At 36.7% G+C, this 72,089-nt stretch overlaps 2 protein-coding genes and 1 long non-coding RNA gene across 3 annotated transcripts; 2 read left to right on the forward strand and 1 right to left on the reverse strand.

The window, feature by feature from the left end:
- The first annotated feature begins 3,044 nt into the window (after positions 1-3,044).
- Positions 3,045-45,388, forward strand: Aps (diphosphoinositol polyphosphate phosphohydrolase 1 Aps). Its single transcript, XM_073986167.1, has 4 exons — positions 3,045-4,769; positions 35,512-35,610; positions 35,667-35,822; positions 43,889-45,388. Exons 2-4 carry the CDS (start codon positions 35,512-35,514, stop codon positions 44,135-44,137), a joined length of 504 nt encoding a protein of 167 aa, XP_073842268.1. The 5' UTR covers positions 3,045-4,769; the 3' UTR covers positions 44,138-45,388.
- LOC141403061 (uncharacterized) lies at positions 19,192-20,002 on the reverse strand. Its single transcript, XM_073985225.1, has 2 exons — positions 19,716-20,002; positions 19,192-19,549 (listed from the first exon to the last, which is right to left on the reverse strand). The coding sequence occupies exons 1-2, from the start codon at positions 20,000-20,002 to the stop codon at positions 19,192-19,194; spliced, it is 645 nt and encodes a 214-aa protein (XP_073841326.1).
- A 6,725-nt stretch (positions 45,389-52,113) lies between the features above and the next one.
- Positions 52,114-57,940, forward strand: LOC141401168 (uncharacterized). Its single transcript, XR_012412278.1, has 3 exons — positions 52,114-52,427; positions 52,494-52,988; positions 57,557-57,940. It is a non-coding gene; the product is annotated as an uncharacterized lncRNA (long non-coding RNA).
- Positions 57,941-72,089: the final 14,149 nt, after the last annotated feature.

Here is a 72,089-nt window from a genome sequence, read left to right on the forward strand (position 1 = left end):
TTGGGCCTTTTGCTTTTTAATGCATGTATTTTCTTGCACTCAGTATTTTTTCCACCACCACAAAAAATACTTATGACGTATCAAGACCGTTGCTTGTGCGTAATAAGTAAAACAAGTGTCCATCGTATTTTGCACTGTATACAAAAATCACAATCGTAGATATTTTGTCAAGTAGCTTATCAAGTGGAAGCACACACAACACAACAAAAAACAAATATTTTATTTGTTGTTGTTTCGTTTGCGTACGCTTTTTATTTGCTTGGGATGTTATGTGTGCTTTTGCATATTCTTCTAACGTTTTGAACATCATTGTTAGAAAATGATCTTTGCTCTCACACTCTCGGAGAGCATGAGACAATCGGTTGAATTACAAGGGTTGAAAACAACACTTGATGTGCGATGAGCAACAAAGTAAAACAGAAAATGTTATTGCGTATTCAAAACTACTTGGCAAAGTATACCCAAGTGTCTAAAAATATCCATTTTTAAATAACTTATTTTTTAAGTGGCTAGCCGCACTCGTACATATTTTGAGAATGGCAAGCAACACTTGCATTTATTTTTTAGAGTAGCAAGCCGCACACGCACTTGTTTTTTAGCATGTGGCTTAGGAGTGTCAAAATCAGCTACTTACGCATTTCTCTGACATTTGGATTACATCCAACAAGCACTTTTATGTATAAACGATAAAAAATTCAATTTTCATTCAACAAATGAAATTAAAGTAATACGGCGTTTATATTATAGTTTTTTGCAGGGTTAACCTTCTTTATGAGGATTTGTTTGAAGTATATACAATGGAAATGACATTTGAAACCCAGACCCACTGGGTTAACCTTGTTATATATAAACGGCCTATAAGAATAAAACTAAAATGTCTTATTAATGGCCTGTTCCCGTACTTTACAAAGTGGTAAAAGTCGTAAACGATTTTCATACAAATTTTGTGTACGGGAACGCAAAACTCGTAAAAGTGGTAAAAATTGTAAAAATGGAGTGCTTCCTAGCTGCGTGCTGCGGAAGCAAAATGGAGTGCTTCCTAACTGCGTGCTGCGGAAGCAAAATGGAGTGCTTCCTTTCTGCGCGCTCCCTTGTAAAATTCACTGAGGAATTCATAGAAAAAGAAGCACTTCGTGACACTTGCACCAGTGATTTAACTGCTTCCGTGGATGCAAACTTTTTGCTGGGTAACATTTGATATGAAAATTTGAAACTAATATTCGTTGCAAACGTACAAACATATTTTTTTATTTTTCATATGACATTTGCCATTTTTCGTTCTTGACATATTTATCAACTTTACTATATTTTCCGTTCCTGTACTTCTTGAAAAAGTATGTGTTCTGAGAGCAAATTCGGCAGTTCTCTCTTTGCTATTTTTGCCATTGAAAAAGTACTGGAACGAAGCTATTAATTGTCTGGAATGAATAAATGAATAAAGCTGCATACCACCTAAGAGTGATACCACCTAAGAGTGATTAATGACGAAAGCCATTTGTATTAGGAATGCATCAGGAAAATGTCCCAGATACGTAGTTCCTCAAAGCAAAAGACTGCAACTCCTGCTTGATGGAGTAGAAATTCCATTCCACAATGACATTAAATACCTGGGTATCCAGTTCGACAAACTCTTAAAGTTTAATACCCATGGACGTTCTACGTTACACAAGGCAAAGCGTCTCGCTGGAGCTTTTTCTTACCTCTTCAACAACCAATATTTGCCACAAAAAAACAAAGCTTCTTATTTATAAAGTGGCAATAAGACCTGTTTTACTGTACGGATTCCCAATCTGGTTCACTATTTCCCCCATAGTGGCCAAAGAATTGGAAATCTTTGAAAGGAAAATCATCAGAAAGTGCATAAACAAACATTATGAACATCATCACAAGAAGTACTCCAATAATTTCGTCTATGAAACATCTGGAGTTCAGCCACTATGTAATTATGCATTTCATCATCAGAAACAGTTCATAGAAAGATTGGATTTGCTAAAAGAAATCTTTGAATCCGAAAAACTTTTGCGTTGGTCTGGATCGGCATATATATCACCTGTTGGAATCATAAATGAAGATCTTGACAACGATCCAGAAACTTACACCCTACCTGATTTTTTTAAAAAAACGATGCCCGGTACAAACCGAGGATAACCAACTATAAAAGTTAAAAGTTAACACTAACTTACTGTGATATTAATAATTTACTCTACTTAAATTTTAACTTAATGTTAAATTCATACTTCTGTTGTCCATTACATTAACAGATCGTTGTTATTTAATTGTTTAAGTATTGATTAGTTTTAAGTTATTTATTTGTTTTAACAGTCGTAATAGCGCTGTACGTTATAGTAAAGGCAGCGAGCAAGCCTTGTATGAATCTTCAGCTTCAAAAAAAAAAAACAAGTGTTGTATACACACTCAATTGTGCATAGTAGCATACTTCTGTGATATAGTGTATTAGAATAAGACGATTATAATTCTAAGGTTATATGTTACCATTCGATCTGCATTACAGTTTGTCATTTAGAAAAAGAAGAAGACTCGAATAAAAAATACACTACTACTACTACTTAATTGTCTGGTGTAAACGCCTGGTCAACACCAGGCTTAATATATCGATGTTTTCCATGGTTTAATAAGAAAGGTTAGACAAAGCTTTATGTCAATTTAAATTTTTTCATTCGAGTATTCCTAAAACTTCAAAACAATAAACACAAACTGTGTATGTGTGTGTGGTGTTTGAATAATATGTCAAACAATTTTAAAAACAATCGAATTCAATGATTTTTAAAATTATTTTTGGAACATTTGTATGGAAATAATTCGTCAGGTTATCATTGAAACAAACATTTTATAATATCCACAACTTGATTATGCGGGGAAACATTGGTCCTTCATTCATTTTTCGCGATTTTTATAAAATGCTCAAAATTGGTGTTGTAAACAAACCCACTTGTTGCTTAATTTTGAAGTTTTAGGAATTCAGGAAAAACAAGGGTTCTATAGATTTTTTCATTTAAATCTACCTCTTTACTTATACCATGGATGTTTTCCTTTTTCATCACGCATCGATTATATCGATAATTTCAACCGATTTTTACATTGCACAATTTAATGCCTACATATCCCTATTTTCCAAAAAATTTTCAGCCGGTTGAGAAGTTAATTTATTATTTTTATTTTGTGTTCCGCGATAAAGTTAAAGATCCAAAAATAGTGAAAGTCGCAACGTTGAAGCGTTGAAACTCCACACAAAGATTACGACAAACCTACAGAAAACAGAACGCAACGTGAAGCAAACGTCTCGAGCGTCAACAACGTGGAAATCAACCAAAAAGGATCCAACCCAAAAAAGTGTGGCATAGTCCAAGTAATTATGCAAATGAAAAATTGTTCGCTGGCGAAAAAACGGTTACATCTCACGGTGACTAGACACGCGACAAAAAAGCAGTAGCCCCCAGACGTTCGCATTCTGATTTTTCCAAGGGTTCAAAGAAGGGCGATACCTGCTAGAATCCATCATTCACTTCAATGAAAATGTGGCGTTTGAATTATTTGTTATAAAACAGCTGTTTCTGTTTCGGAGGTAAAAGAAAAACCACCATCTTTGTTTCTTTTGTGGTACACATATACCAGAGAAAAAGTCTCGTCTTTGTGAGGTGTTGGTCGGCGCCCCCCTTTTTCCCGTCTATAACATTGCATCGTCTCGTCTGGCATTGTTGGTCGGTCGGTCGTCACAATCGTCGTTGTGGTCGTTTTGCACCTACTCTCTACGCTTCTTCCCATCACCAGAGGACGTAGTGTCGTCGTCGCGCAAATATTTTTTTGTAAAAACGACAACAACAACAATAACAGCTAAAGACGTCAAATTGTGAATGATTGTGGTGAAGAAGGCAAAGTAAGAACAACAGCTACAACAAGTTGAGCAAATATAATAAAAAAAGAAAACAAAATAAAAACACAGAACAGAAATTATTTCACAAAATCAACATCAACAACAAAGACAGAGTATTAACAACTGTCTGTCGAGAAAAAAAAACAGCAACAATCATCTCCGCTGCTTGACCCACAGTCCACAGTAACTTGCAGCTGTCCATTCAGCAACCAGCCGATAAAAACAACAGAGCCTGCAACAACAGCAAAACAACAAAAATGCTTTACGTGCAAAGTTAACTTCTTCCTCCCAAGCGTATCCCGCAAAAATATCAAACAAATTTTAGATTTTCTCAATTTTTGAAATACAATTTGTTAATCCAGTTTCTGTTTCCACTATTCCATCAATTCTAATTCTTTAATATCTTAGCCATATCCACATGCTTTTGGTTGGCACCTTCTGTCTTTAGAAGCAATCCTTTTGTAAAGAAAAAAAAAAGAAGTTTCAAATTGTTTGCAAAATTTGTTCTGTACTGCGTGGCTTTTGCTGCTGTTCAATATTGCCAGACGTAAATCGTTTTGATTTTATTTCGTCATCACATATTTAATCAGCTACCATCCAAGTTGCAAGCATATGCGTGGGAAGTCCATTTCCTTGTAGAGAAAATTGTTAATCTTTATTTAGAACGCTCTGGCCTATACAAACAAAACACAGTGCACAGTTGCAGCACAACCACAGGACTTCTTTTGAATTCACCAGGAATAAGAGTCTAAGCTTGAGCTTAAATTAGCTAAGCAATTTCACCCGCCGTTTTTTAAGAAACAACAACAAAACTTGTATACCATACTCAACTCAGCACTTGTTTGTTAAACCAACCAACCAACGTCTGCAAGTAAAGGTATGTATGAATTATGACTATTGATATGAACTTTATTGTTGCGAAATAGTAGTAACAACATAAATGATAAACAATGTCACGACAGCTCGCATGCCATCTGATGGTAATCATGAAAGTTTGGCTAAAATCTTAAGTTTACGTGGAAGAGCGAGTTGGTTCTTTTAGTTCATCCCTAGAAAGATAAGCAAAGTCCAATTGTGAAAACAAATAATCAAAAGTACAAGTTTCCCAAATGACTTGGTGTCTGTTTTAGGATAGATGTCAAGTGCCTTAATCTTCTACTTCAGCCAAATCCAAGTTTGAGATCACTTGTCCCACTTCAATCTTCAGTCAGTCATTAACAAGGTTAAAAATAACCTATTTTATATCCTATTACTCACTTGGTAATTTTTTAATAGAGTATTTTTAAGCGAGTCTGCATCGGAAACGAAGCAATGTCTAACGTTGAACTTTCCGTCCCATTCTACAGCGTAAACTGTGGTATACATGTGCAGCCGGTTTTTCAAACTACCCTGCAGTGTATGTACAAATTTATTGTTGTATTTCTAGGGACCTATATTGGCATTATAATGCCAACTTTGCTATTTCTGTACTGCTCTGTAGAAGAGAGCCTCCTTGGGAGCATCATGCTGTATACAATTGTTGTGGGTCGGTTCAACCTTTGCGGTTATGCCCATCCTTCTTTTATTATGACTTCTGTAATGTCCTTGCTAACTTCATCTACCAGCTATAGCTGTCCGATTCGTGGTTACCAACGCAACGATCGAAGGTTTTACTAGTCTTTATAAAAGATTTCCAAAATTTTTGCCCTGCCGACATAAATCTGAAAGTGAATTATGTGATTTATGTCAGTGTCATTCGAGGAAAAAAAGAAGGAAGCTGTTTCAGAATAGTCCATTTCATATTATTTACTGTGGGAATACTCCTGTCTTCGTCGGCAATGTTAAGTTCTTGGTTGACATCTCGCGTCTGATGGCGGCTCAATAGTTGGATATTTTTGCATTTACTTTATATTAATGCCTTACGAGATGATCGTCATCAACCTACCAAACCATCGAACCATCTTTCCGAAAATATTGTTCCGATAAATATAAAGTTTTATGCACCGGATTGACTCGGAGCAATCTTCGTCAGCTCGAAGAAATCTATGTCTATATTCCAACAGTTCTTCACCATGGAAGCGGCGATATAGCCCAGAACGTTTTCTACAAATACAAACATGTGTACATTGAGGTGGCTGCCGTTGGCCGGAACACGGGTGTTGTGTGGTTCCGTATCAATTCAGTATCGAAAAACCTTACCACCTTACCCCAGCAAAATAATTTGGAAGTAGTGCAATGTAGACTATTTCTTTCACGGCATGTTTTGATGCAGTTCAAACCGCATTCGGATGCGATACAATGAATGATATACTTTCCTCATATTTTAACAGCATCTGGATGCAGTTCAATCGGAGTAGTGAAAAAGACACTCCAATTCTTTACATTTTAACAGCATTTGGATGCGATCCAACGATTGACATCCATTTCTCACATTTAAATTGCATATGGATGCAGTTCAATGGAGTCGTGAAAGAGGCACTCCGTTCGATACATTTTACAAGCAGTTGCTTAGTGATCCCAAGCAAGCAAGCCAATTTGTAGATAGCTACAACTACAGAATTTTTTCAAAGATAGAAAAAGTATGCATCAATTTCTAAAATTTTTATATAAAATAAACAAAATACAACCAAAAGTTGGGAACATTTTTACCGTAACTCACGAGAAGAAAATTTCCTAATGAAGTGCTGTGGGAGTACTTGTCGAAATGTCAACTGGTGATGGGAATACAATACAAGAACCCCTTCAGCAGATGAAGCAAAAACATTTCAGCTTGGATTAAATGGAGAGCGGGCGAAACAAACTCAGTTGCAATTGAATTTAATGAAAAAATTTCATAATCTGTGTTGATGTAATAAAGTTCTTATTATTCTTGTTTTACACAAACAATAAATTCTTTATTCATTTTAGGATAGTTTGCAATTGGCTTGCATTTGTATTGCATCTTTGAACTGCATAAAAACACACTCCGAAAAGTGCCTTTGGATGCAAATTGGACTGTATCCTATTCTATCCTAAAGGGTTAGTTAAACTGCGATTCCAAAGGTATAGTTAAAATGCAGTGCCGAAGGGTTATTTAAAATGCAGTGCTAATGAAATGCATTTTCCGTAGTCACGTTCTTGTAAAAATCATGAGTGAAAATGCATAATTTGATGCACTTCCAGATCACTTGCACATATGATTTAACTACATTTTTGGAGTCAAACATTTTGCTTGGTTGAGGTAGACACTACACCCGTGCCTAATTTTTTTTTTTTCGAACGTTCCCACGCCTCACTTTCCCACCCCTGCCGACCGAGGGGGCGACCTCCCTTTTACGTAGGGATCGCGTACACACCATGATCCGCATCATGATGGGGTATGAGAGGGAAATTGAAAACCAGCTACAGAATTTACTTCATCAGCTAGTTAGTTACTTACTAATACATTTTTATACCCTCCACCATAGTATGGAGGGTATATTAAGTTTGTCTTTCCGTTTGTAACGCATTGAAATACTCATTTGCGACCCTATAAAGTATATATATTCTTGATCAGGGTAAAATTCTAAGTCGATCTGAGCACGTCCGTCCGTCCGTCCGTCTGTGGTAATCACTCTAGCATCCACAAAAATAGAGATAGGACGCTGAAATTTTGGGAAAATGCGTCTTTTGTTTGCAGGCAGGTCAAGTTCGATGATGGGCTATATCGGTCCACGTTTTGGTATAGCCCCCATATAACGGTACCCCCCGATTTACGGTATTTTGACGTTTTTAGCTACATTTTCAGACCGATTTGGCTATAATTTGACATTTAGGGTTCTTAAGTGTCAACAAACATATATAACAAAACTTGTGGACATAGGTCCACGTTTTGGTATATCCCCCATATAACGGTACCCCCCGATTTGCAGTATTTTGACGTTTTTAGCTACATTTTTAGACCGATTTAGCTATAATATGAAATTTAGGGTTCTTGAGTATCAATAAACTTAAATAACAAAAGTTGTGGACATAGGTCCACGTTTTGGTATAGCCCCCATATAACGGTACCCCCCGATATACGGTATTTTGACGTTTTTAGCTACATTATCAGACCGATGTAGCTATAATTTGACATTTAGGGTTCCTAAGTGTTAATAAACTTATAAATTAGAAGTTGTGGACATAGGTCCACGTTTTGGTATAGCCCCCATATAACGGTACCCCCCATTTGGGGTATTTTGACGTTTTTAGCTACATTTTCAAACCGATGTAGCTATAATTTGACATTTGGGGTTCTTAAAAGTCAATAAACTTATATAACAAAAGTTGTGGACATAGGTCCACGTATTGGTAAAGCCCCCATATAACGGTACACCCCGATTTACGGTATTGTGAGGGGTTTAGCTACATTTTCAGACCGATTTAGCTATAATTTGACATTTAGGGTTCTTAAGTGTCAATAAACTTATATAACAAAAGTTGTGGACATAGGTCCACGTATTGGTATAGCCTCCATATAACGGTACCCCCCGATTTACGGAATTTTGACGGGTTTAGCTACATTTTCAGACCGATTTAGCTATAATTTGACATTTGAAGTTCTTAAATGTCAATAAACTTATGTGACAAAACTTGTGGACACAGGTCCACGTTTTGGTATAGCCCCCATATAACGGTACCCCCGATTTACGCTATTTTGACGTTTTTAGCTACATTTTCAGACCGATATAGCTATAATTTGACATTTAGGGTTCTTAAGTGTAACTAAACTTAAAAGTTGTGGACCTAGGTCCAAGTTTTGGTATAGCCCCCATATAACGGTACCCCCGATTTACGGCATTTTGACGTTTTTATCTACATTTTCAGACCGATTTAGCTATCAATTGACATTTAGGCTTCTTAAATGTCAATAAACTTATATAACTAGTGGACATAGGTCCATGTTTTGGAATAGCCCCCATATAACGTTACCGCCCGATTTCAGGTATTTTGAAATTTTACCAAACAAGTTTTAACCGAATTATCTGTAATTTGAACATTTGACATTTGAAATTATTAGTGGTCACCACACCTCTCCACCAAAAATTGTCAAGAAAGCCCCCATATAACGGTACCTCACGATTTTCAGTAATTTGATGATTTTAGCTACAATATTAAACCGAACTAGCAGTAATTTAACATTTGAAGTTCTTAGTGGTCACAACACCTCTCTATCAAAAATTGTCAACATAGGTCCATGTTCGGATATAGCTCCCATATAACGGTACCTCCCAATTTTCAGTAATTTGGCAATTTTAGCTACAATTTGTAACCGAACTAACTGTAATTTGACATTTGAAGGTTGTAGTGGTCACCACACATCTGCATCAACAATTTTCAACATAGCCCCAATATAACGATACTTCCCGATTTTCGGTACTTTGAGGATTTTACATAAAATGTTTAACCGAACGTAGGTCCACGTTTTGGTATAGCCCCAAAACAAACCACCCGATTTTCCGTACCTTAGCTTTATATTTTGGACGAACTTTCTGTAATTTGAAATTTAAAAGCCAACAAAAATTCTGCAACAAAAATTGTTCATTTAAGTTCATATTTTCGTATAGCCCAGATACCTCCGAACTAGCTGTTAATGACATTTGAAGTTCCCACGTTATGTACCGATTTTCGATATTTTGAGGATTCTAGCTAAATTTTTTAACGAATTAGGAGTTATTTGACATTAAAGGCTCCCATCAAAAACTGTCAACATAGGCCCATGTTTTATTATAACCCCTATATAACAGTACCTCCCAATTTCTAGCCCACCAAAAATTGTCAACAGTTAGATATAGGCACCATAAAAAAGGGCCTCCCGAATGAAGCATTTTATGTACATTATCTGACATTTTAACGTACTCACTTAAAGTTGGGGACAGGAATGAATATTTTATGGTGGAGGGTATGAAAAGTTCGGCCCGGCCGAACTTAATGCTTTTTTACTTGTTATATACTATTCATTTAAAAATAAAGGCTCATGCCAAAGTCTACATTACAATACATGGAATTAAAATCTACACACATTTTGTTAATAGGATCTCCCATAGAGTAATTCGTGCGGTGGAAATCTCTAAATAAGGGTTGATAGTTTCTAATTGTTCTACAAGGAACATTTATTCTAATAGATGATATTAAGAAATCCGAGGGAATATTACCCATTACAATTTTATGCACCATCATAGTGTTTAACATTGTGCGTCTACTTTTTAATGTAGGTAATCGAATTAATTTTAACCTGCTTGTATATGAAGGCAAGACAAAATCGCTATTCCAATGTAAACCTCTCAGTGCAAAAAGCAAAAATTGTTTCTGCACTGATTCAATTTTATCAGAATACATTGCGTATTGAGGGTCCCATACAACAGAACCATATTCTAATATAGGTCTTACAAGTGACGTAAATAGTTGTTTTGTTATATAGGGATCTGAAAATTCTTTGGCCCATCTTTTTATAAATCCTAAAACTCCATGCGCTTTATTAACAACTAGCTGAACCCGGTGCGCTTTGCTGCCCGACTACGATAAAATATAATGGAATGCCATAATTATATTAACGTTTTTAATATTTTAACGAATAAATATAGGAGATATGAAGGCGTCATATACCTATTCAGGGTTGTTATGGAGCTACTATGGTATTTTTGTATGTTTCAGGAGGTAACACTCCTCCGAAAGCATTTCTGCCTATAAGTATTACAAATGATTTAGATATATCATCATAAAACATATATCTTAAGAAGTCTCTCGAAGATATGGTACTTAATAGCTGTAGCCTTTGTCAATTCCTTCCAAACTATAAGTACTGCTGTAAATAAGGATGACTTGTACTGACTGCTAGGTCTTCAAATTTTCATTAAAATTGAACATACGTAACAAAAACATGAAATCGACCGAAAATATATACATATGGGAGCTATATTCCTATATGAACCGATCTATTTGTCAAATTTATTTTTAGACCAAATCCCGTCTCACAATCCAAATTTCATTGAATTTGAATATACATTTGAATATAAGTGTTTTGTGCATAAAATACAGGAAATCGTCCGAAAATATATATGAGAGCTATATGCAAATCTTAACCGATTTAGATATAATTTCGCACATTTATGTCTAGACCAAATTCCGTTACACATTCCAAATTTCAGCGAATTCGGACATATATTGCGCGTTTGGTTCATCAAATACGGGAAATCGTCCGAAAATATATGTACACAGAAAATCTGCCGAAAATATATATGGGAGCTATATTCAAATCTGCACCGATTCCGATATAATTTGTCCCATTTATTTCTAGAACGAATTCCGTCACGCTTTCCAAATTTCAGTGAAATTAAAAATATGAGTGTGTCCAAATCTGAACCGGCCTCGATATAATTTATTTTTGGAACAAATTCCGTCAGACATCTCAAATTTCAGCGACATTGGACACATATGGCGTGTTTGAAGCATCAGATATAGAAAATCGGCCGAAAATACATGTAGGAGCAATATCCAAATCTGAACCCATTTCGATATGATTTGGCACATTTATGTCTAGACCAAATTCCGTTACGCATTCCAAATTTCACCAAAATTGGACATATATAGCGACTTTGGTGCATAAAATACAGGAAATCGGCCGAAAATATATAAGGAGCTCTATCTAAATCTGAACCGATTTCGATATAATTTGGCACATTTATTCCTAGACCGAGTTCTGCATATATAGCGTGCTTGGTGCATAAAATACAGGAAATCGGCCGAAAATATATATGGGAGCTATATTCAAATCTGAACCAATCTCAGTATAATTTGGCACATTTATTTCTAGAACAAATTCCGTCAGAAATTCAAAATTTCTGCGAAATTGGACATATATAGCGTGTTTGGTGCATACAATAAGGAAGTCGGCCGAAAATATATGTGTATGGGAGCTATATCCAAATCTGAACAGATTTTGATATAATTTGGCACATTTATTTCTAAAACAAATTCCGTCAGAAATTTAAAATTTCAGCGAAATTGGTTATATATATCGTGTTTGGTACATAAATAAGGAAATCGGCCGAAAATATATGTATGTGGGAGCTATATCCAAATCTGAACCGATTTGAATATTATTTGGTAAATTTATTTTGCATCAAATTCCGTCACACAAACAATATTTGGAGATTGTATCTGTAACACTTCTAAAGATATTTGCATACAAAATCTAAATTTTTTGGAGGTACCTCCGGTTTTGATTTTATATCTCCAGATCAATGCGAAATTTCAAAATATGATATAGCCTATTTTCATTCCAGGCCATGTAGCAATGTACGCTAAAAATTTCAGTAAGATCTGTTCAGCGGTTTTCGAGTCTATAAGGCACAAACAAACCAACAAACGTACAAACAAATTTCAATTTTATATATATATATATATATATATATATATATATATATATAGATTCCGTCACACATTCCAAATTTCACTGAAATCGGGCTCATATAGCGTGTTTGTGCATCAAATACCTTAAATCGCTCAAAAATATATGTGGAAGCTAAATTCAAATCTTAACCGATTTCGATATATTTTGGAACATTCATTTATAGGCCAAATTCCGTCACACATTCCAAATTTTATTGAAATCGGGCACATATAACGGGTTTGGTGCATCAAATACCTCAAATCTGTCAAAACTATGTATGGGAGCTATATCCAAATTTGAACCGATTTCGATATATTTTGGAACATTTATTTATAGGCCAAATTCCGTCACACATTTCAAATTTCATTGAAATCGGGCACATATAACGTGTTTGGTGCATTAAATACCTCAAATCGGTCAAAACTATATATGGGAGCTATATCCAAATATGAACCGATTTCGATATATTTTGGCACATTTATTTATTGTTCAAATTTCGTCACACATTATAAATTTCATTGAAATCGGACATGTATAGTGTTTTTGATGCATCAAATACTTGAAATCGGACGATAATATATATGGGAGCTATATCCAAATCTGAACCGATTTCGATATATTTGGCACATTTAGTGATAGGCCGAATTCCGTCACACATTCCAAATTTCATTGGAATCGGGCATATATAGCGTGTTTAGTACATCAAATACTTAAAATCGTACGAAAATCCATATGGGAGTTATATCCAAAACTGAACCGATTTCGATATATTTTGGCGCATTTAGTTATAGGCCAATTCTATGACACATTCCAAATGTCATTGAAATCGGACATATATAGCGTGTTTGGTACATCAAAAACTTGAAATCAGACGAAAATATATGTGGGAGCTATATCCAAATCTGAACCGATTTCGATGTATAATGGAACATATAGTTATAGACCAAATTCCGTCACACATTCCAAATTTCATTGAATCGGACATTGGTGTACCATACTTGAAATCGGACGAAAATATATATGGGAGCTATATCCAAATCTGAACCGATTTCGATATAGTTTGGTACATTTACTTATAGGCCAAATTCCGTCACACATTCCAAATTTCATTAGAATCGGACATATATAGCGTGTTTGGTACATCAAATACTTGAAATCGGACGAAAATATATATGGGAGCTATAGCCAAATCTGAACCGATTTAAATATAGTTTGGTACATTTACTTATAGGCCAAATTCCGTCACACATTCCAAATTTCATTAGAATCGGACACATATAGCGTGTTTGGTACATCAAATACTTGAAATCGGACGAAAATATATATGGGCGCTATATCCCAAACTGAAGTTATTTCGATATATTTCGGAACATTTAGTGATAGGCCAAAATTCGTCCCACATTCCAAATTTCATTGAAATCGGACATATGTAGCGTGTTTGGTATATCAAATACTTGAAATCGAACGAAAATATATATAGGATCTATATCCAAATCTGAACCGATTTCGATATTGTTTGGTAAATTTTGTTATAAGCCACGTTCCGTCACGCATTCCAAATTTCATGGAAATCGGACATATATAGTGTGTTTGGTACATCAAATACTTGAAATCGGACGAAAATATATATGGGAGCTATATCCAAATCTGGACCGATTTCGATATATTTTGGCACATTTATTTTTAGGCTAAAATCCATCACACATTTCAAATTTGGAGTTTGTATCTGTAACCGTTCTATAGATATTTGCATACAAAGTTTAGATTTAAATTGGAGGTACCTCCAATTCTGGTGCTATATCTCCGGATTTTTATAGCCTATGTTACTTTCAGGCGATGTAGTAATATACCCTGAAAATTCCAGCAAGATCGGTTCAGCGGTTTTTGAGTCTATAAATTTCAAACAAACAAACAAACATACAAACATTTTTCTATTTTATATATATAGATAGAAATTACATGATTATTAAATTTTAATTTTCGATCCATCAAAAGGCCAAGATCAACAAATGATGCTACAGTTAATAATTGAGAACCGTTAATATTGTATTGCCTTATTAAAGAAGAAGATCTGGAAAAACACATATGTTTACATTTTTTTTTAAGTTTAAGTCCATACAGTCGATTTTACACCATTGAAAAAGGCTATTTAAATCACTCTGGAGAAGATCAGCTTGCTTTTCCGATTTATGAGTAATGAATAGCTTGACATCATCAGCGTACATTAGCAATCTAGAATGCATTATTGAGTTTGGCAAGTCATTTATAAATAAAAGAAAGAGAACCGGTCCGAGGTCCATCTTAGAAACGTCGGTGTAGTTATCTTTACCGTCTACACGTGGGCGATTGTGAATCCAGGGTATATGCACTTTGATTGGTTCGAAGTTCACTTGTGGTGATATATAATCACTGATGTTCTCTGAAACTATTGCTATTCCAACTTGTCGTAGAATTGCAGTCCGACCATACTTCGAGCTGCGCCATGAACCTAGCTCTTTGAGCCGAATTTCACTGCTTGTTGCCAGCTCATGTACTACAGGATCAAGTGGATGGAGTTCGAGTGGCTTTATTAAAGGCACCTTCAATGTCAAGAAATGCCGCTAACGTATAATTTGATCCCTACATATTCTTCTCGATTAAACTTTTGGCCTCATTCAGGGCTGTTTCCACCGATTTACAATTAATATAGACATGTTAAGCAGAGCTTATTTCAGTGTTCGAAAGCTTGGCGCTGATACCAATGTCCAGCAGCTTTTCTAGGGTTTTTAATAGAAAGAAAGAGAGACTAATCGTCCTATAGTCTTTTAGAAGAGTGCGACTTGACTTCCCCCCTTTAGGGATGTATATCATTGTGACTTCTCTCCATAGAACCGGAATATATGATAAAAACAAATGGTGTATATGCTAAACCTAGAAAGACAAGGAAAGGGCATAATCCGAGTTTACCGACTAAGCTCGGATCGGGATGAAATTTTTTTACTGGTAGGTCTCGTCACCCTGATCACAAATATATATAACAGTTGTTGCGGAAGCCCATACTTCCCGATATATGAACCTCCGAAGTTCCAACATTTCCGTTGTTTATAACATGACCATTTTTGAATGGATAATGATAATATGGGTGTCATTGTTAATCTTATAAAGTGTTCCGAATTTCAAGTGTTCTATGCTCTTTGGAAAGTCGTTATTTCCAGGGTTTTGGGTCCTGAAAGCTTCCAAATCGAGCTTTTAAAGCTTTGAAACTTAACATATGCCATATGGATATCATTTTAAATGTTATGGAAAGTAGATTTAAATTGTATGAAAGCATCAAGAAAATTTTGTTTGCGTGGCCGAGATATACATCTGTCCATAGGTGAGAGTCTTATGGCCTGTTTCCCGGCAGAAGGCCATCTACATAAAGAAAGTTTCTAATTTTAAAGAAAATTTTGTTCGAGTAGCCGAGATATACATCTGTCCATAGGTGAGAGTCTTATGGCCTGTTTCAGTAAGACGATTCATTTGTTCGTTCGAACTACTACCAAACTCCTGTTGTTTTAGAAACTGTTTGTGTGATTTAAAGCAAAAATTAATCAAATAATTTTCATAAAACAGTAGTTTGGTAGTAGTTCGAACGAACGAACAAATTAATCGTCTTACTGAAACAGGCCATTAAATCGCCGGCCAAATGCCTGGCAAAAAATTGTAATTTTAAGAAAATTTCGTTCGCGTAGCCGAGATTCGTATCTGTCCATAGGACAAAGTCTTAAATCCCCGCCGAAGGCCGGCTACTTAAGCAAAATTTATAATTTTAAGAAAATTTTGTTCGCGTAGCCTTGATTTGTATCTGTCCATAGGAGAAAGTCTTAAATCCCCGGCCGAAGGGGGGATTTAATAAGAATACGATGCACAGATGATTTGTATCGCCAGATGTTATTTTTCTTTATTTTCTATGTAATTTTCAAAATTATATATTATATTAACCTGCAATATCATATTTATCTCTTCCGATGGTTGCAAGATATTTCTTTCAACTTGGGGTTCCGTTTTTCCAATATTCGATAAATTATGTGTCAATCTCTGAACCAAGCTCATCATTTTGGGAAATCCTTTTGTTAGAGTAGTACCTCACTGTGTGATGCATTATGTTTTTCATTTATGTTAAAAGCGTTTAATTTTATTTTTTAGTAATTAATAGTATTTTATTTTAAGTTTTTTTCTCTTCATTACGTTACTTTTGTATTTATTTTGGACGTTTCTTGGAGTAGTGAGTCACTGGTTTAAGCATTTTGTATTTCATTAATTGGCCTGTTGGCTTTGTTATACCTGTTAAATTGAATAAATAAATAAATAAATTTGAATTCTGTTATGTTATTTCAAAAGAAAAACACATATCCTGCAATAGTTGCCATGTTATGGTCTCTTTTATACTTATTTTACCGATCTTCTACTTTGCTTCTCTAACTTTGGATGCCATGTTTTGTGATATCATATTGAACTTGATCTTTCCATTGGAGTTTTGTTCTTCCCTCGGATGGCGTAACGTCAAATGGCTCGTATTAATATACCGGTGGCATCTTTATCCATCCTGTTGACATGGCCCAGCCAACCCAATAATTGCAGCTCGATGCCGTTTTCCCGTTTTCCAGCGAAATCGGCTTGCTTTCTTTAGATCTACAAGAAACACACAATTAATTTTTTCACGTTTTTCCACATCTTTATACGAAAGATCTTTCATTAATCGCTCTGCACGTAAGTGGAATCAGCTTCCTGCAGAGCTACGCAGTTTTCGTTTTCCAGAAGTGTATTTCGACGAAGGTTTGAAAGCTTTGCTGTTAATAATACCATGGGCTGATGTGATATTATACATATTTGGAAGATTAATTTCTTATATCTTCCATAAAATGAAAAAACCATGTGATGACATAGTCCGGTCAAAATAGACATTGAAATAGCAAAAATTCCCACAAAGCTGAAATTTGGTGGAGAGCTAGGGTTTGCCATTAGAAGCAACGTCCTAAAAGTCCCCATCGATCCCATGTGTGCAAAAAAAATTATTCGGGGTCAAAGGTCAAAATTTAAGGGTTTTTAGGTTTTCGGATTTATTTTTTGAAAACGGTTGATCTAATCAAAAAGTGACTAAAGTAAATATTGTAGACAGAAAAATTATCTACAAGTTTGACCCTTATAATTTTTTTCTTAGAAGGAACCATTCTTTAGATATAGCTGTTCTGAAAAACACATGATTTGTATGCACTTATAAGGGAAATTTGAACATATTCAGACGAACCGGCTAAAATAAGCGAAGTAATCGGGTCTGTCCCCCAAAAAAATATATATTTTCTTGAAGAGCGAAATTATAGCTATCTTCTTAAAAAAATTCCAACAAAATCGGAGTGTGTTTAGTAGAGTTATTCAATGTTAGAGTCATTTTATGCAAAAATAGCCCATTTAACCCACATGTGTAATCGAAAGCCCAACGGGAACGACGCCAACGAAAACTCTCCGATTTTTTTCAAGTTTTGTCCGAAGGTAGGGTTTGTTGCGCTGATTACGGAAATGTATAATTTTCAACGGTTGCAGATCCGGTTCGCCGGTTATTAGACCCGAAAGGCCAAATTTAAAAACCGGGTTAGACCCGGTTCTACTGAACCGATTACTGCAAAGTGGATATCGTTTGAAAGCTTAAGGAAGTATCTAACACATAGTGTCGTTACTTTAACCGGTTCGCCTCATAATGTACTTACGCGACTAATTTTTTATTCGACCTTTAGATCGTGATATCTCGAAAATGGTAAGTCTTTTTTAAGAATCATAAAGACCAATCTAGTAGACAATTATTGAATCTACAACTTTTACTTTAGCGGGCTTTTGCTTAGTATTACCGTTTTTGAGAAAAATTAAAAAAAACTGAATAATGCCTCCAAAAATGACTTTGACCCCGAATAACTTGTTTTCCACACATGGGATCGATGGGGACTTTTAGGACGTTGCTTCTAATGGCCAACCCTAGCTCTCCACCAAAATTCAGCTTTGTGGGAATTTTTGCTATTTCCCCCTTATACGCATGTCTATTTTGACCGGACTAACAAAGAATATGCTTTTTGTTTAATATTTATTTGAATTTATTAAAATAGCTTTAGAAACACTTAGCTGACTCGAAAGGAAAAGGTAATACAATGGCGCAGTTAGTGTCGTTCAAAAAAGGTTACAATACTTGAAAATCGAATACTTGTCATACAAATGTAACTGGTATGCATACAATAGGGTTGCCACAATATTCCCCCGCTAGAGCAGGTTCACCTGAACCTCTTCGGAATAGTGACTTGTCTACCGCTTGCAGTAGTCTTCGGATTAGATATATCAGGTGAACAACTCTCGACAGGACTGGAAACTTCAGTACTTGTTGAACACTCAGTCTTACTGTTTGAAGATTTAAATCCGGGATCTTCAGAATTTGTAGTACAGCTGAGATCATTATTTGAAATAAAGGAAAGGTTTGAGTCGATCTATGCTAATATTTGTTCGCCGTCCCCGAACCAAAATTTTAAAAAACTTGTCAAATCTTTTTAAAACCAAATATGGACCATCATATGGGTGAGTAAGTGGACGGATAGAATCGTTGCGTACAAAAACATGTGAGGACTCTATCAGTCTTTTTGAGACAAAGGTTTCCTGTGATGCATGATGGTCGGTGTTTGTTGGTTTCAACTTTTGCATCGCTGTGCGAAATTCGGAGACAAAATCGTTTGAGGAGTCTCGAACACATGTTTGATGAAAAAATTCTCCTGGGATTGATAAAGTTGAACCATACACTAACTCTGCTGGGGATGCATTAATATCTGGTTTGAAAGCAACTCGTAGTCCCAGCAAAATTGTAGGCAAATGATAAACCCATTTGGTTGGATTATGACATAAAATGGCAGTCTTGAACGTCCTGTGCCACCTTTCAATTATTCCATTCGATTGGGGGTGGTACGGAGTAGTGCGTAGCTCCGATTGTTTTAACCAGTTCAGCGAAAATTGAAGAATCAAACTGACGACCACGGTCTGACGTAATTCGTACTGGAACACCAAACCTAGAAATCCACTGGGCCAAGAGGGCTTTTACTATTGTTTCGGCACCCATATCTGGAATTGGAACGGCTTCAGGCCAGCGGGTAAAACGATCGATTATAGTTAGACAGTAACGTTGCCCTTCACATGGTGGAAACGGGCCAACGATGTCAACATTAATATGGGCGAAACGTTCTTTAGGTGGCTCATACATAGCTGGAGCGGACTTGGTGTGACGTTGCACTTTCGACCTTTGACATTGCAAACAATTTCTCACGAATGTTGCCGAGTCTTTGCGAATTCCAGGCCAACAAAAAAAATCTGCTTGTCGCTAGTCTGGTAGTAGCTCTAACTCCAGGATGTGATAAATTGTGTAGTAATTCGAGTGTTTTCTGACGGAACTCTTTCGGAATGTACGGGCGAATGCGTGATGTTGATGTATCGCACACCAATTGGACTTCACAACCGGGAATTTGTACGTTTTTAAAATTTAGCGAATTGTTGCTTTGAATTAATTGATTCAGCTCGTTGTCGTTTTCTTGTGCAACTGCTACAGCTGTGTAGTCCATTAGCTGACTGACGGACTCAATGCGGGAAAGTGCATCTGCCGTTACGTTATCAACACCAGGCGTATGGCGAATGTCGCACGTAAACTGGCTAATAAAGTCTAACTGGCGTATACGACGAGGTGATGCCTTCTCCATCTTCTGTGAAAACGCAAAAATCAGTGGCCTATGATCCGTAACCACATGACATCTTCGTCCTTCAATCATGTATCGGAAATGGCAAATGGATTGGTACACGGCGGCTAACTCTCGATCATATGTAGAGTACTTACGTTGGGCACTCGTTAACTTTTTTGAATAAAAAGCCAATGGTTGAAGCTCATTGTCGACAATTTGGTGGAGGGCTGCCCCAACAGCTGTATCAGAAGCGTCTGTATATATCGATAGCTCGGCGTCAGCAGCAGGATGAGCTAAAAGCGTCGCATTTGCCAGCTCTTCCTTGCATCGATCGAAGGCAACTTCCGCATCTTGGTTCCAGGACAACGGTGTTAAGTCATTTTTTTGTTACCAATAATTAACTTCTGCAAATGCATTTGATATGTCGCCGCATGTGGCAAGAACTTTTTATAAAAATTTATCATGGCAATAAATCGTTTGAGCTCTTGAGCCACCTTAGGCTTAGGAAATTCTCGTACGACAGCCACTTTTTCGGGCAAGGGTCGAATGCCTTCAGAATTGACCAGATGGCCTAAAAATGTTATCTCACTTTTCCCAAACTCGCATTTTTTTAAATTGATTGTGAGATGGTTCTCAGAAAGTCGCTTAAAGACTTCGGTGAGATCGCTACGGTGTTGCTCAATTGAAGACGATGCAACAAATATGTCATCTATGTATGGGAAAACGAAATCCAAACCACGCAAAACCTCGTTTATAAGCCGCTGGAAAGTTTGGGCGGCGTTACAAAGTCCAAACGTCATGTATTTGAACTCAAACAATCCAAATGGAGTACTAATAGCGGTCTTCGGTATATCCTCCGGATGTATCGGCACCTGATGGAAAGCTTTCTGCAGGTCAATCTTGGAGAACACGGTCTTACCTCGAAAATTAGCCGTGAAGTCGGTTAAGTACGGCAGTGGATACCTATCTGGCAATGTTTTAGAATTAAGGGCGCGGTAATCACCACAAGGGCGCCAAGTACTGTCGCTTTTCTTGACAAGGTGTAGCGGGCTTGACCAATTGCTTTTCGAAGGTTGACAAATACCGGCTTTCATTAAAAATTCGAATTCCTTTTTCGCAGCTGCTAGTTTCTCCGGACAAAGACGCCGGGGTCGACAAAATGCTGGTTGGCCTGATGTTTCTATTCTGTGAGTGATCGATGACTTTGTTGTTGATCCATATGGCGAAAGCTTCATAATTTCGGGAAATCTTTTCAAAATGTCGGCAAAAGTATCAGCTGAATTAAACGTTTTAACTTCAACGGCTTTGCCGAACTCTGATGAGGAAAGATGAGCCACCAGACCAGTAATATTGTCAACTAGCCGATTCCGTCGCAGATCGATAAGAAGATCGAAGTGCTTTATGAAATCGGATCCGATTATTGGAGACGTTACATCTGCAATAACGAATGACCAGAGGAATTCACGGCGCAAACCAAGATCCAATTTCATGCGTTTCTCTCCAATCACCTTAATGGGGGACCCGTTTGCAGCATAGAGAGTTATTGCGGTAGGGCGGACCTCGAACGTCTTACACATCATAGGCAGAACAGACACATCAGCGCCACTATCAACGAGAAAAATTTTTTGTGTGTACCTTTTCCTTACCTGGAGGCGAAATAATTGGTTTTTAGTGGGGGCTTTTACGCCATTACCCTCCACTGACTCATATAGTCAATTGGAAAAAGACGGAGCTTCTGCAGACACGCCATTTACTCTTTGACGTCTATGGCAACATGGACTGCGGCACTTGTGAGCATTTCGGCCATACTTTTTGTGATACCAACATTCGTCACTTGCGGTGTTGTTAGTGGTTGCTGGGCGACTTTGTGATCTGTTGCGTCGCATTGTTGACCTACGAGAGCGGGAACGAGAGCGGGTGGACAATTGCTCAAACTTTTTCCTTAACTCTACGACGGCTAACCGAAGCTCACTAAGTTCATTCGAGGAACTCTGTACCCTATTAATTTGGGTAGATGTCATGGCGTCCACAATTGAATCTGCAATCTTCGTAAACTCGGCTGGGCTGAGCGAAATCTGGTAGCCGCTTTGTCCACAAACCTTTTAAAGCCGCATCACCAAGGGTGTTTCCGGCAACCCGCTTCATCTCGAAGTATAGCTCCGACGGTCTTTTGTCTCCAAGTGGAAGCTCTGATAAAAGGCGATTGAGGCGACGTTGTTCGCTGTCAGCAAAGTGTTCAGTGATCTTTTGTTTAATGTAGCTGTATTTGTCTGTGAGTGGTATGCTAGCAATAACGTCTGCCAATTGCGAGATAAGATTTGGATGCAGCGCTGCCAATATCGTTGCTGTCTTCTGTTTGCCTGCCACTATGCCAGACGCGGTGAACCAGAAGTCCATGGTAGTAAACCACGCTTCTATATTCGTGTTTGACATCTGGGGGACAGGCAATCTAGCATAAACCGCTGAAACATTACCCATTGACGAATTAGTCGCTTGGGAGATACCACTATCATTACCAGCAGCTGCAGGATCGTTTTCCTCCGACATCACAATAATTTTTGCGAAGATGCTGCAAAAAATTATGTGACACACGCCGGCCGGCAAATGTTTCCTTTTACACCACAGGTCGTATTCGGGGTCACCACTTTGGAAGATTAATTTCTTATATCTTCCAAAAAATGAAAAAACCATGTGATGACAAAGAATATGCTTTTTGTTTAATATTTATTTGAATTTATTAAAATAGCTTTAGAAACACTTAGCTGACTCGAAAGGAAAAGATAATACAATGGCGCAGTTAGTGTCGTTCAAAAAAGGTTACAATCAAGGCGAATTTAACAAGGTGATCCAATAGTTGACGTTAGGTTGTAGTCTTCATTTGCTGTCAAATTTTTTTGCGCGATATATCCACAAAAGTTAGAAGAAAACGTTAAAATATTATTCGCGAAGCTTAAACAAAGATGTTGTACACAGATATTTTTTATAGAAGCGAAATATTTGTTATTTATTTTTGATTGAAAATATGTTTTGACAGCAAATGAAGACATAGGTTGCTATTATTGAAAATCGAATACTTGTCATACAAATGTAACTGGTATGCATACAATAAGGTTGCCACACATAGTCATTTTTTGTAGATTCTACTGCATTTGAATTACTGATGCATTGATTCATTTTGTATATTACCAACAATAGGTATATGATAACTCTTTCTTCGGTTATTTTTGCCTTGTAGTTTTTTTTACGCACACACATATGTACATTTAATTAAATACTTATTATTATAAGATTTGAATTGTAATATTTTAAGATACGTTTCCTGCTTCGAAGGACGTATTTGTAGATTTTCTTGCATGTTGTGACATTAATAGTCCAAATGGCTTCTTCGCAATATATAAACAAAAATAAATAAATGAGACATTATTTTTAGATACCATTTTATTATATTGGTCAGGACTGCGGCCGTATTATGACCTTGCCTGCTTCACCTTTGAAGTCAATACAGGACAGGAGGGGGTTATCCTCTGCGTTTGTAAAATTAAATTATTGGTCCTCTCTAATGCGTTTTCGTATCACCTTTCGCGTCTAATGTTCTTTCCTTTCGCAAAAAGTCGTGCGTTTATCGCAAATATCATGCGCTAGCAAAATAACAAACGCATCGCAAATACAGAGTAACCCCTCTGGGTCTTGCATTTAAGTAAAATTATATTATCTTTATATCATTTTCGATAAAAGTAGGTATGAATCGAATGCTAAAAACTACTAATGTCGAAAACCCCAACAATATTAACATTTCAATATCACAATGGACTTTACACGTGATATGTAGAATATTCTTGCTAACCCATATTTATCAGTTTTATTTATGTTCGTTCTTTTTCATACGTCTATCTATACAGCTTTGATTGCCATTTTTCCCCCGGCAATGATTGATAACGAACAAGTGCTTTGAAGTTTTGTTTGATCAGATAAGAGAGGTAAAAACATAAACGTGTTTACATTTTGTTGGATTCAATGACGTGCAGAAAATCCAAGGCAAAGAAATAAGATGGGCACTTAATGCAGTCAAATATTCGCAATCTTTTTAGTTTTACTATAATGAAAGAAAATATTTTCTACTATATTGAATATTTAAAATGTGGAATGATTCTAAGAATGTAGTTGCATTTTTCATAATGTTTTTGTCATGTGATAAGTAATTATGCCCTACATCGTTATGCATTTCTGGGATATTCCTGTGTTGTTGATCGAAGAAAGAAACTAAGAAATAAAAGCAAAAGTTGTATGATTTTCAAAGATGTCAGGTTGTTGATAAATTTAAGAAGGGCAATGTGATCTATATCTGATTATGAGGTGAGAGTGTCTACCTTGTTTCTACCCACTAGTCTTTGTCCTCTTGTGTGGTGTAAGTGTCTATCTCTTTACTACCCACTGGTCGTTGTCCTCTTGTGTGAAACAAGGGGGAACTGCAAAGTAGATATTTGAAAACAAATCTCATGTAGTTTGCCGATGAAGTAGCACATCGGTGGCATAACAGATTCTCCAATTGTTATATCGATCCACGAACTAATTTATCTCCTAATTGGTTTCCCATTATATATGTCCTGGAACCCAAAGTTTAACGTTATTTCATACATTTACCATACGGAGCCTTTTTGCAACAACAAATATTTAGCGTACGAGTTTATGGCCCATGACTTGGAAGCCTTAAGGACGGCCTTACTATCAACATATACAATCACGGGTTCTGTGAGACTGGTTTCATGCCCTTAACCAACTCTGCTATATTACCAGAAACTTACCTTCAGCACAAACAAGATTCAAGCTTAAGACTTTAATTAATTTGTGTTTTTTTTTTGTAATAATCCCATTGGCCAAGGAACTATTACAATATGTTATTATAAAAACTCTACATTTAACATTAATAACATAAAACATATAGAAATAAACTTAAAACTAACGAAAATCGTACATATGCGGGTCTCCTATTAAGAGCAGCTTCTCCTTAAAAAACTTTCGCTTGCCATTCTCGCAGCTTAAAACAGGACCAGAATAAACAGAGGTTAATGATAGGTAATCATGTTCAATGTATTCCTTTGCACAAATTTGGACTGATTTCCAAGTACTTGCCACCGAAGAATTTCACCTTATTTTTTTTTTTTATTTTTTTTTCGAACGTTCCCACGCCTCACTTTCCCACCCCTGCCGACCGAGGGGGCGACCTCCCTTTTACGTAGGGATCGCGTACACACCATGATCCGCATCATGATGGGGTATGAGAGGGAAATTGAAAACCGGCTACAGAATTTACTTCATCAGCTAGTTAGTTACTTACTAATACATTTTTATATACTATTCATTTAAAAATAAAATTATGTTAGATTTTATAAGGTCAAGGCTCATGCCAAAGTCTACATTACAATACATGGAATTAAAATCTACACACATTTTGTTAATAGGATCTCCCATAGAGTAATTCGTGCGGTGGAAATCTCTAAATAAGGGTTTATAGTTTCTAATTGTTCTACAAGGAACATTTATTCTAATAGATGATATTAAGAAATCCGAGGGAATATTACCCATTAAAATTTTATGCACCATCATAGTGTTTAACATTGTGCGTCTACTTTTTAATGTAGGTAATCGAATTAATTTTAACCTGCTTGTATATGAAGGCAAGACAAAATCGCTATTCCAATGTAAACCTCTCAGTGCAAAAAGCAAAAATTGTTTCTGCACTGATTCAATTTTATCAGAATACATTGCGTATTGAGGGTCCCATACAACAGAACCATATTCTAATATAGGTCTTACAAGTGACGTAAATAATTGTTTTGTTATATAGGGATCTGAAAATTCTTTGGCCCATCTTTTTATAAATCCTAAAACTCCATGCGCTTTATTAACAATAGAAATTACATGATTATTAAATTTTAATTTTCGATCCATCAAAAGGCCAAGATCAACAAATGATGCTACAGTTAATAATAGAGAACCGTTAATATTGTATTGCCTTATTAAAGAAGAAGATCTGGAAAAACACATATGTTTACATTTTTTTAAGTTTAAGTCCATACAGTTGATTTTACACCATTGAAGTGTTTTCACACGGAACTCTCTCCTAAGGGTAAATTGATAATGCTGGTTTTCAGCATCTCACCAATCCATTTAACTAGCGTGGAGGAAATTCCTGTGCTGCTCAGAGCTTTATTAATAAATTCAAGCTTCAAAGTATTTGAGGCCTCCTCTATATCGAGGAAGACCGCCATTGTGAATACTTAATATTCTTTTCAATGTCCAACTACCTCATGTAGCGCGGTTTCTTTTGGTTTCTATTAGTGCCCTAATGTCCAAATCCAGTAACCTTTATATTGTCTTTAATAGAAAGGAATAAAAACTATAGACCAATATCTTTGGGTAATTTGTTACTCGCCTTTCCCTCTGCAAACCTGTTAATCGCCCATTGAAGTATTGAAAGGCAGCAGCTTTTGTTTCGGGCCAATTCCGTACAAGGAACCCGCTGCCGTGTCTATCAGCTGGTTGATCCCCTACAGTTCGGGTTTGATTGTGTCTTGTTGTAGGCAGAACACCATTAAAGTAAGAAAGGAGAGTATTGGTTGGGGAATCCTAACTCGACTTCCTCGATTGTATGAGAGCTATTGTTTCCGCACATGTATGAAGTCAGCAGGGCTCTGAATTTACCCGATTCCGTTCTGCTGGGATTTCAATGGGCACTCCGTATTACTCCGAGATTTTGAAAAGTATCATCCTCTGATCCAAGATAGCCACACTTCTCAGATACTCTCAAATAGATTCGGGTTACATCGATTACTTCCCACCTTAATCTGTTTTGGAAGGTTGGCGGGTTACATATTCTTACATATCTCTGACATTAGTGTCACTGTTTCTCGAGTGGAAGTGATTATCATTTACATCGCATCCCAAGATTACCCAGCTCATGCTCTCCAGCTAGTTCAGCAGCTCCTGTGTCACCTTGCCTGGTGGGTCGGGGTCCTCGTACGGCATGTAAATCGAGGACAGTTTAAAGGGACTGCCCCGCCCTGCTGCCAGCCGTACCGTCGTAATGTCATCTCTGCGGTATTTAGACATAAGAATTAATATAAGATTATTTTTAGCAACTATACATGTTCTCACCTTGTCCCCATTGGGAAACGGAGACTACTTTATAGAACTTGCTGCTAAGTTCGTCGATTTCTAAGGTGAAGGAGTTCAGCAGCAGTAGCTTTTCAATGATGCAGATTTATCTGAACAATGCTAAGCTTTTGCTGCTTCCTTCCTATTGCACCGAAGTTTAACACCGCCCACAGTGCAAAATATGGGAACTTTAGTGGAACTTTACTCAAAAATTAAAGTACATAAAACTAATGAGATTCTTGTTGAATTCTATTGCTAACCCAGCAAAATTTATTTGAAGTTGTTCCTTGTGAAGTAGTGATTGAATAGCTTTTTTTGAAGCAGTCCACGCAGAGTCATGAAAAATGCAGTCCGTTCTTCACATTTTGACAATGTCCGATTTGAATCCATTTCATAAATTTTTCACATTTTAGAAATTTCAAAATTTTGCAAAAAAGACTTAAAAAGACAAAGAACTTAATTTGTTTCTTGTTAATTATAATAACAGCAATATGTTTGCATCCATAAAAAGTAATTTGTATACAAAAAATAATAAAAGTGATTTCGAACTACATCTTTGTTTGTAGCCAAAGAAGTAGTAGAATCATATGTTGTTGTGATTTATTCACTACAAAGAACTAATGCAAAATGTGTGCTTAAGAAGTAAATTAGACAGTATCCTCACTGCACCATGCCCTTGTAAAAATCATGACTTCTTTCACGTAAAAAGATGTAGTCCGGAATCACTTGCACTCATGATTTAACTACTTCTTTGGCTACAAACATTTTGCTGGGAAGTATCCATGACTAATGCCTCATATATAGTTTTGCGATATACCCCGCGAAGCAACTAGAAATGCACTTAAAACTTGCACTTTTGTTTTACAATATTTATTTTCTAGTTTTGCTTAAGTAATATAGTGATACAAACAAATTGTACGTTAGTTGACTATAGTTTTTGTTGGTGTTATAATTCTCGACAATTTTTTGATTATTTGGCGTTTATAGATTTGTAATATCTAATTTAGTTTGGTTGCTATTCGTTCCCCAAAAATGTGCTTTTTTAAAAGTCTACTAAATTATTTTTTTTATAAGTTTTGGAGGTTTTTTTATGTAAAAATTAGCTGCAGGTTTGCGAGATATGCGACTTTTTCAGAGAGTCATTGGAATATCCATATATCTATATTTTTGAAAATTTGATAGATGGACCGGCATTAGACGTCAATGTTGGTTTCGTTTATCCGAATACTAAGAAATGTTGCTTTTAATAGTTTTATGACTATTCTTGCGAATTTCATTCACAAATCGGTTGAAAAAATTCAGCAAATCGGTTGAAAAATGAACCTAATACGTAAAAACGGTCACCACCGATATGTCGGGGCTATAGGAAAGGTAGTCCTCTCCAGACTTGTCGGTGGCAAACTTGGTGGCAAGTTCGTCGTTCTTCTTAAAGGAGTTAAGAAATCTCCACTTTCCCATCTGAAGAATGACCTCCCACCTGCAGCCAATAACAATTGCTAATGAGCCCAGCCATGCTGATGATTACTAGCCGGAGCTCATCTGGGACAATTCGTCGTATTGTAAATTCTGCGTAGAGCTTCTCGTTATCCTTTCCAAGATTGACGATATTTTGATTGAAGATATGATCTTGGCACTTACCTTCCTCGTCACAGATGCGTACGACGCTTCGACATTCTCTACGCAACAACTACTGGTTATAAATTTAAATTGTTCGACTGAGGATCGGCGACCTTTGAAACAGTTGATGCTGTCACAGACCTATCATTGCTTCGTCTGCTCGCGCTGGCACCTAAGTCGGAGAATTTCTCTTTGTTCATCAGCTGAGTTGATGCAGATGAGGTGTCAAGTGACACCATTCCGGAGGATTTGTATACCTGCATTGTCTTTTTTCGATTCTTCTCAGTCTTCCGTATTAATGTTGTTTCTAAAAGATAAAATAAATAATTTTCAGCTTTATAATGTAATTTGGGGCAATCAAAAAGCCAGAAACATCCCATGTGGGACAAGGAAGACTTCTCTCATATCAATGAGTGCACCCCGATTCATATTAGCTCAATGATATGGGACCTACCTACAAGACACCACTTGTAGAGAAGTTCTGCATGACTGAAATACTCAGGAAATAAGGATATTTTGCCACCGTTGAAAATTTGATGTTGCCTGGCCGGGGAATCGAGCCCACGACCTTCAGCGTGCAAGGCGGGTGTTTACCATAAATAAAACACCTGCCCGTCTTTCAGTTCTGAATTAAAAGCAGGATATAACAAGTACTTGTGCAAATTGATAGGGATGTTATATAAAATTGAACATTTTGAGTTTTTAATATACATGAACGATTTTCTTTCATCATTGCTCCAATAAATTTACATTTGCTATCGCAAACTTGAAAATTTATAACGAAGCACATACAACACATTCAAATGTTCCGAGCCATAAATTAAATTGTTAAAATTTTCGTCTACATTCAAAAATAAACTCAGTATTCATAAATTCATAAAGACAAAAAATATATATTGTATGTATATAGGTTAGGTTAGGTTTAGGATGCGCAGCTGCCGTGCTGGCAGCCACTCCACTCGGAGACCTTGAGGTCCATTGTGATCATCCTGACTATTGAAGTATATATGTCGTATTTGATGAAGTGATTATAGATGCTGCTGTATGGTGAAGTGTACATAGTAGGTGATGGTGTGAAGTAGAAGTGTGATATGTTGTTTATTATTATGGATTTGTTATTTGATGTTACGTGTGGTGATGATGGTGTACAGGAGTCATGAGTTATGATGTATGTTTTGAATGGTGCATATGTTGATACAAGGCTGTTGATGATGATAAAGTGTGCGGTTGTGGATTTTATGGATGGATGATGGATAGTGTTGAAGGGAAGATTCAATGTGGACTATGGATGAGATGATATTAGATGCTGCTATGTGGTGATGTGTGAGTGCTGATGATGTTGATGTGTAGTGGAAAGTGTGATGTGATTCTTGTTATTGGCGAGACTGCATGATGTTGCATGACTGCAGATTATGGTGTTGTGTGACTGATGGGTATATGGTGATTTGTGCATACGGTATACGGTGGTGCGTGAGTGCAGATGGTGTGATGTGTTCCTTGTTGTGAGCGATTCTGTATGATGTTGTGAGACTGCAGATTATATTCTGAACGGTGCTGTAGGCCTGCAGATGATGATGCAGGCTGTTTATGATGATATGGTGAGCTATGTGGGAGGAGATTGTGGATTAGGTGGAAAGATGGGAAGGAGGGAAGGTGAAAATGATAAGACAAAAGAGAAAAGAATAAGAAGAGTGAGTAATTGTAAAGGAGAGTAACAGATTGTTTTAAGAAGAAGAGAAAGAGATTATTTTCCTAGACTGTGTTAAGCCTGTTCTGACCCGCCCCAGAGCCACTTTAGACTCTTACAGTAAACCACCAGGATAGTAGGGTCAATAGAGGAGAAGTAAGATAGAGAGTCAATCACATGTACACCAAATAGTCTATGCCTTTTGGCCATCAGTCTAGGACATCTACATAAAAGGTGTTCGATTGTCTCCGTTTCCTCCTCATCCTCGCATAACCTACAGTACTCAATGTTATTATCATCCCACTTACATGTCAAAGATCTTATTCTACAGTGGCCAGTAATGACCCCTGTAGCTATTCTGATTTCCGACTTGCATAGTGAGAGAAGGGACGCAGTTCTACGCCCTGAGATTGCCGGCCAGATTGACTTCGACACCTTGCAACCAGGTGCGTCTTGCCAAATTCTTACGGTTTTCTCTGCATAGAACTGACTGAGTTTGCCGAGGAAGTAGCAGAGCGGTGGCCTGACATATTCCTCTACCGTAAGGTCAGGGGACTGGGAACCACGCCTTGCTAATTCGTCAACAATCTCGTTTCCTTCAACATTGCAGTGTCCTGGCACCCAACAAAGGTTTACGCTTAAATTACATGTTTTTAAGGTGGACCTACAATTTTGAACGATCCTAGATTTGATAGTATATGACCCAAGCGCCTTAAGGGCAGCCTGACTATCTACGTAGACTGTGACTGTCCTACCTACTTGATCCGTCAGTCCTACTACCAATTCCAGGGCCTTCAATACTGCGAAGACTTCCGCTTGAAAAACACTGCAATTTGTATTGAGTTTATATGAACGCCTAATGTTCAACTCCTCACAGTACACCCCCGCTCCAGTACCTTCAGCCATCTTAGAACCATCAGTAAAGATGGAGAGGCTATCGGGTAGTGGCCTGCCATGCTCCCATTCACTTCTGTCAGGGATAGAGACCTTCGCTGCATCGAAATCCAGCGAAGGCGAAATGTAGTCAGTTACACTCCCTACGTCACTGAGTCCGATCAGACCGCTGAGCTGGTGTAAGATACTAGCATGTCCAGACCCAGAGGAGCCAGCATGCAGCCGTCCCAGAGGTCACCAGCACCCTCTATCAACTGGATGAGGAAGTCTCTCGACTCCTCATCCTGGCAATAGAGGATTCTGATTCCCCTTTGGATAACCGCCCTGCCGAAGCCGGTCTTGCCGGCGTCAACCTCATCGGAGGTGATGGCCTTCCGGAGAAGGCGTTCCACTGCGATCCAGTGCGTATCGCTGATCCTCCCATCCAGATCAGCCTTATTGATGATTGCCACACGGAGATTCTCCGGGGCGATCACCCCTTCTAGGCTCGCTGGCTTCGGTGTCCTGTCATTTGAAGACCGTGAGGGCATCGGACTTGGGTCAGCTTTACTGGCCCTCCCAGGTTGAGCCCCTACTGTCTTCATATGACCGGTCCCCTGTGAGCGCGGGTCCATTAGGTTGGTCGGTCGACGATCCACCACCCTCTTGGCAACAGGATGCGGATCCTCAGAGGACCTGACCCTCTTAACGCATTCCTGCGCAGATGTCCTTGAGTATCCGCTCTGCTTAGAGGTCGATGGTCCATCTCCCGCCACCACCCCATGGCCTTTCACAGTGCCAGCACCGCCCTTCACATCAGAAGGGTGAGGTCTAGCAGGTGACGATGGCTTAACAGTGGTCTGTTGCCCAGTCCTCTGCACAGTCGCCCCTACTAGATCCGCACCTTTCTTTACCCCGGCGGGTCCGATGGCAGCCACCGACGAGACAGTCGACATAGGCGGTACCTTTGGCGGCTGTCTAGCTTGTGGCTGCGATCTTCCCTGCGCCAACTTCGAAACGGAAGGGATCACACCAGTGTTTCCCTTGCGTTCCGTCGTTTTCGGGGCCGGTGGAGCCAACCTGCTCGATCCTACCGCAGTCGTCAAGGACGTCCGCAAAGGGCTCGAGCAGTTTGACAGCACCGGATTTGCATTTTTCCCTGTAGAGGTTGCCTTTGTCTCAGCCACTGGGCTGGAGACTGCAGCCTCGACAGGGGTCGGAATTTGGTCGATTGGCAGGAAGATCTTTTCAATGTGAGGGTATTTCCGTTCGAAACGCCTCACAAATCGGATCTTCAGGCCAATTTCCCTAAATTCCGACTGGGTCACCTCGGAAGGGTCTTTGCCAATAAACCTCTGGCAGTAGAAGACAGCTCTACGATAGTTGTATCTATCTTTTTTCTGCCGAGATTTATTGGCTTTGGTTGAGGGAGACTTTGGAGAGGCCGTCGTCGTATCCTCCTCCAAAGCATCCTCCACCAAGGCATCTTGCCTGTTTAGGGGGGGTTTATCGGAATCGACCGACACTTCAGCCCCCGAGGGAGCCGGATCCCCGACCGTAAGGTTGGAGCTCTCCAGTGCACGAGAGAGAGTAGCGGTGGATGATTGAGATGGGATAATTGTAATATCCATCTCATCATCCTCCCAACTCTCCCAGTCCCATGGAGGGGGGCTCTCCTGACTTAGTCGGAGACTATCGCTGTCCCTCAGGAGCTCGAGCAATTCCCTGCTCTGCTTATTGATGGCGTCGTTCACACTGTCCACTGTCGTTCTATCAACGTCCCCGCCCAGGGATTGATTATTCGCACGAGGTGCAACATTGTCCGGGTTCATAGCCATGGTCGATGATGAGGGTGTATCGGAATTGGGGTTGTTTGTTTTTATATTAAATTCTTTATCCATAAGTAGATGAGTTTATGGGGGAACTGAAGACGGACATGGCATAGCCCTCCACTACCATGACTAGGGCACTGACTACTCGCTGAGGTACCCAGGTATCAGCGAGGCTCCGTTCGAATACAGTTGGTACCCTAACTGCAAACCTTGAGAACACCGATGAGCACGAGGTCGCATAACACCCCGGTGTTAGGGGATCTCACAATTACTTTGGTAGGAGATCGCTACCAAATATATGTCACTCAATCCAGAGATACACTTTGAATTCCAGTGCACTAAATTGTATGTATATAACTAAATTGATTTAATAATTTATTGTGAAGATAAACAACCAAGTTCGCTGTTTTACTCAAATTTTCACTTTTATGAAATTATAAATCAATATTTTGTGTTGTTTTTTTTGTCCTATTACTGTATAGCTACCGAGCTCAATATCAAAAAAAAAAAAAAAAAAAAAAAAAAAATCTAATAGAAAATATATATTTTAAATAATATTAATATTATTAAAATTATTATTATTAAAATCTATATACAAAATGTATAAAAGCGCACGTGAGGTCGTGGTTTGAATCCTGACAGTATTCACGGTGCTCTTGAATCAAATTTAAATGGAAGGTGCTTACACCTGGGAAATTTTCGCGGATTCTGAAACTACAATGTTCATAAATGAGAAAAATCAAAAAACAAAAAAAAAAAAAAAAAATCGCCGGAGCGCTTTTTAAATAAATCGCGATTCAAGTTGACATTTTTAGGGGTTGTTTATGGTTTTGCGATTGTGCTTGGAAATCGCAAGTCCCATCAAAATGGGAATAAAAAAAATGTTGTAGCTGTCAAAATTCTCTACAAGATTGATCTTAATGATATTTTCGTAGGTTTTACAACTTTTGAGATATAGAAGTTTAAATTGGGACAATACAAATTCAATTTAATTCTGTATCGTCTCCTTATAAAACAATGTCATGACTGCAATTTCCCAACTTAAACTTGTATATATATAAAAAAAATGGTACAACCTAGGAAAAATTACATAAGCCAGTCTTGTAGAGAATTTTCACAGCTATAAGATTTTCTCAGGTCCCATGCCGATAAGACTTGCCGTATTCAAGCAAAATCGCGAAACCCTAACAAACAAAACCTAAAAATGTAAACTGAGCTTCTTTATCTCAAAAATGGTACAGCCTGAGAACAAATCATAAGCGTCAATCCTGTAGAGAATTTTCACAGCTACAAAATTGTCCTTAGCTCCATTTCGATTGGACTTGCGGTTTCCAAGCAAAATCGTGAAAACCTAAAAAACACCTAAAAATGTGAATTTTGACCGCGATTTAATCCCTACAGCGACTTTTTCTTGTTTTTGGATTTTTCTCATCTATGAACACTGCTGTTTCTGAATTCACAAAAACTTCCCCTGTGTAAGCGGTTTTCATTAAAACTTAGTTAAGGCGCCCCTTTATTACATTGTTTTATAAGGGGGCGATACAGTCAGTGCATTGCCCCAATTTGAACTTCAATATCTCAAAAATGGTAAAACCTACGAAAATAACGTGAATGCCAATCTTGTAGAGAATTTTCATAGCTTCAGTCTCATTTAGACAGGACTTGCGGTTTCTAAGCAAAATCGTGAAAACCTAAACAACCCCTAAAAATGTCAACTTGAATCGCGATTTATTTAAAAAGCGCTCCGGCGATTTTTTTTGTTTTTTGATTTTTCTCATCTATGAACATTTTAGTTTCAGAATCCGCAAAAACTTCCCAGGTGTAACCACCTTTCATTTAAATTAGATTCAAGAGCACCGTGTATTTTCATGTTTCATAAATTATAATTGCCCTTCACATTTTGATATAAAATAGCTGTACCCATAAATCTTTTCCGAAGGAAATGTTTGTTTATAATATTCGAATATTCTTTTAATTATGATTATAGTTTTGGACATAAGACGAGTTTACCCACTAACCTCGGATCGGGATGATCTTGTCACAGGTAGATCTCGTCACCCTGATCACAAGTATATGCAACATTTGTTGCGGAAGTCCATACTTCCCGAGATATGGGCTTCTGATGTTGCGAAAATTCCCTTGTTAAAGGCCGGCTACTTAGTAAAAAATTTACAATATAAAAAAATATTTTGTTCCCGTGCCGGAAATTTGCTCCTGTCCATAAGAGAAATTCTTAAATTAAATATAAGAAAAATCTAAATTTTTAAAGAAAATTGTGTTCGCGTAGTGCGTAAACTCGACTTGTTCCCAGTTTTGTGTAAACGTGTAACAGCTTTATTGATTTCATAATTTCCTTTTAATTGCAGATGGTGAAAGAAAAACCAAACTCAACACGCATCTACGACAAGGATGGTTTCCGTAGACGTGCTGCTTGTATTTGTGTTCGTTCCGATGCGGAGGCTGAGGTAAGTCGAGATATTCGTTAAATTAATTACATTTTGCTAATATTAATTTCATTTAGGTTCTTCTAGTGACCTCTTCTCGTCGCCCTGAACTTTGGATTGTGCCAGGCGGTGGTGTAGAACCTGAAGAAGAACCCTCGGTAACGGCTGTCCGTGAAGTTTTGGAGGAGGCCGGTGTCATTGGCAAATTAGGCAGATGTTTAGGGGTATTTGAGGTAAGTTTATTACTATAATATTTAACATAACCTTGCCACGATCTTAAAAAAAATCGAAATCAAAAAAATCGTAAAAAAATCACACATGTTAGACAGATTTTTTTCTTGCCTGTGTAGCTTAGTTCCTACAATATTTTTACCGTCTTGTAATCCGAAAACGAGCACATTTTCGATGCCCTCCAATCCAACTCTTCCATTTTTGTAACTGTAATGCTTATAACCTCTACTCTAACCCTATTATGGAATGTGGCGGCATTCCCCAAATTACATATTCTAAGATTTTTTATATAAAATCAAATTATGACTCAACCTTATGGGTTTGTGTTGCTGCTTCCTCAGCGAGAATGGTGAGCATTAGCATCACGACTCATCAGGTTTCAAGGAGATAGATAGTCATAGGAAGAAGTGTCATATCTCCATGGATGTAGTTCCAGAAATTAACTAGGATTAAGTTCTCGGCAACTGTACAGGTTTTTAACATCTGTAAGCAGTAGAAGGCAAACATTTCATAGTTTACATCGCTTACTCTATTCATTATTTTGTTTACTTCGGACTTTGAAGTTCAGCATCGGCAATCCTGCTGTGGTGCATAATTTTCTCGATTATTGATCCCGACACATAGGCATTAATCTGGACAACCAATTAACATGGAAAAAGAATGTCGAAAAACGTACCAAGAAATGTCTAATAGCTCTATGTTCTTCCATTGAGAAGAGCTGGGGATTGAGACCACAGGTAATCCATTCTACGCCCAATTCTTACTAGTGCTTCTCTGATGTGGTGGAATGATTTGGTCGTGTTTTCAAAAACTAAACATCGTCCAAAGATTGGCATCAATATGAATGACCGTTACCATGAAGAACAACCCACAGGCGGCTCTCAATATTCTAATTGACCTTCACCCACTGGATCTTGTAGTGCAGGAACTGGAATTCGAATATAGTTACGCTGTAATTCTACGGCAATCAGGACTTCTACTAGACTCGGGGTAAATCAGTGATTACATATCACCATAACTGTAGTTCGACTAAATGAATGTAAACATGCCTCACAGGGAGGGCCGACCCCACAACTCCCAAACTCTAAACGTTATAGAGGTCTATACCGATGCCTTCAAGATGGAAACGGGAAAAGGAGTAGGGGTCTTTAACGGTACCTAAGTTTCCAGCCAAAATCTATGCCAATGAGACACGCCTTGGATACACAAAAATCAATCGTTACTTATGGAAGTTCTGGGTCATCGCGTTGCGAATCGGAGTCAACCGATGTTGAAGTCGACAACTCAATCAATCCATGCGAATAACTGCATCTATAATTCCCGACCTATAATTAATGGTAGGAATAATAACGGGTCATAATGTTGCTGACTAGTGCGGGTTATGCGAAGATGAAGAAAAAGAGATTATGTAGTATTTTATACGCCGTTATCCAATGCTCACGACCGGACCCAGCAAAATGTTTGTAGCCAAAGAAGTAGTTAAATCATGAGTGCAAGTGATTTCGGTCTACATCTTTTTACGTGAAAGAAGTCATGATTTTTACAAGGGCATGGTGCAGTGAGGATACTGTCTAATTTACTTCTTAAGCACACATTTTGCATTAGTTCTTTGTAGTGAATAAATCACAACAACATATGATTCAACTACTTCTTTGGCTACAAAGAAAGATGTAGTTCGAAATCACATTTATTATTTTTTGTATACAAATTACTTTTTATGGATGCAAACATATTGCTGTTATTAGAATTAACAAGAAACAAATTATGTTCTTTGTCTTTTTAAGTTTTTTTTGCAAAATTTTGAAATTTCTTAAATGTGAAAATTTTATGAAATGGATTCAAATCGGACATTGTCAAAATGTGAAGAACGGACTGCATTTTTCATGACTCTGCGTGGACTGCTTCAAAAAAAGCTATTCAATCACTACTTCACAAGGAACAGCTTCAAATAAATTTTGCTGGGGACTACTGTAAATCATGGGTGAACTCCTTCCAAAGGGTCTTAGTTGGCTCCAGCGAGAATGAAATACCGCACCACAAAACATGGCATTTAACATTTTTTCTGTACTCTATTAGGGTGAACACAATGGGCCATAAGGTGTGCGAGTAAAGTTGCAGTCTACTACTACAGCTACGCGTCCTATAACCTTACATAACCTGTCTTCCATATTGTACCATGCACTTCTTACTCTTATCCACGCATTCAGCTAAGATGACATTACTTATTCGTTATCAGCTTTGTTTGTCAATGACTACTACAAGAAGGTCTGGGACTGTCATCAAGACAGACCTGGTTCTTTAATGTCCAGCATCACCATGAACCCCTACGATGTCTGATTTTCTTGGAAAATCTTATCGTTTTCATGGGGATTATATTTGTTGATGCTGTCATTTGAGAACTGGATAAACATGCAGTTTGTTCAGGCATTGGTCATCTAACCCTTTTCATACTTTGCTGGTGTGTCGTCTGAGGTTGTCGCCCTTTTGTTGTTTCAAGATTCTGTCTGTTATGTTAAGATGGATGGTATAAAAATTCGGTCAAACCTTATGTTAAGTCAAATCGCCAAACTTTATGCCTTTTCTATTTGTGGAATATACACAGTTAGTCAACTTAATTATTGCTAAAACAAAATTATTACAAAATTTAAATAAAACAACAATTTTATTGGTATAAATATCATTATTAATATTTTTGTTAAAAGTTTAATTCTTACACGTCACAGTGTCCGATTTTCCGAAAAACCTGGCCAAAACTCTAAAAATGAATAGATTTTGACCTAACCTTTGGTTCTTATGTTTTTCCGGCCGCTGATTACATTTTTGATATTATTTAACCCTCAGGCGTTCATTTAAGGGGTCTTTTTGGTCCCTCCTCCTATAACATGTGATCTTATCGGATCAAAATATTCCACAAATTTGTTCGCCATCAATTTTTACTATGGGTCCTAGAATACACCAAAACTCTATACCTTACTTAAACTCCAGAAATATGCAAAATTATAAACACATTTAAGGGTTAAGGGCGTACTTCATGTGAGTTTTGGCAAAATTGTCATACAAAGCATCATTTTAGAAGAATGCCCTCAAAGACAAAAATGTTCTCTGCTAAATTTCACTATAAGTTAGCAAAGAAAAGAAATCTCTATTTGCATTACATACCAAGAAAATATCGGTATCAATTTTGCCAAAAAACCAAGTAACTAAAATAGGGTTGCAAGCTTCCAACACTTCTACAGTTTTGGAAATATTTGAGTTAAGATCACTTGGATTCCTTGCACTTTAGGTGGATAATGTCTTTGGTAACTATACTGACAAGAATGCGAGGAATATTTTTCTTAAAAAAATTAACCCTCGTGCGAGTCATAAAAGGGGTCCTTTTGGTCCCTTTTTCCACATATCTTTAAAATCTCCTATAAAATGTGATCGGATCAGACCAAAATATTCTAGAAATTTGTTCGCCATAAAATTTTACTATACATAGGTCTTGGAATATACCAAAACTCCAAATTATACCCAAACGCCAGAAAGTGACTCTATACTATATTCTGACATTCTGAATGAAAGAAAATCTGTACATACCTGCAAGACAAAATATGACATAAAAACAAAAAGTGCAAATATGTGCAGGATGTTTCGATGGAAATTGGTAAAAAACCCTTCCTTTTTTATGAAATGGTAAATTACACGGCCCAACTCGATCTTACTCACAACTATTTTCATAATTTATTGTGAAAATTGATCTTGAAAAAAATTAACAAGTAGGGAAATCAATTATTAAGGAACGCACAATTCATTGGCGACACTGAACATCTTAAATATGTTTCACTTACCTTTCATTACAATTACAAAAAGAAAATATTTAATAACCGTTGTTTATTTTGCATATTATCATAGATTTATAAACAACTTAAATATTGAAAAGAAAAAAATATTCCAAATAGGGTCACTTTGACCTGCTTTTATACCCACTTATTAGACAAGAAATGTATATATTTTTTCATAACTACACGCACTGGGATCCTATAAACAATATCTGACCCTTTTTAGTGTAAATTGATAATTTTTTTTTCGATTTTTGGCCAGGTTTTTTTTTAAATCGGACACTGTGCACGTGTTTGTTAATGAAATAAAATAAAAAAGTAGCTAAATTTCACTAAAAATTTTCTTAAAAACAAAAATTGAAAAGTGCACAACTTTTTAGTCTTTCACGGTATTTTTCGAAAAGTTGGTTGTAATATTTCGAATGCCCACCTTGGGCATCAAAAACAGCTTGTAAACCTGTCTGAATTTAATAAATAAGTTTTGGAATGTCGTATGCCAATGGTATTTTTTGCCATTCTTCGTTAATGCATTTTATTAAGTCGCTCTTGTTAGTGGGCGACCTATTCCCGACTTTTTTCTTCAGGTGTACCAATTAATTACACTGTGTGTAATTTTTTGTGTCATGGAAAATTAACCACATTCTGACACCGCAGCGTAATGGAAGACGAAAAATAAGAAGACACGTGTCTCGGCGTTTTTCCCTGTTACTTCGAATTTCGCGGTTATGGGCCCCCAAAGACCTGAGGCCTTGATGTCAAAAAGGACCACTTTGTCAGGCTCATATCTTCTAAACCGCTAAAAATTTTGGTTTACTCGTGGAGGCAAAGTTGTAGCTCTCATCTTAAAGAATATTAATTGTGAAGACATAAAATCCATTCAACCTTATCTTCAAGGTCAAAATCGTTAAGGTCAAGTTTCCGTTATAATTTTTTCTCAGATTTTGGCCTACAGATATCAAACCGACCAAAATTGAATCAAACAACCAGCAACAAAAATGTACCTTAGATCTCAATAAACAACTTTCTAGAGCATACGAACCCTGTAGAAATGGTTTTTAAAGGTCAAAATAGCAAAACAAATGCAATTTTTATTTTCTTTTTTCGGTTTCTGCTCCATAGAAATTAAACCATTCAAAATTCAAGAAATCATTCAACCACAATAATGTAGCGAATATATCAGTATACAACTTTCTGGAGCATCAGAGTCCACTACGAACTGTTCTTAAAGGTCAAAATAGCAAAAAAAAAAACTTTAGAAAATATTAGATTTGTATACTTTTTTCTCCGATTCTGGTCCATAGATACTGAACCGTTCAAAATTCAAGAATACAAGCAACTACAAAAATGTACCTAAGATCTCAGTTAACAACTTTCTAGAACATATGAACATTCTAGGAGCGGCCCTTTAAGCTCAAAATTTCATTAGTTTTACTCATTCTTTCCTGGTCAGGTCCGTAAATAACAAACCTTTCAAATTTTCTAGAGTGTTGAACAGTTTGTTATTTCCAGACCGGATCATTAGCCATAATATAATTGTTAGTGAATTTTGAACATGAAGGACCGTTCCTAGAATGTTCATATGTTCTAGGAAGTTGTTAACTGAGATCTTAGGTAAATTTTTGTAGTTCCTTTTATTCTTGAATTTTGAACGGTTCGGTATCTATGTACCAGAATCGGAGAAAAAAGTATAAAAATCGAATATTTTCTAAAGTTTTTTGCTATTTTGACCTTTAAGAACAGTTCGTAGTGGGCTCTGATGTTCCACAAAGTTGTATACTGATATATTCGCTACATTATTGTGGTTGAATGATTTCTTGAATTTTGAATGGTTTAATTTCTATGGAGCAGAAACCGAAAAAAGAAAATAAAAATTGCATTTGTTTTGCTATTTTGACCTTTAAAAACCATTTCTACAGGGTTCGTATGCTCTAGAAAGTTGTTTATTGAGATCTAAGGTACATTTTTGTTGTTGGTTGTTTGATTCAATTTTGGTCGGTTTGATATCTGTAGGCCAAAATCTGAGAAAAAATTATAACGGAAACTTGACCTTAACGATTTTGACCTTGAAGATAAGGTTGAATGGATTTTATGTCTTCACAATTATTATTCTTTAAGATGAGAGCTACAACTTTGCCTCCGCGAGTAAACCAAAATTCTTAGCGGTTTAGAAGATATAAGCCTGACAAAATGGTCCTTTTTGACATCAAGGCCTCAGGTCTTTGGGGGCCCATAACCGCGAAATTCGAAGTAACAGGGAAAAACGCCGAGACACGTGTCTTCTTATTTTTCGTCTTCTCTCACGCTGCAGTGTCAAAATGTGGTTAATTTTTTTCGTGTCGCACAGTGTTATCGATAGGGTTAATATCTAGACTTTGGAATGGGGTGTCAATGACTTTGGTGCAGTTGTATAATAACCAACTCCTACATAAATAAGATTTATTTTTAGGGCCGTTGTCATGGTAGTAATTATATTGTAATTTGTTTGAATTTTTTGGTTAAATCATTTTTAAAACATCCAAATAAACCTCCTTTGCCATTGTTTCTGTATGTCACCAAAATCACTGCTTGGTATACAACCCCATACCATAACTGACAGTTTTCCGAACTTTACGATATGTGCTAAATTTTTGTTTTCCATGGCTGTAAGTGGTTTTAGCAAAACTTTTTGGTTTTAGCAATTTTAGTTTCATCAGAAATAATAACGTCATCCCGATACTAAAGATGGCGTGAAAAGTTGTGTGTAACAAGTATGAATAGTTTCTATATATTGTGCTGGGAGGGCAATGGTTTTTACATAGTCACTCGTGACGAAGGCTTGTTATTATGTAGCACTTTCGTGATTTTTCAATGTGACACACTTAATTCAAAATCTTTTTTGATTAGAAAAATCAATTACATAGTGCTGCTTTGGGGTCTTTCGTTAATTTCTTTAATCATTACCCTTTCAATTCGTGGGGTTACTATTTTTGGTTTGCCATGTAAAGTTCTCAGCTTATGAATGGGTGATTTTAGCGATTTTTCTGGCGGGTATACCATTATTATAATTGGAATAGAGCAAATGTAGCATATTTTCCGAAATCCGTTCACCTGACTTTCTCTTTTCCTAAATATACCATCTATGTTATACACACAACAATTTATGATCAAAAATGATGGATCTACATGTCCACATACCATAAGTCATACAAATCCTTAATTCAAAAAATCGCTGGGAAAATCCGACCATTTTATTGCAGATTCCTTCAATTTGCAATTATTTAGTTGACACCACAAAAACCAGCTACCTATACTTATTGCCTGTTGTTTTTATTATTTTCAACCGATTTCTGCATTTATTGGTTTGATGTTGTCATTAACAGGTAAATCAACAGATATGTGCAAAAAACCCAACATTATTGAAAGAATTTCTTGCAGTAAATTCTAATTAAAAATCTAAACTTTTAAAAATTCATCGTTTGCAATAATTTAGTTGACTAACTTTATTTCTAAACAATTTTCGATCGCATATTTGTGCTATGTTTTGCCTGAAGTTTTAAGGGGAGTACACACCATCAGTCAAAACTGACAGTCAACGAACTTTTGGTACAATTTTCTGGCAAATAAAAACTTTTGTTTAGGTAATAATGCTTGATATACAATATGTAAAGTATTATTTAGAGATTAGGAAAGTAATTATTCAGCTAGACTTTGACATTAACAAAATAGACCTCGATGACTGTCAGTTTTGTTGGCCGGTGTGTACTATGCTTTAATGTAATATGTTAAGTTTTATAATTCTTTAATATTTTTAAATGGTTCTACTGCGGCACATACATTTATTGTCAAACTGCTGCTGCCGATGAACTCTTTGTGTACATGTGAGATTGAGTAGTGTGTGGCATTCCTTCAATCCACATTCCAGAAATGATAAATTTTCCTCCAAAACACGGTTTTTAGTTGAAGTTTTCACAAATTGTTAATTTCCCCACAAACAATATTTATTATTTTCAATAATTGTTTTTTGATTAACTCGAAAATAAAATTCATCGGATTGAAAGGGTTTCATTTCCAAAATCAAAATAGTTTTGATTTCTATCCTGCAAAAAATATTCACACATACATTGGCAAATGCTTCAAAAGTTACTAATACTATTTCAAATGCTGTTCTGCATGCCCACAGTGTATGGGCCGCTTTTAAATAATATTTAATCAGTTTTTCATTTATATACACATTTTAATTATACATGTTTGTTTTTTTTTTTTTGCAGAATCAGGATCATATGCATCGTACGGAAGTTTTTGTTATGACCGTTACCAAAGAACTTGAGGAATGGGAAGATTCGCGCAGCATTGGTCGTAAACGTCAATGGTTTTCCATTGATGATGCCCTAACACAGCTGGCTCTGCATAAACCAACACAACGACACTATCTAATGCAATTGCGACATTCGAAAAACAACTCCAATGTTAATTCAACAACAAATTCTCCAACTACAGCAGCACCAACCTCAGCATAAACGCGTCGTGCATACATACCTCATTTCAATTTTCTGAAACAAAAACACACACACACAAAACCATAAACCCCAATGCTATGTTGTTTAAGTTATTTTTTGTTTATTTAATAGAAACCTCTTTTTTCTGTTGAGAACGAATTCTTTATTGCAGTTAATGTTGATGATGACGATACGTATATATTTAGTGCTCTTTTCTCCTCTGCTGTTTTATTCTTCTATATGTGTCCCTATAAATTCAGTTCAGTAATGTTTCTTTTGAACACAAACCCACATAAATAGTCATACAAGTTTATTTTGTAGAGAGTGAGTCATTGTTTCCTGTTTTCAGGCACCCATGATCGTCTTTTTGAAGTTAACAATTACATACTTATTTTTATATGTGACTATAGTAAATAATAATGAATGGGGGATAAAAATAACAAACCTAACGAAATTCTTTAACATTTAGCTCATAATATTTTTATATAATGTTAATATTTTCATTTAAGACTCATCACAAAGTAATTCTAATGCTGCTCCCCCCCCCCAAAAAATACTTTAAAGAACCAACCAGCCCTCGCAATTTGAACACACATATTGTCTTTTCGAATCTACATCATCATGCTCATGTCATTTCTTAGTTTTACTCACTCCTACAGCTAAAATATTGCTATAAAAGAGAATAAAAGTTAATGTAACGTCTAACGTGACAAAATCAACTATAAAGGGGACTGTACACAGGCAGACAAATGCAACACATTTTCGATTGCAAATCTATAAATAAAATAACTTTGAAATAGTCAAAGTTTACTGCGATAATATAAACTGTTCCAATATAAATCTCAATAGAATTTTAGATTAAAAACAGTAGTCACTGATTAGAAACTAAAAAGGGATTTTAAAGATTGTATGTCCATGAAGATCTTCATTAAATTTTGTCTAGTATTTCAACAAAACTTTTGACTGTTCAAATTATGTTTTATTTATATGCAATTTCAATTGAAAAATATGCTACTATAGAATGCAATTCATTGTTCCAGCAGCGTTTTTGTAATACAAATTTGTTTATTTATACATTTACGCGAAAAAAGTCCCTTCAAGCCTCTCCAAATGAAAACCAAGCTACATTAATAAATTATTTATAATTATTTCGAATTTGATTGCAAAGCAAACACAAAACTAAAAAGAAAAATAATTTATAACGTCTTAAATAAATTGTACTTTAAACCAAAAATGATAAATAAAAACAAAAAACGAACAATAATAACGAAAGAAGATCTAAAAATAAATCAACACCTTTTCCCTTATCCAAACAATGCTAAACCAATAGTCTTTCCTAAACCTCCCTCGGCCTTTATTCTTAAATCCTTCGTCCTCCTCTACCCCCCATATTTGGAAATACACACAATTTTGAAAGAAAAACATTTTTTAAGTAAAATAAATAAACAAAAATATCTAATTTATAAAAACAATAATAAAAATAAATATATAAAAAAGAAATAATTTTTTGCACTTCTTTTTACTACGGCTAATTTTTTTTTATAAGTTTTATCAAAGGAAAACAAACCTGCTCCCCCCTAAACAAGGATAATTAAGACATGGAAACTGTTATAATAAATAATTAGACTTAAACTAAGAATAAAACTAATAAATTATAAATAGAATTTCTAGAGACTCGATTTTTTGAAACAAAATGAAAGGATATAAAATAAACATTTCAGATTCGTAAATCATTTCGCTCTGGCTTTGTATGTAAGGATGACAAATGTAATAACCATATTAATTCATGTTAAATATACATAAAAAATGCATCTGATCTTCTAAGCAAAAGTGTGATGTTATTTTTGTAAAATTTATATAGAATCAGGAGTTGAAGAACTGCTGGAATTGTCTAGCCAGCTTGAACAGTCCACACTGGACATTTGGACACAACCCGTTGGAACTAGGAGCGCGTTATTCTTGGATGTATGCACATTTCTCCATTGTGTGTCCTGAGGAGGAAGACCAGACTGGAACTACAATGTTTTCTAAGGAATTTATTTTGTATGATTGCAACACGTTTTGCACAATTTATTACTGATATAATTTGCATCAAGAAATAAAAATTTAAGACCAAAAATTTAATTTGGATATTTTTCACACAGGCTCAAGAGACAATTTCACCCGCGGTTATTTTTCAAAATTATTGGCATTTTCAATTAATTCTCTTTCGAGTTGAGCTGTTAGGCCTTTAGAGATACATTGAAAAATTAGGAGTCTACCGAAGTCCCACGCATCCAACCATTACACTACGTTTCACGGGTGGTAAATCCGATCTTCAGGTGTATTAGGATGTTGTTTTTGTGGCAGACGAAGGCAAAGCTTGGTAACTGGTATATATATCGAACTTCATTAGATAAATGTATATGCGAAATTATGTCAGTTAATTGAAACTCCAAACTTTTCCTATAGTCCTGCTTTGGTAATCCCATTTTTCAATGTTCACAAATACTATGGTAAGTTTTATTCCTACATCATTAGTAATTGCTCTTCTATATCAGAAGATTTTATTTTTTGATCATCAATTATTGTCTACTAAAGTTTTGACAAGTTGATGGTGGCTTAGAACGCTAAGACGCCGGCAACCTTGACACTCAGTTGTCGGAGACCCAGGTTCGAATCCCAGCCTGGCTCATGCTGAAATTATTTTTTATTTTGTTTTCGTCGACCAAACTTCTTACTTTTTGTCAGTATTAAAATATAACTGCGACCTCTAGCGTGATTATGGTTACACTTCACACAATTAAAACTGTGGGATCCCTGTATATACTGGGCTGTAACCACGTTATCTGACACCGTATATCGGCATATTTGGAATCAATGGAAAGGTCAAGAGTTCCTATTCTAAATACAACTTACATGGGTGGAACATATCTTTCAGGAATATAGGTATTTTCACTATACTAAACATTTTGCATATTTTTACACAAATTTTTGGGTTCGTTTAACCCGCTAAATATTATCCAAACCCATGAAATCATGAATAAAAATTCCGTGCGGAATTTGGTCCCTTTCTCCAATTTCACAATTTTTTATTTCCATATTTATGCCCAAAAAGGTAATATTTGTGTCGATTCGGCGAGAATATTCTATAATTGATTCTAGTAGTTTTCAACGTTTTATAATAATGATTTTAAAATCAAAGCCGACCCAAAACAGTTAAATTTGCTTTCATTGGCAAAAATAACAGACTGTTTGAGTCGGATGGACCAATTAAGGTATGGCGTATAGCAAATACGGCCTTGCACCTTAAACACACAATTCGGATTTGAATCCTATAGAAAATTTATTGAGTATTTTGGACACAAATATAGGAAGTCATAACATCTAAACTATAGGACCCTGAAAAATGTCTTGCAAGAAGAAAGGGGGAAATTCAGCACCAAAGATTTAAATTTAATTAAATGTATGCCAAAAATGCTAAAAGCTGTAAAGAATAATAAAGGATATCGTACCAATTAAGGTATGGAGTATAGCAAATGCGGCCTTGGACTCTAAACACACAATTCCAACAGGGAGGTGGATCTGATATGGTATGGGGTTGTATGAGTGCTTCCGGTGTACGAAATCTTTTCTTTATCGAATAAATAAGATGTGTTATTTAAACATTCCGAAGGATAAATTAAAATGTAGCTGAAAAATGGGATTGGGTCAACATTCCAATTTTATTAAGATAATGACCCCAAACACAAATCACACATTGTACGAGAATGGATGCTATATAACTGTTCAAAAGTGGTTCAAACGCCTCCCCAATCCCCTGATTTGGGGGTCGATCATCGATAACAATTATCGTTGAGTGGCGTTGCCAGTTGTCAAAATTGATCCACGTATGGCAACTCTCAACTGAAGTTGCTAATCTCAGTTGACGAAGCGGCTGTTTTTCAGCAACCACAAATTTTCAGTTGCAGTGAACATTTTCGAAGAAACAAGAAGTAAAATAGAAGGAAAAATAAGCATTTTGCTAACAATTATTGATTCTTTGCATCATTAATTAATTTTGTGTATCAATATGGTAAAAATAACGACAAAGCAACAGTTCGAAATATTAATTGATAAGCTGAGTGAAAATCCAAACTTAGCCCGAGGAGTTCGGGTTTTTGGTGAAACCAAAGCCACAGCGGATGAGGCGTGGAGGTCCATTTCGGACAGTTTAAACAGCCATGGACCTCCAACACGAACACCTGAAGAGTGGCAGAGAGTCTGGATTCACTTTAAAGCAAAGTTGAAAAAGAAAATGGCTCAAAATAAAAGAAACTTCAACGCCACTGGTGGTGGTCCACCACAAGAAGTGAATTTATCGCCTTTGGAGCAGACAGCAGCGAATCTTTTGCAAATGAATTTGGTGACAAATCCAGTAGGTTCAGTTTTTGGTATTGTGGAATCATGGGATGAAGATGAAATACAGTCAACTACACCAGGGAATTTCGTTTTTGAATAAAAATGGTTTTTATTATGGGGTCGATCATCGATAACAATTATCGTTGAGTGGCGTTGCCAGTTGTCAAAATTGATCCACGTATGGCAACTCTCAACTGAAGTTGCGAATCTCAGTTGACGAAGCGGCTGTTTTTCAGCAACCACAAATTTTCAGTTGCAGTGAACATTTTCGAAGAAACAAGAAGTAAAATAGAAGGAAAAATAAACATTTTGTCAACAATTATTGATTCTTTGCATCATTAATTAATTTTGTGTATCAATATGGTGAAAATAACGACAAAGCAACAGTTCGAAATATTAATTAATAAACTGTGTGAAAATCCAAACTTAGCCCGAGGAGTTCGGGAGTTTAGGTGAAACCAAAGCCACAGCGGATGAAGCTTGGAGGTCCATTTCGGACAGTTTAAACAGCCACGAACCTCCAACACGAACACCTGAAGAGTGGCAGAGTCTGGATTCACTTTAAAGCGAAGTTGAAAAAGAAAATGCCTCAAAATAAAATAAACTTCAAAGACACTGGTGGTGGTCCATCACAATAAGTGAATTTATCGCATTTGGAGCGGACAGCAGCAAATCTTTTGCAAATGAATTTGGTGACAAATACAGTAGGTTCAGTTTAAGTACAAATGACGAACATCCTCCATTGGACCCCCATAATGTGCGCATGTGCTCCATCTATATAGCCAACTACACCAGGGAATTTCGTTTTTGAATAAAAATGGTTTTTATTTTGCCTTTTTCCTGCTCTGTCAACTTCGAAACACACAATTTGTCCTCTATCAAGGGGGACAACTTCCTTCAATACCCTCGACAATGTAGATTGAGCCATGCAATTGTTGAAATCATTGCCATGGGACTTTTGGAAACTTCCGTCCTCAAAGAATCGCAACGCTGCGCACACTTTTAAAAGTGGGGGTATTGCTGTTGATCTGTAACTTACTTTGAAGCCATCCTTTAACGTTTCCACAACGTAAACTACGGCATCCTTTGGCAATCGAAAATACGCCTTAAACCTGAAATAATTTACTGATTATACAGATCTTTCCACATGATCATCAGCTTACAGGGCAGATGGCAATTCCAATGGATTCGACTTGTCCCTCAAATTTCTTCTAATAGATGCAATGTCCTGTACATTTTCTTCATCATCAAAAAATAATTCCACCGAACTTATCATTTTTTAGGACAGCAAATAAAACTTGACGATCCGAAGATTCAATGGGCAGGTTATATTCCAATCTTGGGTTATTTTCCAAATTTGCTCGAAAACTCAGCCAAAATATTAAAATATTGTCCAGAATACACAAAAGAGTTATCCAAAGCGCAATTATTTTTAAAATGTTTTTTTTTTTTTTGGCGAATAGAGGTCACATGTTTGAAAAAACACAGATCGATAACATGTTTATCGGCCACCCAGTTGAGTTGACATTAATGGTACAACATTTCGTCTCAGTCGCGCAGACAACTGACAACGCAACTCAAGTTTAGTGGCAATACAAGATAGACCCATATGTCTTTTTCCTCCTCCGTCAACTTCGAAATGATCCAATTTTGGCACAATTTGTCCTCTATCAAGTGGACAACTTCCTTCAATACGCTCGACAATGTAGATTGACCCATGCAATTGTTGAAATCTTTGCCATGGGGCTTTTGGAAACTTCCGTCCGCAAAGAATCTCAACGCTGCGCACACTTTTAAAAGTGGGGTATTGCTGTTGATCTGTTATGACCACGCATCGCCAACTATCTTTTCCGGCTACTCGGTGTCCTCAGGGCGAGTTCTCAACCTATCCAGGGTCAGCCGATGGTCTAACAGGAAAATATTGGTAAACAAGACAAACAAATACACAATACTACACACACAGCGAACATTCTTTGGGATTCGGGTCCCTTGGTGTTCAAGACCCACACTCAGCCCACCCTTCCATGGTCCACGACTTCCTATCTTCATTCACATGGACCCCTTAACCCCATCTATCCTAACATTCCCCTCAAACGACCATATTCCCTCCCAAATCAACGACTCACACCATATTCATTATCATTATGTTAACACCAAATCATTTCTTTATTCATATAATGTACTAAATCATAAAATTAAACCTTAGAGGTCACATTAAATTTTAAACAAAAACTGAAATTTTCATTTGAATCGAAATTTACGTTAGGCTTGTACTTTAAGACAGGACCTACAATAATCCTGCGACGGGGTGAAGGGTCAATTAGGACCAAAATTCAAATTTCTCAAAAAAATTCCTACCTAATTGAGCTCAGTTAGATGGATTGCGAACTATGGACACTATAAAAAAGTCCACAAACAAATTATACTAAATTACCCCTATCACGGTTATTTGTACCGTCCTTCACAGTCTCAACGCAAAACAAACATTAAATATAAAGAATAAAAGTCAGTAAAAATAATAAAAAAATAGATTATTAAAGAAAATTAAGATAATAATACTAAATAAATATATATTCATATAGTTTCAAATTCAAAATTAATGCAAACATTAGAAGAACAAAAACATACAAACAAAAAAATACATTTATCTCATTAAACAAATACGTTGCTTTTTTGATATGCGCCTGAAGGACGACTTTAATTTTTCATGTCTTAGGTATGATTATGGCAGTTTCAGTGGGTAGCACAGTTCAATTGATGTAGAACAGTCTGGCCGTGGGAAGAGATTACTACTCTGTTCCTGGTTTCTGTCGCCACTGCAAAATTCAAGCAGCTGACGGACACAGGGTGTTCAGAAAATTCTTCCTTTTTGGACAACGGCGGCGATTGGCCGGCTGCATCAGGTTTTCCGGCGGACGTCAAAGTTTTAAATTTTAATGCTTTTGTGTTCGAATTTGTATGCTATTATTAGGCCAACCGCACACCAATACCACTTTTTTTCAAAAACACAATGTCCTACCTTGCCTCTGCTGTGCTCCTTTATAATTTTTATTTCCCGTCAGTGTTTTCCTTTCACTAATGCCCACGAGATTTAGCGTCTCCGTAGGAAGTTCCACACACAAAATCTCACTCTGTGATGATGACTCCTTATGCTGTCAGCCCAAGGAACTCCTATTCAATAAAAAAACACTCGATCTAAGTAATCTAACTCACACACATCACCGTTTGGGTATATTTTCTTATACACAGTTGGACACTTACTTTGCACAACTTAGTGAAATTTTTAATTATTGTATGTCTCTTATTCACCAATAGTTAAAAAAAAAAGGAAAAACAAACTTCAAGTACTTCGTCTGCACCGGAATTTTACTAAGACAATATGGCTGTTTTCTAACCAAATTTGCCTTTTATAGGTGCTTTTTCCCAAAAAAATCTCTTTTCCAATTCCGTCTCATTTAAATTTGCATTAGTATTGAAGTCCCTCTCTTTTTTTTATAACGTATTTTGTTATTTTTATTTTGGAAATTCAATTTTCATATATGGCGTTAAGCCGCTCTCATGTGCCTATTATCAGAGACGGCAAATTTCATACCACCAACGCTGTACTGTTTACAACCGGTGATGTAAACACGGCCATTTAAACGTCAGCTGTCAATTCCCTGACAGCTGGCATTAGAACACAATAATAAATACATACTCAACACAAAATCAGAAACTGGAAAAAATTTTATAATTTCATGCATATGGACGGCTAAAATGGAGCCAATTTTATTATCTGTGCATCGCTCTCGACGAGGTTGACCAACACCAACCCATCACTGATGGTAAATATAAAAATTGACGATATACCAGCTTGGTTATTGTTTGTACGGGTGTGTGTTCTCATGCGAAACAAAAATAAAACAAAAATCATTCACAATGGCCTTAGAAGGTAAGTAAACAAATATACTTCCAAGTTTATCCACTTCAATTAATCCACGATTTTCTCTATTTTCAGATATTTTTACGTCATGCCATACTCCTGTACCTATTGTACTTCCTGGAACAGACCTGTACCGGCATATCCCCATCTGTCTCGCGGCAACAACAAAAGCATGGTGTAGGTGTTAAAGGGAATGGCCCTTTGGCATGATGTGTTTTAGTATGTGGGATAGTGATCGGGTTGTAATTGACCCACCCGCAACAAAACTCCGTCTATGAGGAGCTAGCGACCGAAAAGGCGGTGTGCGGGGAAAATATGAGGATATTGTATTGGTTCGGTAAATTCATAGAGGCTATTGATAGAAACGTACGTGGGGAACTCCCACACCCTGACGTCTCATCAGCCGGGCAAACATTAGGGAAGTATTTTGTGTTGTTCGTAAGTGGATTTATTGTACTTTTTGGATATTTTACAGGTACACCCCCCGTTATATTGAAACTGCTGGCTTACGAAATATTCCTTGCGATTATTATTCTTTCGTTGGTGAAGGCATTATTTTCGGGACTTAAAGTAAGTGTTTTAGTAGAAACTAGGGCTAAACACATATAGGGACATTCACAAATAAATATCTAACCTATATTGCACTTAGTTTACCTAGTATCACAGTTTCCGATTGCACCCAGAGGAATAGTTTATCACAGATTGTTACCTTTTCAGGTCCTTTGCATGAGCTACACCCAATGGTTGACCTTTAAGGTCCTCGAGCTCGTACATATTGTTTCCTTTTAGTCGACTTATCCTGCACTTCGTAAATTTCCGAGCAAACTTTGCATTGAAATTCTTTTGGAAGTCGCTAAGGAAATAGTTTCTGCGATAAACCTCTTGACCGGGGACAAACTTTGTCACTCGGGCCCTCTGGTTGTAACGTCTGGCACTTAATTCGTAGGCCTGGTGCATGTTTTGCCTTATTTTCTCTCTAATAAGCTTCAAACGGTCCTTTCGGTCCACATCACTCACTTCATGATCGGAAAGCGACTTCAATTTCCTCGCTAGGTTGTAATCCGAACCCTTGGTGTACATGTGGTACCCGAAGAGCGCAAAAAATGGCGTTTCCCCAGTGGCTGCATGAACCGAAGTGCGTAAAGCACATTCGATTTCGGAGAGGTAGAGGTCCCAATCCCGGTGATCATTTTCCAGATATGATCTGATAGCCGCCAGGACGGACCGGTTAACCCTCTCCGACGCATTTGATTGCGGGGCGTATGGGGCGGTTTGTAGGTGATTTATCTTATATTCCCCAATCATTTCCTTAAATTGTTTGGCATTGAATTGGGCCCCATTGTCACTATGGACAGTCTCGGGGACACCGAATTTGTGGAAAATCTCTTCAATGAGGAACCTAACCACATTGCTCGCGGTGGCCTCTCTCATTGACTTCAAAAAAACGAATTTTGAAAAGTGGTCAACTACAACGAAGATATATGCATTTCCTCTTTTTGATCGGGGATACTTTCCCAGGAAATCGATATATATCTTTTGGAATGGTCGTTCCGTTATAACCTCATTCCCTATACCTGTTTGGGTGTTGTAGTTGACACTTTTGACCTCCTTGCAGGTTTGGCATTTCCCTACATATTGGCGGACCTGCGAGGTCATATTCGGCCAATAATATTGTTGTTTTAAACGATTTAAGGTTTTGGTCATTCCCCCGTGTGCCACTGTTGGTAAGTCATGGGCTTTTTGTATCAAAGTATGGGTAACCGATTGTGGTATCCATAGCCTCCACTCATACTCGGCTAAATCCTCGGTACTTTCAGGTCGTATCCTTTTAAATACCATACCATTATCGACTTTAAGATCCGGTAACCGCTCTTTATTCGATTCTATTGTCGTCTTCAATTCTTCGTATTCCGGTTCTTTGAAGGCCTTACTGTCAAAATCGACCATTTCATCGATATTAAGCTCATCGATTGTAGGCAGTCTAGACAATGTGTCCGCTACAATATTGTCCTTGCCCTTTCGATGTTCGATTTGGAAGTGGAAAGCTTGTAGCTGCAATGACCAACGGGCGAGCCTCCCACTCAGATCTTTCAAATTCATAAGCCATTGGAGACTTGCATGGTCTGTTATGACAGTGAAGTCCATAAGTTCGACATAAGGTCGGAACTTTTTCACTGCCATAACAGCCGCAAGACATTCTTTCTCCGTTACACTATAGTTTCGCTGGCATGAATTGAGTTTCTGGGAGAAGAATGCTATGGGGTGCTCGTCCCCCTGGTCATTGAGCTGAAACAATACGGCCCCAATGCCATATTCTGAGGCGTCGCATTGGATGAAAAACCTTTTACTGAAATCCGGGTGGCGTAGTACCGGAGCTGAGGTCAACGCAGTCTTGAGGTTTTCAAACGCTTCGATAGCTTCCTTGGTAATGCTGAACTTTTTTGCCTTTTTTAAGGTGTCCGTCAAGGGTGCCGATATAGCAGCGAAATCCCGTATAAAACGGCGGTACCACCCTGCGGTACCAAGGAAGCTTCTTACCTCTCGGGGATTTTTGGGTATAGCTATCTTTCGTATTGCCTCCACTTTTTCCGGGTCGGTTTTTAACTTTCCCCCACCAATCACGAACCCTAAATATTTCAGTTCCCTGAAGCAGAACTGTGATTTCTTTAACCCAATAGTCAATCTAGCGTTTTTTAAACATTGAGCCACCTCTTCCAATAGTTTTAGATGCTTTTCGAAATCGCTAGAGATCACGAGCAGATCATCTAAATACACAAAGACGTTTTCTTTGAGCCGGCTGGGGACGACCTTGTCCATTAAGCGACACAACCTTTGCGCCGCGTTGCATAGCCCGAAGGGCATGACGCGGAACTGGTACAAAGGTCGTCCCGGTACCGTAAAGGCAGTATACTTTTTACTTTCGTCATCTAATTCTATCTGCCAGAAAGCATATTTCAGATCGACGCTACTTATGAAATAAGTCTCGTCGATCCTACTCAATATTCCATCTATATTTTGGAGAGGATATGCATCCTTCTCCGTCAACTTATTTAGCTTTCTGGCATCTAGACAAAAGCGGTTTTTGCCGGGTTTCCGAACAATGGTAGTCCGGTTACTCCACGGACTTTCGCTTTCTTCAATGACATCTAATTTTAACATGTTATCTACTTCGTCAAATGTGATTTGTTGTACCGCCGGTGACATCGGGTAATGCCTGTCCTTTACCGGTTCGGCCCCCTCGATCAATTTAATTGTGTGCTTTTCAAGATTTGTGCGACCCAGGCCTTTTTCTTCAAAAGTATCAAACTTTTTAATCACCTCATTCAATCTGGATTGTTGGTCGGGGGTCAGATTGTGAGGTTTCAACTTGTGTTCCCCGTCGGGATTCTTAAACTCTGCCATAACTTTTTCAACATTTATCTCTTCAATTCCTATCAGATCCGGTGCCAACTGAAACTTCTTCCAGAAATCGATCCCTAAATACAGACGTTGTTCCAGATCGGGGCATAAAAGCAGGTTGATGTCCTGTTTTATCCCTTTATATTCTACCTCGCATTCGATTTCCCCCAGTATACGGAATCTCTGTCCACTAGCCGTGGTAATATTATGGAATACGGGTTTTACTGCGAGGTCTAGGTCTTCAATAAACTCGCGGCATCCTTTTCCGAGAAGGCTTACGGATGCCCCTGTATCTAATAACCCGTTTATCCTTTTTCCTTTGAGGTATATTTCGGCATACAATCTAGGGTCGTTTTGATCGGAATTGGCACGTGTGATGGCTTCTACTAATCCTCTTCTATATTGCCGTTTTTCCACAGTTTTTTGTCTGATTCTCACAATACGTTTTGGCAAATTTGGCATTGGTTCATTATCTTGGAATATTTTCGACCTAACTCTATCATAATTTTCCTGCCTGTCTTCTACGGAGATGTAATGTCTTCGTTTCGCATACGAAATATCTTCCTTGCCTTTATCGTCATCGGTTATTCTCTCTTCATTGTTTTTCTCAGTTGTCCTTGGAATGATCTTTATTGGATCTATGCTGCAGGATTCTCTGAGGGACGTGCATCTCCTGCCTTCTCCACATCCCTCCTCCTGTTTCCCGATTGACAATTTGGGCATACCGGAGTTTTCGTATTGGGTTTTCCACATCGGTAGCAGAACAAAGATCTTTCGGACGATGGGCAATCCCTAAACATGTGTCCATCGGATCTACAGTTCCAGCATATTAGGGGTCTATTTTGTTGACCATTAAATCGAATTGCTGACACTGTATCTGAGGCTTCGCCTGTTGGAATTGGTTCATCATACTCATCAACAAACTCGATTTCATTTACTTGCCTCATAGGGCGTGGATGAGTCTGTATCGGCGGTCGAAGTTCCCTTCTAGGAAAGTTTTTCTCTACGTCCTTACATTCGATCCGCAACATCTCCACGGTAGCAACAGTCATAGGGTAAATAATAGCTTTAATATTTTCCCGCAAGTTTACTTTTATAATATTGATCATGTCTAGATCGGTTATGGGATGCTGCAGACGAGAGCGGAGTTGTCCCATAGTGTGGAAATATGCGTCAATTGGTTCATTGGCCATCTGTTTTCGGTCCACCAAATCTCGCATTGCCTCGAATGGTGATTTAGTGGTTCGGTATTGGCACAATAGTGCGTCTTTCAACTTGATCCACTGATTAAAATCATGTGTCCTTTGACTTTGCCAATACCATTCCAACGCTGGCCCAGAGACTAACAACCGAAAATCTCGCAATATCTCCTCCCACGGGATACTATATTGCATCTGCAACCGCTCAAGACGAAATATAAATTCTTCTATCGTCAGTTTTTGAATATTCCCATCGAAATTCAGGCCAAATTTGTCTACCCTAATTCTAATATGGTCAATCATAGTTGAAACAGAAGCAGCGTTGGTGGATAGATTACCTATAGAATTCGTATCAGATTGGGAATTGGTAGTAGACATCGGTGGAGGTACATTACCATTAGCATCATTGGTCCCGAAATTATCTACTCTGGAAGCGGCACTATGGGTTGAAATGCTCTTAACCGTTTTAACTAACACTTCTAAAGTTTTTCTGATTTCTTGCACTTCATTTCCTACTATTAACTTTATTTTCTCATCTAGGTCTTTATCTGTAGATTTCCTGGTAGTTCCTGGGGTCGAAAATCGTTCTCCAACATTATCTCCTCCTAACGGTGGTGGAACGGGAGCTGTTGCTGGTGACTCAGTAGTACCTGGACGATTAATGATCGTTGCAGATAAGTCTCGGAATTGCTCGTTACGTTCTGCCATATCTAAATCTACTTCTTTTGTCTTTTTCTTTTTAGGTTTTATTTTGTCCTGATCAGAGGTAGCATCAAAAGCTGGAGGCCAGATTCTCTTGGTCGCAGAACGGGTTATCATTACCTGAAGCAACGACTATATTAATTCTCTTATTTTAATAAGTTTAGTAATCTCTCACAGTTTCCTTCACTATATCCTGTCACTTTCTACAACAAGTATTTGTTTTTGTTATCTAATTATCGTCAATATATAAAAATTATTAAAATATTAATTAATCCTGTTTTCTATTCACCAAGTAGGAGGTTTATGATCGTATAATTAAGGGACTCTGTCAGGTAGGGGTATAATTTTCTCAGATCTTATTAATGCTGACTAGCTTCATGCTTTCTACAAACCCACTGTGCAGGATTTGGATTGAAACGTCAGATAAGAAGACCATATAAATAGTTATTAAAACTTTTTCCTTAAAGTGTTTTCCCTTTAAATGTTCTAGACAAACATGAATAGATCCTCTAGATAGGATTATGAAACCATGGCAATCATGTCTATCATTTTTCTAACACGGAAGTTCTCATGGTGATTGGCCTCATAATGCTCTACTTACGGCTTCTATTCCTGCCGCAATAGCTATCATCTTAGCCACTCAAAATCCTATATATACGAGTTCATTTAATAAAAAAAACTAACACACTAATAGACAAAAACAGGTCAATAACACAACATTCATAGTTACACTTGACGAACTAGAGATTGCACCTGACCAATAAAATCTTTACCCTAGACTACTCCAACATAACTAAACCTAATATTGCACTTTTAAACAGGCACTATTTCGTAGTTCTGGTTGCAATACTAATTAGTCATCATTAGAATACGACTAGAAGATTTGGGCTATTTAACTTACTATCGGGCTATTTCCAAGTGCTTAGATTTTATTGCACTTATCTAAAACTCTTCAAATATCACGTTGAAGTGACACAGAAGGCACTTATTTGGTTTGGGCGCCATTACTGTTATGACCACGCATCGCCAACTATCTTTTCCGGCTACTCGGTGTCCTCAGGGCGAGTTCTCAACCTATCCAGGGTCAGCCGATGGTCTAACAGGAAAATATTGGTAAACAAGACAAACAAATACACAATACTACACACACAGCGAACATTCTTTGGGATTCGGGTCCCTTGGTGTTCAAGACCCACACTCAGCCCACCCTTCCATGGTCCACGACTTCCTATCTTCATTCACATGGACCCCTTAACCCCATCTATCCTAACATTCCCCTCAAACGACCATATTCCCTCCCAAATCAACGACTCACACCATATTCATTATCATTATGTTAACACCAAATCATTTCTTTATTCATATAATGTACTAAATCATAAAATTAAACCTTAGAGGTCACATTAAATTTTAAACAAAAACTGAAATTTTCATTTGAATCGAAATTTACGTTAGGCTTGTACTTTAAGACAGGACCTACAATAATCCTGCGACGGGGTGAAGGGTCAATTAGGACCAAAATTCAAATTTCTCAAAAAAATTCCTACCTAATTGAGCTCAGTTAGATGGATTGCGAACTATGGACACTATAAAAAAGTCCACAAACAAATTATACTAAATTACCCCTATCACGGTTATTTGTACCGTCCTTCACAGTCTCAACGCAAAACAAACATTAAATATAAAGAATAAAAGTCAGTAAAAATAATAAAAAAATAGATTATTAAAGAAAATTAAGATAATAATACTAAATAAATATATATTCATATAGTTTCAAATTCAAAATTAATGCAAACATTAGAAGAACAAAAACATACAAACAAAAAAATACATTTATCTCATTAAACAAATACGTTGCTTTTTTGATATGCGCCTGAAGGACGACTTTAATTTTTCATGTCTTAGGTATGATTATGGCAGTTTCAGTGGGTAGCACAGTTCAATTGATGTAGAACAGTCTGGCCGTGGGAAGAGATTACTACTCTGTTCCTGGTTTCTGTCGCCACTGCAAAATTCAAGCAGCTGACGGACACAGGGTGTTCAGAAAATTCTTCCTTTTTGGACAACGGCGGCGATTGGCCGGCTGCATCAGGTTTTCCGGCGGACGTCAAAGTTTTAAATTTTAATGCTTTTGTGTTCGAATTTGTATGCTATTATTAGGCCAACCGCACACCAATACCACTTTTTTTCAAAAACACAATGTCCTACCTTGCCTCTGCTGTGCTCCTTTATAATTTTTATTTCCCGTCAGTGTTTTCCTTTCACTAATGCCCACGAGATTTAGCGTCTCCGTAGGAAGTTCCACACACAAAATCTCACTCTGTGATGATGACTCCTTATGCTGTCAGCCCAAGGAACTCCTATTCAATAAAAAAACACTCGATCTAAGTAATCTAACTCACACACATCACCGTTTGGGTATATTTTCTTATACACAGTTGGACACTTACTTTGCACAACTTAGTGAAATTTTTAATTATTGTATGTCTCTTATTCACCAATAGTTAAAAAAAAAAGGAAAAACAAACTTCAAGTACTTCGTCTGCACCGGAATTTTACTAAGACAATATGGCTGTTTTCTAACCAAATTTGCCTTTTATAGGTGCTTTTTCCCAAAAAAATCTCTTTTCCAATTCCGTCTCATTTAAATTTGCATTAGTATTGAAGTCCCTCTCTTTTTTTTATAACGTATTTTGTTATTTTTATTTTGGAAATTCAATTTTCATATATGGCGTTAAGCCGCTCTCATGTGCCTATTATCAGAGACGGCAAATTTCATACCACCAACGCTGTACTGTTTACAACCGGTGATGTAAACACGGCCATTTAAACGTCAGCTGTCAATTCCCTGACAGCTGGCATTAGAACACAATAATAAATACATACTCAACACAAAATCAGAAACTGGAAAAAATTTTATAATTTCATGCATATGGACGGCTAAAATGGAGCCAATTTTATTATCTGTGCATCGCTCTCGACGAGGTTGACCAACACCAACCCATCACTGATGGTAAATATAAAAATTGACGATATACCAGCTTGGTTATTGTTTGTACGGGTGTGTGTTCTCATGCGAAACAAAAATAAAACAAAAATCATTCACAATGGCCTTAGAAGGTAAGTAAACAAATATACTTCCAAGTTTATCCACTTCAATTAATCCACGATTTTCTCTATTTTCAGATATTTTTACGTCATGCCATACTCCTGTACCTATTGTACTTCCTGGAACAGACCTGTACCGGCATATCCCCATCTGTCTCGCGGCAACAACAAAAGCATGGTGTAGGTGTTAAAGGGAATGGCCCTTTGGCATGATGTGTTTTAGTATGTGGGATAGTGATCGGGTTGTAATTGACCCACCCGCAACAGATCTGTAACTTACTTTGAAGTCATCCTTTAACGTTTCCACGATGTAAACTACGGCATCCTTTGGCAACCGAAAATACGCCTTAAACCTGAAATCATTTACTGATTATACAGATCTTTCCACATGAACATCAACTTACAGTGCAGATGGCAATTCCAATGGATTCGACTTGTCCCTCAAATTTCTTCTAATAGATGCAATGTCCTGTACATTTTCTTCATCAAAAAATAATTCTACTGAACTTATCATTTTTTGCAAATAAAACTTGACGATCCGAAGATTCAATGGCCAGGTTATATTCCAATCTTTCCAAATTTGCTCGAAAACTCAGCCAAAATATTAAAATATTGTCCAGAATACACAAAAGAGTTATCCAAAGCGCAAATTATTTTAAATAGTTTTTTTTTTTTTTGCGAATAGAGGTCACAAGTTTGAAAAAACACTGATCGATAACATGTTTATCGACCACCCAGTTGAGTTGACATTAATGGTACAACATTTCATCTCAGTCGCGCAGACAACTGACAACTCAACTCAAGTTAAGTGGCAATGCAAGATAACCCATTGAATCCTATAGAATATTTATGGAGTATTTTGGTTAGTTAGTTAGTTAAATGTATGCCAAAAAGGCTAAGGAGTCGATTATGCATTGCCACTAAACTTGAGTTGAGTTGTCAATTGTCAGCACAACTGAGATGAAATGTTGTATTATTGATGTCAACCCAACTGGGTTGTCGATAAACGTGTTATCGATCAGTGTTTTTTCAAACTTGTGAACTCTATATTAATCCAAAAGGCACAATTCGCCAAAAAAAAAAACTATTTTAAAATGATAAGTTCAGTGGAATTATTTTTTGATGATGAAGAAAATGTACAGGACATGACATCTATAGTATTCATGGTACAATAATACAGGTAGCATTATCATGCCAGCTGATGGTAACATAATGTGTCAATTGCATTGAATTGATGTCAAATTTTGACATCTTATGTTGCCAACAATTGTCGATGCGGCTACCTGTGTATTTGTACCATGATAGTATTTTCGATTGAAAAGTATGCTGTAGTTTACATTGTGGAAACGTTAAAGGATGAGTTCAAAGTAAGTTACAGATCAACAGCAATACCCCCACTTTTAAAAGTGTGCGCTGCCTTGAGATTTTTTGCTGAGGGAAGTTTCCAAAAGTCCCATGACAATGATTACAACAATTGCATGGCTCAATCTATATAGTCGAACGTATTGAAGGAATGAAGGAAGTTGTCATAATTAATTTATTTCGATAAATTCTCTCATTTGTTAAGTACAGTATACATTGTCAGTTTTGAATGACGATTTTTTGCAATTATCGATAACTGTCCGACCGTCCAGCAACCACAAAATATTTTGTGGTTGCATGATGAATGACAAAAATGAACGGCCACACTAGCAAGCAACAACAAAGCTGTCATTCAAAACTGACAATGTGTACCCAGCTTTAGAGATGGGACATATTTTATCGTCGTTCTGAGAGTTATTTAAATTGAACAATATACAAAAATCGTTGTTCGTTCTCAAAATTTTGTATGGGAAATGAAGTAATTATATCTTAATTTGGGTTCGAACAACGAATAGAGAACGAATTAGCCTTAGTATGACAAGACATAATTCAACATGATCGAAAAACATGTATTCAAAACAATGTACTACTCAGTAAAATACCATATATTAAGCCATCAGTCACTATTAAGAGTAAAAGCTTCAAACTTACGCCGAAATTCAAAACATGGGAAAGAGAAGTTACGTAGATCATTGGGTTGGTGATTCCACAGCCGAGCAACACGAACAACAAAAGAAAGGGACAGAATTATCTGTATGTATCGTATTTAGTATATTTTTAAAAAATTAAAAAGATAAATCTGACATCAGTTTTTAAAAAATATCTTGGCAACAAAAATTAATAGAATTGTTTGTTAATAGATCATTTGTATACCTTTAAATCAAAAGAAAAGCCTACCCACACTTTTACAATTAAAACAATAATTTGGCACATATGTATGTACGTTTTTGTGATCGTTGTCGTAGTCGTTGAGGAGACTCTAAAGAGCTGAGTACATAAGCTGCCTTGCCTGCTTACCTTGCTTACTTCTGGTAAAAGAATAAAAAAGAAAAAGGCAACCCAGTTCGAAAATTGCTCTGCCTTCTTTATTCTTTTATTTTTATTATGCCAGATAAAAGAATAAAGAAGGCCGAGCAAATTTCGAACTGGGCTGCCCTTTTCTTTTTTATTCTTATCATAAGCGAGCAAAGCAAGTAGCCAAGGCAGATTATATACCTAGCCCTTAACTAATTTTTAATTTAAAGTTAGTCATCTGGTAAAAACTCGAACGTAATACCACGAAAATAAATAAAAGTTGTAAAGATTGTATTGATTGAGAGAAGTCTCCCTTGTCCCGTATGGGATGTTTGTGGAACAATTATATATGTATTATATATATCTATATATATAAAAGAGTAGTGAGGTGAGTGACTGACTGACTGATTCATCAGCGCCCAGACGAAACCGCTGAAGCTAGAAAGTTGAAATTTTGGGTGTAGGTTGCTGTTGGGGTGTAGGGGTGAGATAAGGCTGGGTTTTTGGAAATTCGACCTAGAAGTGTACGAAAAGTACTAAAAGGTACTAAATATGGTACCCTTTGTATTAGGCAAACGGTAAGAGCTAGAATTCTGAAATTTGGAATGAGGGGTCACTGATGGAGATTAACAAAAGTACTAAATGGTACTAAATTTAGTACAATTTGTATTCGGGTGAACGGATAGAGCTGGAATCCTGAAATTTGGAATGAGGGGTCACTGATGGAGAGTAACAAAGAAAGGTTTTTGGAAATTCGAACTATAAGCGTACGAAAAGTACTAAATGGTACTAAATTTAGTACAATTTGGATTTGGGTGAACGGATAGGACAGGAATCTTGGAATTTTGAATCAGGGTGACTGATGGAGAGTAACAAAGACAGGTTTTTGGAAATGCGAACTAAAAGTGTACGAAAAGTACTAAATATAGTACAATTTGGATTTGAATTAACGAATAGTGCTAAAATTTGGAATAAGGGTCACTGATAGAGAGTAACAAAGGTGTACCAAAGGTCGAAAAGTCCTAAATGGTAGTGAGTGAAACTTGGAATTAAGATTACTGTTAGAATTAGAATTAAGATATGGAGGTATCTTTAGAAAATCATACTAATGTGCACGAAGCAGTACTAAATGGTACTAAATTCGATACAATTTGTATTTGCGTGAACAGATTACTGTTGGAGTGTAGGATTGCGGTTACTTTGGAAATTCGTACTTATGAAAAAGTGCTAAATGAAAGTTCATTGGCTATAATTTGGATTTAGGTGAACGAAAGAAGTGAGTTATGCAATTAGTTTTTGGAAATGGTACAAAATTTGGTAGCTTTTGGTATTTGCTATATGGTACAGAATTTTGTACAATTTGTGATTTTGTAAAGGGATGGAATTTTTAAATTTGAAATTCGGTATTAGATTAGCAATTGTTGTTTAGAGTGGAGGTAGGGATGAAGTTTTGAAAATTCGCACTTATTTATACAAAAAGTACTAAATAGTAACATAATTGCTTTCAGCGGAACATATAAAGCTGGAAAAGTGAATTGCGGTCGGGATATATGTTGAGTATAAAGAAGTAAGCTTTGAAACCTTTAACTATGTGTACGAAAAGTTTGGTAACATGTTGGTATAAAAACCATTTTGGTATTGTGTAAACGGTTAAACTGAGAAATACCTACTATAGGTGAACGAAAAGTACTAAATGTTACTAAATTTGGTGTTGGGTGTAGGAACAAAGTTTGGATTATATAATTTGGACAAAAAATACGAAATGGAAAAATATTTGTTATGAAGGTCACTCTGAACTTGGAGATAAAGTTCGGAGTTCGGTTGGAAAATGTGCGTAAAATCTTCAAAATGCTCTAAGTCTTCAAAATGCCTATTCTAATAAAAGTGGATTGAAGTAGACAATTTTTAAATAAAGCTTTTATATTCTGTGAGTATTCAAGGTCCAAATGTAAAGAAAATTGGACAGTATAGATTTGTTCTATTTTTATATGGGGACATATATTTCGAAAATTTTACGAACCTATTCGGGTTCTTGGCGAAACCGCTGAAGCAAGAACCTTGAATTTTGAATGTGCGTTATTGTTGTTGTGAAGTGTGAGAGAAAGTTTAGTGTTTGGAAATTCGTATTGTGAGGGAATGCTGTGTATGTGAAGGAGTAAAACCAGAAGTCAAGTCTGAAATTTGCAAGCTGTGTAGGGGTGCCATGCGGCAGATATGTTTTTTTGGAAAAAGAGTTCAGTAATGATGACTCACTGACTGACTGACTGATTCATAATCAACGCCCAGGCTAAACGGCTGGAGCTAGAATCTTCAAATTTTGGGTGAGGGTCACTCTTGGTCCGATGGTGTCAGATAAGATTGGATTTTTGGAAATTCGAACTAGAACGGTACGAAACGTACTAAATGATACTAAATATGGTACCCTTAGTATTAGGCAAACGCTAAGAGCTAGAATTCTGAAATTTGAAATGAGCTTCACTGATGGAGAGTTAGAAAGGTGTACCAAAGGGTTTTTGGAAATTCGAACTATAAGTGTACGAAAAGTACTAAAAGCTACTAAATTTAGTACGGATAGAGCTAAAATCTTGAAATTTGGAATGAAAATCAAGGTTTAGAAGATGAGTTGATATAAGGAGGTGGTTTTGAAAATGTGTACTCATGTGTACGAATAGTACTAAATGGTACTAAATTTGGTACAATTTAAATTTGGGCGAATCTATAAAGTTGGAGTTCTGAAATTTGAATTACTATTACTGTTGGAGTGTAGATTTGAGATATGGAGGTAGTTTTCGAAATTCGTACATATGGGTACGAAAGGTACTAAATAGTACCAAATAAAGTACAATTTGGATTTGGGGGAAGGGATGGAGCTGGAATCCTGATATTTAGAATTAGGATTACTGTCGGAGTACGAAAAGTACTAAATGGGACCAAATGTGGTACAATATGAATTTAAGTGATCGGATAGACAGTTTTTGAATTAAGGTTACTTATGGATCATAGGATTGAGGTAGTTATGGAAATTCGTAGTTATGGGTACGGAAAGTACTAAATGGTATTAAATTTGGTACAATTGGATTTGGGTGAACGGAAATTCTGAAATTTGGAATTAAGATTACTATTGGAGTGTGGGATTGGGATACTTTTGGACATTCGTACTTATGGCAACGAAAAGTACTAAATTCGTACTTGTGGGTACACAAAGTACTGAGTGGTACTAAATTTTGTACAATTTGGATTAGGGTGAACGGATATAGCAGGAATTCTGAAATTTAGAATTCAGATTACTGTTGGAGTTTAAGATTGAGGTAGTTTTGGAAATTTTTGGTTATGGGTACGAAAAGTACTAAATTGTACCAAATCTTGTGCAATTTGGATTTGAGTGATCGGATAGAGCAGGAATAGTGAAATTTGAAATTATGATTACTATTGGAGTGTGGGATACTTTTGAAAATTCGTACTTATGGCTACGAAAAGTACTAAATGGTAACAAATTTGGTACAATTTGCATTTGGGTGATCAGATACATTTGGAATCTTGAAATTCGAAATTAAGATTACTGTGGGAGTGTTGGATAGAGGTAGGTTTGGAAATTCGGACCTATGGGAACAAAAAGTACTAAATGGTACTAAATTTGGAACAATTTAGATTTGGATGAACGGATACAGTTTATGAATTAAGGTTACTTATGGATTGTAGGATTGAGGTAGTCATGGAAATTCGTAGTTATGGGTACCGAAAGTAATAAATGGTACTAAATTTGGTACAATTGGATTTGGGTGAACTGATAGAGTTGGAATTCGAAATTTATAATTAAGATTACTTATGGAGTGCAGGATTGAGGTAGTTTTGGGTACGGAAAGTACTAAGTGGTACTAAATTTTGTACAATTTGGATTTGGGTGAACAGATAAAGTTGGAATTCTGAAATTTGGAATTACTATTACTGTTGGAGCGTAGCTTTGAGATATGGAATTACTGGAATTTTAAATGTAGGCAGCTGTTGAAGTTTAGAGGTGCGATAAGGTTTTTTTTTTGAAATTCGAACAAAAGGTGTACGAACAGTACTTAAATAAAATTGAATATCAATTCAAAAAGGTATTAGTACATCAGAATTTTCAGTGTTCACCATATTAAATACTGTTTATTTGTATATTATTCCTTTTCCGCATACGAAGTAGCGGGCATTTTGCTAGTATATTATATAAAGATTGTATATATGATAGTTATTTTGCAATATATTTTAATAATTATTGCCTAAAATTCTTTTGAAATTGATTTGTTTTTATTTTCTGCGCTATGTTTATAGAAACAACCATGACTCTTTATACCCTACACCACACTGTGGTAAGGGGTATTATGTCTTTGTGCATTTGTATGTAACATACAAAAGGAAACGAAATAGACCCATAGTTCCTTTTTGGGGATATACATATCACTTTCTGAATCGATTTATGCATGTCCTTTCGTCTGTCCACGTATTTTTGTTCGCAACATACAGGTCGCATTTTTTGTCCGATTCAGCTGAAAATTTAGGAATATAATTTTTTTTAGCCAAAGGAAGAATGCTATTTTGGTAAAAATCGGTTCAGATTTGGATATAGCTCCCATATATATTTTCGGCCGATTTGACGTATTTGCTGCACCAAACACGCTATATACGTCCGATTTTGATGAAACTTAGAATGTGTGACTGAATTCGGTCTAGAAATAAGTGTGCCAAATTATTTCGAAGTCGCTTCAGATTTATATATAGCTCCCATATACACATAGCCCAGAAAGTCTGCGTTCACCTTACTACTCTTCAAAAACGATGCTAAAACTTTAATAAATAGGTAAATGAGATCAGTTTTTCAGATAATGTACTGGGAACACCGGTGGTGAAAATAGGCTATATTTTTTTTTTGAATGGTCGTCGCGGAAGTGAAATATCGCGGTCATTCCAAATTATTCAAAAATGTATTATTTCAGATAATATACCTAATTTTAGTAATCGTGACTATAAAACCGCTAAAACACTGGCTTCAATATGTGGGATAACGCGGTCAACGCCATATTTTGGAATACAGTAAAATCCCGATGACTTGAGATGTCACTATATAGAAATTCCGAAAAATCGATTGGGAAATCTTATGAACTTTTGTATGTGGAATTTTTAGGTCTGAGAATAGGTCGTAATCTATTTTTTTATCCCGCTAAGTGTAGTAACCGGTGGTCCTCCCCACAATTTTTTTAAGAAAACCGCGAAATTCAAGATACGTTTTAATATATTGTTTACAAATTGTTTGCAATGCTATGGTAATTACAGTCTTGACCCTGAATGGTCGTCGCGGAAGTGAAAATCGCGGTCATCCCAAAATTTTCAAAAATGTATTATTTCAATTAATTAGAACTGTCGTAAGCTGTTTTTATACGGCTAGGAGTAGTGACCGGTGGTCCTCCCCCACAATGTTTTTAAGAAAATCTGAAATCTTTGATATTTTTGAACGTATTGTTTACAGATTGTTTTCCCTGAATGATCGCGGTCATCACAAAGTTTTCAAAAATGTATTATTTTAATTAATATACATAATTTTAGTAAGCGTGACACAAAAATGATATAAACACTAGCTTGAACAAGTGTGATAGCGCGGTCGTGATCTATTTTAATACGGCTAAGTGTAGTGACCGGAGGTTCTCCTTCAATTTTTTTTTTAAATCTGAAGTCTATGATATTTTTGAACGTATTGTTTACAGATTGTTTGCAATACTACTGTAATTACTGTCTTGACCCTGAATGGTCTTAGCGGAAGTGAAATATCGCGAAAAGTGAAATATCGCGGTCATCACAAAATTTGCAACATTTATTATTTCAGATAATATACATAATTTTGTAAGCGTGCCTAAAAACGCTATAAACGCTGAACACTAAACAATAAGTGGGACAGCGCGATCAACTCCACATTTTGGAATACAGTAAAATCCGGATAACCTGAGATGTCACAATATCGAAATTCCAGAAAGATCCATTGGAAATCAGACAAAGTTATTGATATACAATACAATATCATCATTGGAATCAGAATACCGCGATCGTGTTCGATTTTTGAAAACATTATAATTACGGATAAAATCTCAAAATGTGGGAAGTGAAACTTCATGAGCATTGATTTCAGTCCTTGGTATAGCTAGGTAAAGATACATTATTTAAATACAGCAAAATCTCGATAATAACAACTTCAATTTATAGAAGTACTTTTTTTTATGAATTATATAAATGTTGCCATACATATCCCGAAGGAACATACATTTCGCTGAGGGGTATTTTACAACTATTGCATATAGAGCGCGAAGAAAAAAAGCGTTACGTTCGATCGGCCTGAATGAGGTTAAATCCACCAAAAATAGCGAAAATCAGGCGCCACCATTCTATGGGAGCTATATCAAAACGAGGACGTATACTGAACAGTGGCTATATCTCTGAACTATCGAAAATCGGGAGGTACTGTTTTATGGGAGCTATATCAAAACGTGAAACTACTACTGTTACATATCGAGCGCAAGATCTATTTAACAGGTCACGTAAGTAGCACAACAACAACTCTATTTTGGCCGAAAATTCTTCAATATGTCAAAATGTTTGTTTACGTTTTCATACAATTTATTCACAATAACAAAATATTTGACAGATTGAAACCAATCAGCTGGCCGTTTTACGCCACCTTATAATTTCATCATGTATCGAGCGCAAATAAAAAGGCGTGTCTTTCGGTCGATACGAATATTTATGCTCTCCTCTGTAAAATATATTAAAACCAGATTTCAGCCATTTCGGTGTGATAATGATGTTAAATCCTCAAATATAGCGAAAATCAGCCGGTACCGTTCTATGGGAGCTATATCAAAACGTGGACCTATACCAACAATTATATATATATTATACCAGTAATAATTACGACCCCAACCGAGACCAACAATCCAATATATAGCAATGTTAATTGACGTGCACCGACCATTATATGTGGGTCACAAAGTGCTTTAAACTGTCGATTTATGGTGAAGGGTATAATAAAAGAGATTTTATATCTTAAATTTGGGGGATACCATTATATGGAATTTATGTCAAAACATTGATTTATATTATGAATTTTCTAGAGGGATGCCTAATTATGGGTGTATCAATACTGGATAGATAACTAAAGTTTACACGGAGAACCCAAACAACGGGCCAGCAACGCGGACCGGGTCAGCTAGTACTATATAGAAATCAGTTCAAGTTGATATATATCTCATATATATATATATATATATATATATATATATATATATATATATATATATATATATATATATATTACATATTCACAGTGGTGTAGGGTATCATATAGTCGGCCAGGTCCGATTATGATCCTTTCCTTACTGGTTTTCTTGTATTTCAGTGCATAAGAAACAAATGAGCTGACTTCCGTATCGTCATTTGCTTTGTGTTATTTAAAAATCGTCAAAATATTTCAGTTGCACACTCATGAATTGTTCCTCTAAAATGCAACTAAATGCATCAGAAATAAAAATGATACATGTTTGCATTTTACCTGCGTTAAAAATTCGTGTTTTCGACGTTTTGAAACACGTTGCTTCGCAGTTAAGTACTATGGCGTTAAAAACATAATAACGCCCACATTTGCAGACATTTGTTAAGCGACGGACGAAACGGAAGTCAACCATTCTCTTTTTAACCCAATAAATCAGTCCATTTCCATCAAATAAGCATATTCAAAATCCGAAGTCTACTATTGACATTTTGTATGATTTTATTAAGCAAACACATTCCGTTTATAAATATTTGCATTAATTTTGTCTTGTAGATCTCTTAAAATATGAAATTTCACAAAAATATGAAATTTCTTGAAACTTCTTTTTCAAACTCCCATGCTGTTTGCTTGGGAGATTTTTCCCACAAAAAGACACCAAATTCTCCCACAATTCAAGATAGATAATGCATACTTTTTTCCCATGGGAACAAATTCCCAATTTCATTCAGAGTGAGAGGAGATGGGAAATGGGAAAAAACTCCCACAAAAATTTTATTCAGATGGCGCAGGCAATATATTAAAAATAGGGGGGAAAACTGGTTGTAATAAGGGGGAAAGCAGGGTTCGTGAATTCACTTTTGATTGTTGATTAGGGGTTCGTGAATTTGTGTTCACTCAATGTGGGAATGGGAAAAAATTCCCAACTCCCATGAGTTCAGAGCTGAAAGTAATTGTGACAACTGACAACTCCACACAACGATAATTGCTATCGATAATCGACCCCTAAAGCTGGGTACACATTGTCAGTTTTGAATGACAGCTTTGCTGTTGCTTGCTAGTGTGACAGTTCATTTTTGTCATTCATCATGCAACCACAAAATATTTTGTGGTTGCTGGACGGTTGGACAGTTATCGATAATTGCAAAAAATCGTCTTTCAAAACTGACAATGTGTACTGTACTTAAAAGCTGTAAAGGATAACAAAGCAAATCGTACCAAGTACTAAACACTTAAGAAATCTTCAATGTTCTATAAGAAGACCACCTGATCTTCTATGAGAAGACCCCCAGATCTTTTATAAGAAGACCTCCAGTAGTGCGATTCTCTAATTCATTTTTGAGTTAATTAACGATACGGTAATTAACGATAACGATAAGTAACGATATTATGCGGTAAGTTAACAATTAGTAAAAAGTAGTCGTAAATTTTACTTGAACTATTAAGAAGGTCTCCTGCTTCTCTATGAGAAGACGTCCTGGGGCCTAATTATGTGATTCGATATCGAGTTGTTTCGAACAGAGTACTCAAAGTTGGGATGACAACATCCGTTATCGACTAAAATTAACGAGTTATTGAGCACAAATTTGCGAGAAATTA

This window comes from Musca autumnalis, unplaced genomic scaffold (assembly GCF_047663935.1).
Source record: "Musca autumnalis isolate F117 unplaced genomic scaffold, ASM4766393v1 scaffold_4, whole genome shotgun sequence".
Taxonomy (NCBI): domain Eukaryota; kingdom Metazoa; phylum Arthropoda; class Insecta; order Diptera; family Muscidae; genus Musca; species Musca autumnalis.

Bases quoted from the DNA above. Each gene is read 5' to 3' on its own strand.
- LOC141403061 (XM_073985225.1), bottom strand. From the start codon at position 20,002: ATGGAGAAGGCATCACCTCGTCGTATACGCCAGTTAGACTTTATTAGC. The intron at 19,550-19,715 runs GTACATTCCGAA...GCAATGTCAAAG, and splicing joins TCAACATCACGCATTCGCCC to GTCGAAAGTGCAACGTCACA.
- Aps (XM_073986167.1), top strand. From the start codon at position 35,512: ATGGTGAAAGAAAAACCAAACTCAACACGCATCTACGACAAGGATGGT. The intron at 35,611-35,666 runs GTAAGTCGAGAT...AATTTCATTTAG, and splicing joins GTTCCGATGCGGAGGCTGAG to GTTCTTCTAGTGACCTCTTC. The intron at 35,823-43,888 runs GTAAGTTTATTA...TTTTTTTTGCAG, and splicing joins GATGTTTAGGGGTATTTGAG to AATCAGGATCATATGCATCG.